Source organism: Eubalaena glacialis, chromosome 2, assembly GCF_028564815.1.
Source record: "Eubalaena glacialis isolate mEubGla1 chromosome 2, mEubGla1.1.hap2.+ XY, whole genome shotgun sequence".
NCBI classification, from domain to species: domain Eukaryota; kingdom Metazoa; phylum Chordata; class Mammalia; order Artiodactyla; family Balaenidae; genus Eubalaena; species Eubalaena glacialis.
Window position 1 is genome coordinate 149,164,831 of NC_083717.1, and position 70,475 is coordinate 149,235,305.

Genomic DNA, 70,475 nt, shown 5'->3' on the forward strand with positions numbered 1-70,475 from the left:
AATGGAGGAGGACATTGAGTGTGGACCACTGAGCATGGTACATAAACTGTCCCAGATTCGGCCTGGACGGCAGGGAAGGAAGACAGAGAGAGAGAGAGAGAAGGTTGACAAGTCGAAAGAGGCTATATCCTACAAGGCCTTGGTCAGCACAGTAAGAAGGGGGTCGGGGGGGTTCATTCCAAATGAGATCAAAAACCACTAAAGGTTTTTATGCAAAGAGTGTCCTGCTCCAGTTGCCATTTTTGTAAGATCACCTATAGCTCCCTGCACACACAGTATCAGTTATCCAGGGGCAGGACCAACACAAGGTATAATATATTAAAGAGGAGAATTCTCACTGGGCGGGGCTGGTACTCTTTTAACAAAACTGTAACCAAAGGATACAAATTAAATGAGTTTATTCGTAAGAAAAAAGAAGTTAGAGAGGCAATATGAAAATTAAATGCACCTTATGTCCTTTCCCATAAACTAATCTAGTAATAAAAGGTTACTCTCTTCCCACCACCTCACTGCTGCTTCTAGCAGCAATGGCAGTGCTATTATTAAGACATGAGCGCCCTCTACAGTTATGAGCCTAGATTGCTTTTTACTATTGAACGGACTAAGCTTGGAAAAATGTCTACTTTTATTAATAGTGTGACTGAAAGATTACCATCCCCAAAGCCCATACCACCCATGATAAGCTAGCTCCTCCAACACTTTCCCGAAAGTGAAAAATATAAAAAGGAAGTGAAATTGGCAGCTTTCTTGGACAGTCATAGTGTAAACAGAGATTCAACTCTCTGCCCTTTGGGGTAATAAGCTCCCTCCACAGACCAAAAGGAGGGTTTGTGTGTGTGTGTGTGTGTGTGTGTGTGTGTGTGTGTGTGTACACATATACACATATATTCTCACTGCCAACATTCCATCTCATTATGTAATTGCAAGGACAGAACATGTGTTTGAATGATCGTCTCGTGTTCATCAAAATACTTGGTAGCAAGTCAATGAAAAGTACTTGCCATAAAACAACAGATCAAGGAGGTAAGGGACTGACTTCCCCTGGCCAATGACAATGGCAGGAGGCCAAGGGGAGAGCTGGCCACCACCAGTTGAACATGGTATGGACATGTTTGAAAATGCAATGGAAGTCTGAGAGGGTGGCCTCGAGTGGGAAAGTGGAGAGATTAGTGGAGAACGAAGATCTGTGTAAGGTGGTAAAAAATAATACCCAGGGAATTCCCTGGTGGTCCAGTGGTTAGGACTAGGCGCTTTCACTGCCGGGTTCGATCCCTGGTCGGGGAACTAAGATCCCACAAGCCGTGCGGCCATAAAAAATACATATAAATTTTTTTTTGAATTTTTTAAAAATAAGAATATCCAAGGAAGGGTTTTTAAAAAAAAACAAAAAACAAAAACACCCAGAGAGAGGCACCATGCAACAGCTGGAGAGGGCGTGAGGAGAGGCTCTCTGTCCAGATTAACGCTGTTCAACTGGGGCTGAGCAACATGGAAAGTGGGAAATCAGAATTTGTGAAATGCTTTGATTGCTCCCTCCACGGTCTACGCCTCACCCCCAATATTCTTAGGCAAAGTTTATTCGGGAAGGAGAAAGAATGGGGAGATGTACTGGGCATCTAAACAGGGCATGCGAGTTCAGGACCCAACTCAGTTTATAAAGCTTCCAGGACACGGTAAGTACCAAGAAAGAAAGGGGGAGATGGCCCTAAGAGCCGGTAGAGATGTGGGCAAGGGGGCAGAAAAACAGACCCCTTCCCAGCGCTGCTTTCCGCTGACCAGCACGGCCTTTAAAAAATGAAATCTGTTCCCTAGACAAAATAGAGTCAAACATTCCTGCGCGCTCCATCCTTTAAGCAGATTTAAATATTGGCCTGTCTTCTCCGTGTTTGTTTTGGTTCCCTCAGCCCACACTGGAGTCCACGGGATCTTTCCCTCACTCATCATCCTGCCTCCCGCTGCTTTGGCGGAGAATGGAGTAATAATTCAGCAAGCTGTTCGGGGCTTCCCATCCCGGGTTTTCACAGCCCCACATTCCAGTGGCGCTCGGCTCCCCGGCCAGCAAGCCGCGGGAGGGACCTTGCTGCAGTGCGCTCTCCTGACGAAGTGAAAGCAATTTGGGAAACAGAGTGAGGAAAGCGCTTAAAAAGGACATCAATTTCTCCTTATCGGCTCTCACAATTTCTTAGGAAGCTGGACTGTCTATAGCTTACACTTCCATTGCCCCAGTGGTGAGGGGGTCAGAAGCAGCTTTTTTAAAAATGTACAATCATATCTCAATAAAGCTGGGGGAAGAAAGAAAAAGTGAAGATCATACAGAGGCTGGTTGATAAATGGCTTAAAAATAAATGACTGATTCTCTTTTCCTGAGAGCAACGTGCCATGGCCTTTGGAGTGCTTCTTTCCTGTCCTTGCGTTTGCTTCTGCTTGAGCTAAAAGAGCCTGCTGGAGTGCCACCTTTTGGTTTATCACCCAGCACATCCTTCTCCCATGGGGGACGCAGGAGCCTGATATTCATCACCATTGGAGGATGTGTTTGTACCCAGAACTCTCCAGAATAAAAAGGTTTCCAAGTGCTTCACTATAGTGATTTAGTCACAAATGAATTTTGACATGTGAGAAAAACATGAGTATTTTGGAAGAAAAGGCGATCCTCCCCGCACCCCCCATTAAAACAGAAAGCAGCAGCATCTGAGCTCTGTAGTACACGATCCAAAATCAACGTAATACCATTTTAACAAATAAGGGCCTAAATCAAGCTCGGCAGGGGCCTCAGGTCTGGTGATTTCCTGGAGAAGACTTAGTATCATAAAAAAAGCTTTTTCCCAATGTAATGTGGATTTTTAAAAAATGGACTTCTTGTTTATGGTTTATTTGGGTTTGGTGCCGGAAAACAGACCAGGGACTCAGCTCTTTTCACAGGGCTAAGCTTTGAACTTTTGCATAATGAATGCAATAAGAGAACCACGACTGCCTGAAAATCGTGAAGAACAGGAAAGTAGAATGATCAAGAGAAGGGCTGCACCAATGTTCACTGCAGCACTATTTACAATAGCCAGGTCATGGAAGCAACCTAAATGCCCATCGACAGACAAATCGATAAAGAAGTTGTGGTACATATATGCAATGGAATATTACTCAGCCATAAAAAGGAACGAAATTGAGTCATTTGTTGAGACGTGGATGGATCTAGAGACTGTCATACAGAGTGAAGTAAGTCAGAAAGAGAAAAACAAATATCGTATATTAACGCATGTATGTGGAACCTAGAAAAATGGTACAGATGAACCAGTTTGCAGGGCAGAAATTGAGACACAGATGTAGAGAACAAATGTATGGACACCAAGGGGGGAAAGCCGCGGTGGGGTGGGGATGGTGGTGTGATGAATTGTGCGATTGGGATTGACATGTGTATAAAATTGATGACTAAGAAGAACCTGCTGTATAAAAAAATAAATAAAATAAAATTTTAAAATTAAAAAAAAACACTAATACTAAACTTTCTTTGGGTTATTTGTATGGAAATATGTTAATATAAATGTTTCAGACATTACATGAAATTCCTAAAAATCTTATATGTTCTGGTATAATGTTATAAGTCATAATTCTTGTTATTACTTTAAAATGTATATCTCAGAAATAACTAAATTTCCTTGTCAATTGCATTATTATGAACTTTCATCAAATCTTTAACCGTGGTCATTTTCAAGTCTTTTGTCATTTACAGACAGTTCTGGGTGTACTCTGATGCTTTTGCAAAAATGTTCCTATAAAAGGGTTTCATCTTCAGGGAATTCATGGAAAAGACTCTGACAAGTACAGGTTTCTGGTAACTGACTATACTGCTGAACTGAATGAATAAGCATTTTCAGAACTCTAATGGAAAACTGATGAATTCATAAAGGTGCTAACAAAAGATCAAGATAAAAAAAATTAATTACATGGAACTGAGTGAACTGATGAGGATGATTATAATTTTTGTGACTTTCTGTTTGAATAAAAAAAAAAAGAGAAGGGCTGCAGCCAGTACTCAGGAAGGCGGCCAATTCTCTAAAAATCACTCTGAAAATAATTAACTGGCTGAAAGCCAATAGTACAGGATTATAGTAAACATTGATAGACACTAACCGTAACTACAGAATTGTGAAGGGTAAAAAAAATAATATGGTTAACAATCCTAAAAATGTTAGAATGGGCAAAATAAGAATGAACAAGGAAGCCACAAGGAAAACTGTATCACATATAATATTTTGGCTACTAATTCCTAGCAATAACACTTACAATGATACAGTATTATCAAATTGACCAATAAATCTTTGAAACTACTAAAAAGGTTTACTGAACAGGAAAGGTGACTGAATAGGAAATATTTTTATGTGTAATATATAGAGAGAGAGAAACAGAGAAAAAGTGAGAGAGGGGGTCACAGGAAGACTACCCACTGTGGGTAAGTTGATAAAGTTAAGCCCATAAAGGCACAAAGTTGAGGGGGAGATCCAAGCGACCCTCCACGTGCAAAGACCCATAAGCCACGCCTGAAATACCAGCCAGCCTTGTGGTTGCAGTTGTCTTAATTCACTTAGCAGGCAGTCAATATTTACTGATAATTCAGCTTTAGCAACAACAGTAGGAACTGTCAGAAGTTTCATTGTTTCTTAAATTGAAAGCTCCAAAGGACAGGAGCTCTGATTTCCTGGTTCACTTGTGTGGTAGCACAGAACTGCAACAGATGAGGTTTTCAAGCATTGTCTTTATTTTCCCATCACTTTCTGTTTTTCAGCTTGTTTGCTTGAGGTATGTATTGATATGTACATATGTATGCATTTTGCAGATAATGAGAGCTAACATTTATTGTTCGCTGTGTGCCAGGCACCCTCCTAAATGCTGTGCACACGTCAATTCATTTAACGCTCACAATGACCGTATAAAGGAGGGACTCTGAATGACCCCTCTCTTTGCCAGATGAGAAGACTGAGCTCCAGAGAGACTAATAAATCTACTCCTCATATTCTCTATCTCAAGTTCCAATTCCACCTGCTGGCAGAAATTACACTCCTGGCTCCCAAGGACATTTAGCTATTTCAAGTTTAAAATCAGTCTGGAGTTTCTCCTCCCCCTCCTTTTCCCTGGGTGGTTTTCAAACTCCTGGGGCTCGTGCAGCATCACGACACCTGGAGAAGGTATCCCATCCCTTGTTGCCATTATCTGCCGTACAACGGCTTCTGCTGAGATGTTCAGCCCCGTCTGGCCCTCGGCTCAGATGGATGACCCTGCAGGCCAGCGTTTGCTGAGGGGGCTGAAATCCGATCTGGTCCCCAGCCACACAGCACATACTCTCACCACGGCTGGTCTCCTGACCAAGAGACCCCTTCAGGCCCACCTGCTCTCGCTCTGCTTCTTGGCGAACTCCCAAGCCCTTCTAGAGAGATGTGAAACCATGTCTGCTCGGCCAGGAAGCCAGGCAGGCAGGCTGTGGAGGCCCTCTCTGTGTTGACACATTCTGTTGCCTTATCTACATATCCTCAGGGACATCTCACCAGTGCAGGAGGAAAGCCTTGCTTTCTCAGACCCAACCCTGTACATAGTCACAAGTTCCCTCCTTCCTCATACCCCCTTACACATCTGAATGTCCCAGTATTGCTGACCCTCCCCCAGCACATAAAGCGAGTGGGAGGCAGCCGCTGCTCCTTTCTCTGGGAACACAGTGGAATCTGATCCTCTCATTTCTGCCCCTATCAGCTCATAGGGGAAAAAACCTGACTCCTTATATATGCTTCGCAAATCTTACTTATACCCATAAAATGGCTTTTGAATATAAAGTGAAGGATCAGACACTTGTGTCCTCTGATTTCACACCAACAACCTTTCCCTAAATCGATAGCGACTAATTATGCTGTGTGCCCAGGCTCTGGGCAGGGCCTCAGTGTAAAACTGAGGAAGTTCAATGAAGCAGAGGGAGACGGGTACACACAAGTTAGGACCCCAAAATATCATACCCCCAAAGAACCATTAGGAAAACAGTTTCATAAGTGATAGGGACTATTGAAGGCACCCATACACTCTAAAAGCGAAGATCAAAACATCTCATTGAAATCAAAAGGCTACAGACTATATGATTTCATTTACATGACATTCTTGTAAAGGCAAAACTATAAGGACAAAGAAATGGATCATATCCATACAAAGGAACAGTATTCAGCCATAAAAAGGAATGGAGTGCTGGTACATGCTACAAAGGGCATCAACCTCCAAAACATTAGGTTAAGTGAAAGAAGCCAGACACAAAAGGTCACATACTGTATGATTCCATTTATATGAAATATCCAGAAGAGATAAATCCATAGAAAGAGAATGCAGACTGGTAGTTGCCAGGGGATGGGGGAAGGAGCGAATGGGAGAGAACACTGCAAAGAGTTTTGCTTTGGAATAATGGAAATATTTTTGGAACTAAACAGAGATGGTGGTTGTACAGTATTATGAATATACTAAATGTCACTACATGGTTCACTTTAAAATAGTTAACTTAATATTATATGTATATCACAATAAATTGTTTTAAAAAAAGATCAGTGGTGAAGGGGGAGGCTTGACTACCAAGGAGCCCAGGGAAATTTGGGGGGCAGGGGGGCTATGGAACTGTTCTGTATTGAGTGTTATGGTGGTTGCACAGCTGCCTACATTTGTCAAAACTTGCAGAACTGTATACTAAAAATGGTGCATTTTACTGTCTATAAATTATAGCTTAATTTTTTTAATGGGGCAAGAGAACTACTTAACATATAAAAGCTAAATAAATATTGTTTACTGAAATCTGCCATATATTATTTTGCTAAAGAATGACTCCTCTATAGAAAGGACCATAGAAAATCTTTTCTACAATTTCATTCTAATGAAATGAAAAATGCACTGGCTACTACAGGATGGAATTTATACTGGCAATTTTTCATCAGCATGTTATTCGCTGTGTAAGAATTTAATGTGTATGAGCCTGTCAGAAAACTTTACTAAGATTTTTTTATAAATATGTAAATGTATCAGGAGTATATAACTCTCCAAATGAAGGACACTGCACATTTAAAAACTCTCATTGAAGCATGAGGTCTAGTAGGTTCTCTGTGAAATAATGTAGCACAGAACTCCAAGGTCAGTTGTAGCAAGTTGGGTTAAACTATCCTTAACATAATTATTTCAAGCAGAAGATTTTATTCACTTCTAAGATGCTCTGGCTATTCATCGCTGTACAACCACGGCAAAACTTAATTGGCTTAAAACCTAATTGTATCTCACACAGATTGTGTGTTGAATGGGCTCAGCTGGGCAGTTCTCACTTGGGATGTCACCCAGTTGCACTGCAAAGTTGGCTATGGCTTCCACCTGCAGGCTCTATTGGGCTAGATGTCCAATATGCCCCACTCCTATGCTGGTGGTTGATGCTACCTGTTGTCTGGGAGCCCAGCAGGGGTCTGTACATGGCGTCCTCATGTGACTTGAGCTCCACACAGCACAGCAGCTGGGTTCCCAGAGAGAGTAAAAAAGAGCAAGAATTCCAAGAAACTCAGGCAGAAGCGGTAAGACCTCTTCTGGCCCAGGCTTGGAAGTCATACAGTGTCCTTTCCACCTCATTCTACTGATCAGAAAGCAAGTCAAAGGGCCAACCCAGGTTCAAGGGGAGGGGGAACCACACAACGGCATGAATACTGGGAGGCATGTTCATTGGTGGCCATCTTTGGAGACTGACTTGCAGAAGAGGCATCAATATTTATGAGGATTTTGGAATGATATTTTCAACTATAAAATAACTTTTTGGCACTTTCTGATAAAAATTAAAGTGAATGTCAATTTTAGAAAGTATACATCTTGGCAACTAACTACTGTCTAGTTTATTCACTCAACAAATTTTTATTAAGTGGCTACTCTGTGCCAATCACTGTGCAAGTCTTGAGGATGTATGGATAAATTAAATACGGAACCTATCCCTTTGGAGCTTAAAGTCTAGAGATTGTATCATGAAAACAAATAAAAAAACAAAAACAAAATTCCATAAAATCTATTGGAGTGCAAAAGAAAGAGAGTTGGTTCTCCCTAAAATGGGGTGAAGGAATGTCAGGAAATGCTTCAGAGAGAAAGGACCTATAGGGGAGTCTTGACAAATAAGGAAAAATCCCAAATTCCTTAGCATTTCTTTGGGAGAAGAGTGTGGGTGGGATGGGAGGAGTGTGGGGAAGAAAGAGGGCATTCCAAACGGAGCAAGCCAGCAGAAACAAAGGCGAGGAGGTATAAGACACTTTTAGGGCACGGGAAGCCGTTGCATGCAGCTGAGATACAGGATGCAGGGGGAGCTTACAGACAACAGGCATCAATCATGCACCATCTTATACAGGTGTGTTTACTTTGGTCCACAGATGGTTTGTTTTTCTTTTTCACTTTCATAGTGAACTACCACACGATGTTTTTTTAATTTTTAAAATTAGTTTCTAACATTTAATAAACAGAAAGCTGAACACACACACAAAAAAAGTTGATTTGATTTGGCTGTACTGTGTCCAAATTGCCACCTGGCAACAACTGGCTGGAGCCAAAGAGTGTCCCCTCAAAATGGGATTCGAACTCTCTAATTCACAGCACCCCCACCTGGTCCCCACTGTCCCCTCCACTGTAGGCCTCTGGGTCTGAGATTCCCCCAAGAAAGTTAAGATGCATAGTTTAGGCAAGGGAGCCAATTAACAATCTTTTATGCTGTGTTCAAGGGTAGAAAAACGCACAATGTAGGAGCTGTGAGTTCAGTTTTATTTGGGGCTCACTGAGGACTATAGCATGGGAGACAGCCTCTCAGATGGGTCTGAGGAACTGCTCTGAAAAGGTTTGGGGGAGGTCAGTATATATATGATTTTGGTGAAGGGGGGATACATGCAATCAAGCACACATTTCAGCAGAAGTGCTGCTAGTCATGAGGGAGCAGATGTCCCTGTTAATGATTTTAGTGCTTTTCTAGATATGAGAAGTTGCAAGAAGTTGGTTCATAAAATTTTCTCCTGAAAATATCTAACTATCTGAAGGCCTGTTCTGCCAGTTTCTCCCGAAGCACAGAGTGCCTCATTCCTGGTCTCCACCCTGAATTCCATTCAGGGTGTGTTGGAGGTCAGCAGCTGCGGTGGCTAATGACCTAATCTTTCTTGAGCTGGATGGCGAGTGACTTTCCTTAGTTGACACCCTCACGAGTGGGGAATAGTAAAGGGTATTCAGTAGGGAAGTGACATGATCAAATTTGCATCTTAAAATGATCCCTCTGGTATCATCAAAAGATCCAGGTGGAGAATGCACTGGTGAAGTGTATGAGCAAGAGGAGGAAGGCAGGTGGGAAACTGTCCATGTTACAGGTGAGAAGTGATAAGCTCGGATCCGGGGCAGTGGCAGTGGGGATGGAGAGAAGGGGGCCAAAACGAAAGGTAGTAAGGAGTTGAAAAGGCAACACTTGGCCACCAATTAAATATGGGGTGAGACGGGGAGAGCTAGAATGACCCTCAGGTGTGTGGCTACAGTGAGATGGAGGAAAAGCAAGTTTGAGGAAGAGATCATAATTCCAGCCCTGTACCTCTTCAGCTTTACTGCCTGAGGGCCATCAAGGTAGAAAGCAACTGTGCACATGAGTCTAACTCAGAAGAGGTAAGGGCCAGAGGTGGATATTAGGAATTCATGGGCTTATTGGCAGTGGAAGGACCACTAAGGCAGCCAACGGTGAGTATGGGAAGTTAGAAGAAAGCCAAGGAAAGGACCCTGAGGAAGGCCGAGTTTCCAGGACAGAGGAGGAGGAATTGGAAAAGAGGTGCTAGGAGAACTGACAGCTGCAGAACTGAGGGAAGAGGGACTTTCACAAAGGGATGGGTCATCATAATCAAAGACCACAGAGAAGTCACCGGCAGTGTCCACTGCATGGGACAGGAGGATGTCATCAGGAGGCAACCTGCGCAGAGCACATCAGAAGAACTCCAGAGGTACAGGCTGGCATTCTGAATGGGGCTGACTTGGAAGGTAATTCTCGAATGAGATACTGTGTTGTGTTTAGGATCCAGGGGAAAAAAACAGAAATTACTTTATAAGGACTCTGTCATGGGAGGAAGAGAGCATTTAGAATTGTTCCCTTTAACCAGGAGGAGTTTACATGGCCTTTCTATACCTTTTTCAATAATGCTCGTTAAGAAAGATTAGCAAACATCCTGCCGGTTCACTCTATTCTTCATCAACTGGTTCAACTGAAGAACCATCATTTCTTTTCACCTAGTCAGTCCCTCAACCTGAAAACAAACTCCAGTCCAAGGGCTCCAGATGTGTATTTCCCCTTGGGTTATAAACAAGTTTTACAATAAAAGATTGTTCTTGTATTTTTCTCTTTTGTTGTCAAGGGATTTTGCCAGTGGAAAGTTCTGTGATGACAAAATGCAAGGTGACTTGGGATTTATGCTCTTATCCTAAGAAATCTACCTAGCAAGGAAGAAAAATGTCTGGTTCCATTCTTAAAGGAGAGACATATTTTCTGATTTTGTATTTTCCTTCTGAAAGAACATTTTTTTCTTACTGAATTTTGCAAAGGATAATAGATTAAACAGAAGTGAGAAGGTAGAATCTCTGAATACGGACCTTTCTATTGAAAAACTAGGCTCTAAGGGTAAAAGTGATATGGAGCAAGTTTGGAGGGGTTGGGGAGGGGTATTTGTTTTGGGGTATGGGTGTGTGTGTGTGTGTGTTTGTGTGTCTGTGTTTGTGTGTGTGTGTGTTCGTGTGTGTGTGTGTTATGTGTGTTTTAACACTGGAAAGACTTGAGCTCTTCTATGGGCTCTGCGGAAGTCAATAGTGAGGAGCTGGCAGAAGAGAGGGAATAACTGGTGCTACAAGATTCCACAGAAGGGAAGGAGTCTGTCTTATATAGAAGGGATTCAAACTAGGGGAAAAGAGGTGAGCATTGCTGTGGCCACATAATGTTACAGGTGCAGACAAACGAAGGCCAGGCCACATGCTGAGCGGGGAAGCAGGGCTACTTCTAGAGGAGAGGGGTGAAGGCTGGGCAAGTAAGGGAGGCAGGAGGGATGAGTGAAAAGATTGACAAGTGCCTACAAGGCCCCCATCAAGGTGGCCATATTTGCTTTCAACTTGCCCCATTTGGTAGAGTAATGCTTTTAAATGCCTTCTGCGTAAACTGAATAAAAACAGAGTGAGAAAACAAAAGAGAGTAAGGAATGGAAAAGACGATATTTACTGTGCAATTAAGAAGAAGGTGGGTGGACTTCTCTGGTGGCACAGTGGTTAAGAATCCGCCTGCCAATGCAAGGGACACTGGTTCGAGCCCTGGGCCGGGAAGATCTCACATGCCGTGGAGGAGCTAAGCCCGTGAGCCACAACTACAGAGCCCATGCTCCGCAACAAGAGAAGCCACTGCAATGAGAAGCCCGCGTACCACAACGAAGACCCAACACAGCCAAAAATAAATAAATAAATTTTTTAAAAAAAGAAGAGGGTGGGCTTATAATTATTTATTCACTTATTTATTCATTCAACAAATATTTACTGGGTGGCTCTTTTGAGCCAGATGTTGGTCTAGATGCTGTTCACAGTCATTGAGAGACAAAAATTCCTGCCTCAGAGAGCACACATTCTCATCCTCTCCAGATATGCCAAGGTAGTCCTAGATCAAATTCCTAAAAAGTGTTAAGTTTTTGCACCAGCTTCCACTGCTTTACAGAACATGCCACGCGACAGCCTCTCTTCCGGATAAAGGGCCGCAGCACAAAGAACAAGTGTGAATCAGCTACGGTGGAGGGCAGGTTGGTTAATACTCATGCAAATTAAAGTGGAAGGACATTTCAGAAAAAGAACGCCATGACTCAGTTCAGGATTTGGCCAGGACTCCAGATTTAACAGTCTCTGAACAAATTAGCGTTTTCTCATAATCCATCTGACACGTTATGTTCAGAATGTGATTTTCCGATTAAGGCGCTAGGCACGAAACTACTTCTGGATAAATCTGCAGACAGACGCTGTAAAGCACATGCAAGGTCCCCCAGGTGTTTGCTGCAGAAGCTGAAAGGGGCAAGGGATGTGGCCATATCCTTTCCAGTCAGGTTTCAGGATAAATAGATTTAAAGGATAGAACTGTAACCAGGATTTGGCCGTCTTGGGAAGGAGCATGGTGTTTGAACAACATCCTTCCCAGACTGAAAGTTGTTCAGACATGGATCGTCATTCCAGGCGCTCGGCACACTGGTTTACACTAGCATCCAAGTGCATAATTGCCAGGAACTGGCCAAATCCACAGAGACACCAGTCACTTCTGAATGCTGAAAAATGTTTGTAATATACCGTAATGAATGTAAGCCTGACTCATTTAATCAGATCTGAGTCCCACACTGGGGATTTCTGCATGGGAGGAAGATGTTTTCTGAAATCTTACTTTTCTCGCCTGCTATCTCCCATTCCAGGAAGAACAGAACTATAATAGGGTTGGCCTTGCCAATTTCTGTTTTATATTTTAGATCATTAATATGGATGCTTATAACATACCTGTTTCCAACTCATTTTGAATTCACTTCGATGTGATGAAAATAATGCTCTTTCTCCTTATTTTAGATTCTATTTTTTTTTTGGACCCTTTTTTCTTTTTCTTTTTAAATTTATTTATTTTTGGCTGTGTTGGATCTTTGTTGCTGCACGCGGGCTTTCTCTAGTTGCGGCGAGCAGTGGTGCGTGGGCTTCTCTTTGCAGTGGCTTCTCTTGTTGCGGAGCACGGGCTCTAGGTGTGCAGGCTTCAGTAGTTGTAGCGCACGGGCTCAATAGTTGTGGCTCGCAGGCTCTAGAGTGCAGGCTCAGTAGTTGTGGCGCACGGACTTAGTAGCTCCGTGGCATGTGGGATCTTCCCAGACCAGGGATCGAACCCGTGTCCCCTGCATTGGCAGGCGGATTCCTAACCACTGGGCCACCAGGAAAGTCCCTATTTTAGATTCTGTTGAAAATGAACTAAGTATTACTGAAAGACAGAAATTTAAGACTCTTCTCCATTCCTGGCAAATTTCTCAAACTGGTTTCCCAGAGAAGATGGGGAAAAGGTGCTAGTGACATTCCCCTGTGAGAAGCTGTCTGATTCAAGGCCTCTCTGGGCTGAAAGCAATTGGGACAGGTGAATAGCCCAGCTTCAGAAGCTGGCCAAACTTTCTCCTAACATGACAATGGAAAATCCAGCCAACTGTTCCAGGCTCTCTTCCCCAGCTTCTTTTTTGTAGAGGCTTGATTCCTCAAGTTCAGAAATCTGACTTCCCAAGGAGTATTCCAGCCCCAGATAACTGATTCATAACCAAACAAACTCACTAGGAAACCCTCTGAGCTCAGAAGTCAATTCATTCATTTTCAAGTAGCGATTCCATTCCACATGCTACAGATGAGGAGATTGCAATTCAGGTCACCTGATTAGGTGATTTGTCCAAGGTCACACAGCTCACTGCAGAACTAGGACTCGAAGCCAGGTCTTTTGACTTCGAGGCCCTCTCCCTTCCTGCTAGAGCACCCCGCCTTCCTGGTGGGAACCCAGCATGCAAGGGCAACCAGAGGTTACAAAACGCCTTCCAAAGACCAGAGGGCACACTGATGGGGTGCAAGCAGGCAACAGGGTAGGACAGGCCGTGTTGAGAAAGCTGGCCGTGGACAGCAGAACCCATGTGACTGAGGGTCAGGAGCCAGAATTCAGGTCCAGGGACAGGGGAAATGGCAAGAGATCATCAGGGCTCCATTCAGAACTAAGATATGATCGAAATAGAAACTGTCTCAGGAAGACAGCAAAAGCCAGATTAGCAAAATTGGGCCCAGGCCACGCCAGGCAGGCCCCTCACCGCAAGTATTAACCTCCAACTGAGTTTCAGAGCCTTTTATTCCTCTCCTTCTATCTCCCTGTGAAAAGAAGAAACCATCTAAAACCAGAGCAGAAACCAGCCTGTAGGTGGAGCCAAGTGGCTGCCAGCCGTGGGGCTGAGAGGAAAAGCAGGGGCAGCAAACTAGGCCGTAGCTGCAACGCCACACTCAGCCTTCGGCGTTCAAAACCCTTTCCTATATATTCTATTTCTTGACTGTTTTAAAATGTGCTGTTGTTCTGTTTTACCTCTGGAAAACTTTCCTAAAGATGGCTGGAGAGAGAATGTCCATGTAACTTACTACCCCACCCTGGACACTTTTGAAAGTAAAAGAGCTGTTAATAATTACATCAGAGCAACCAGCAGTCATAAACCAGGACTAAGGTTTAAACCGGACATGAGGTCACCCCAGCTTGAGACTAAGCACTCGGGACTCAGACATACCTGAGCACAGCTGGCAGAGGGTGAGATAACCTTGTCAGGATTGCTTCCCGGAGAGGCCAGAGGACTCCTGGGAAGAAACTCACCCTAAAGGAAGAGAAAGTCAAAGTACACAAACTGGGTTCCATGACATCAAGACAGAGCCAGACGAGAGGGACAATTCTCAGTACTGCCCAGTGTTGGCCACCCCCAACACCCTGTGACCCAAGTTCCACGGCTGTAAACAGCCAGTGAAACTAAAAAGAGCTATTTCATTAAAATCTCCAGGGGACACTGAAGATGCAAGTGTTAGCAAAATCCTGTGCCAGCAATTTCAGCAGCGACAGAGAGGGTGCAGTTGGCACTGCAGATGGGTGGGACGCCAGTGGTCAGCGGTGGTCCCAGCACCTTCGGTGGGTGTCAGCATAGTTGCCGCTCCAGGTTTGGGCAGTGACCCGACAAGCAAGGGGCAGCAGGAGCGCCAAAGACAGCGGGTGCCTTGCTCTTGCCTTTCCGAGTATACGGGAGGTCATCCATGAGTACGCCCTGAACTAGCATGAGGAATAAAGAGGGGCTGCAATTTCATAGAGTAGAGAGACTAGGAACCAGAGAAATATTATTTCATGAAGGATGGTTATTGTGACTTTAATTTTAGCCCCAAGCTGGGGATGCCTGGGAAACTTAAATAATATTTCTCCCATCACAGTGCGAGGTGCTCACTGATGAGGCCTAAATTTGGGAAGCTTCCTAAATTGAGAGCCACTCTGTTCATATCAGTAGTTTTATGGTCTAAAGTAGGCATGTACCCTCAAAATATAGACACTGCAATGATATGGACATTTATAAAATAATGCATAAAATATTTACACACAATAACATAGTACAAAAACATTTTCCAAAAATTCCTAAAAATTATGGAACTTTTGCTACCTCTTAAAGAATGGCATCTACTGATTCTCTCTGATAGCCAACTGATTAGTGTTAGTCTCTTGACAATTTGAAATTAGCACCCACTGAATGGCTAAAATGAAAAAGACAGGCAATACTAAATGTTGGCCAAAATGTTGACTTAGAATTCTAACACAGCCCGTGGGAGTGTGAATTGGTACAACCTCTCTGGAAAACTGGCCGTACTGACGAAGGATGAACATATGCACTTCCACTCCTAGTATATACTCAACAGCATTATGTACATACGTTTACCAAAAGACGTGGACAAGGATAGTTTTAGCAGCACTATTCATAATAGCCCAGCCCTGGAAACTACCCAGTGCCTATCAACAGTAGATGAGATGAATAAATTATAGCACATTCATACAACAGAACACTGCCATGAGAATGAACAAGTACAACCCCACACAACAGCATGAATGAATCTCACAAACACAAAGTTGGGCAACAGAAGCCAGACACAAAAGATTCCATTTATAATCAACTTGTAAGCAAGCAAAATTAAGCAATGGTTTCAGGAATCAAACCAGAGCTAACCTTCGGGGTGGCTAGTGGACGAAGGAGACTTCTGGGGGCTGGTAATGTTCCATTACTTGATCTGGGTGCTGGATACACGAGGATGCAATTTTATCAAGCTTATCATTGATCACTTTGGTATATTCTACCAGTCAAACTAGTCACTAAGGCCAGCCCATATTTAAGAGGAGTATTATACTCCACCTCGTGACAGAGCATGGCAAAGTCACAGGACAGAAGAGTCTGTGGAATGAGCGAAGTTGTTACATCCATTCCCACTATAAAATACAATAGCATTTTAAAATTTAAATAATATTTTAAATATATTTTACAATCTACTCCAGTTATCCAGTGCAAATTAGAACTCATCATCATTCTGGGGTAAAACAGAGACCTTAGGACGGTAAAGAAGAAAATAAGAATACCAGCAACTAAAGCACACAAGACAAGGAAGGATGCCCCAGTTGGGGTCACATGCATTCCCTGGACCATTAACTGTGACCAGAGGAATAGGGTACATTTATGGATCAGTCCCAGTCACATGCCCCACAAGACTGCATGAAATGAGACAGGAGCAATTCACCAAAGGAAGAAGCAATTGGAAAACAACATATGCCTACTGCAGATGTTATATACTGTAACCGATGGTCAGCACAAGAGAAATTTTTAAACTTGGCATGTCAAGAATGGGGAGGTATGATCTCTCCAAGTTGCAGTCACCTCTAAGATTCCAGTGTTCTCTCCCTAACACACATGTCAAATCCATTAGCATTAATATTAAAATATTTTTAAAATATGGATCTATTTGTAAAACATACATCCAAGTACAACCTCTGATGGCAATGTTTCATTTCTCTTTGAGCACCTCTAAAGATACTCATCTGTCTATGAACATATGTTAACACTTTTCCCTCTGATGGTTTGGATATATCCTCCACATTGTTTTGACCACACACATTTCTGTTAACAGCCGTGAGTCACACACCAAAAAATTAACTGAAGACTACAGGTGTGGCAGGCTGAACTTCAGCCCCCACTCCTCCTCTCCAGGGAGAATCTTGGGGATTAGAGAGAAACTAGGTTACTATGATGCCATTTAACCAGATAGTTCAGCCATAGCCCTTGTCAGTTTATGTGGGACCCCCATAATGAAGGGACCAAGCAGAGCAGAGGAGAATGTTTTAGCATAATAAGGCCAGGATTCTTCCTTTGCAAGAAACAGAGTTAAAATCATGTTACTAGAAGAAATATACATTTCTCTCATAGACTATATCACAGGGGTGGGCGAACTTTTTCTGTAAAGGACCAGAGAGTAAATATTGTAGGTTTTGCAGTACATACAGTCCCTGCTGCAACTACTCAGCTCTACCACTGTAATGCAAAAGTAGCCACAGATAATACTTAAACAATCAGGGGGCTTCCCTGGTGGCACAGTGGTTAAGAATCCTCCTGCCAATGCAGGGGACACGGGTTCAAGCCCTGGTCTGGAAGATCCCACATGCCGCGGAGCAACTAAACCCCTGCACCCCAACTACCGAGCCTGTGCTCTAGAGCCCGCAAGCCACAACTACTGAGCCCTCGTGCCACAACTACCGAAGCCCACGCGCCTAGAGCCCGTGCTCCGCAACAAGAGAAGCCACCTCAATGAGAAGCCCGTGCACAGCAACGAAGACCCAATGTAGCCAAAAATTAATTAATTAATTAATTTTTAAAAAATACTTAAACAATGAGTGTGGCTGTCTTCTAATAAAACTTTATTTATAAAAACAGGCCTGTGAGATTTGGTCCATGAGCCATAGCTTGCCAAACCCTGGACTAGACAAAAAAGAAAAAAAAAGAAAACCCTATATCACAGAGGTGAGATGTATTTGTCTCTGGGTAGAGAGAAAGCCTAGACCGGCCCTGCTGGTGGAGAGAACAAACAGAAATTGTAATGCTCCCAGTTTACTCCAGCCCTCCACCTTCTACCCTCTTCCTACCATGGGACTGGAGCTCATCCTCCCCTCTCTGCAGAATCAGCAGGAGCTAGAACAGACTGAGACTATGTTCACATCCAGCTGAGGCCAGAGGTGGCAGAATTTGTACCATACTCGAAGGCGCTGGGATTTCATTAATTCCAAGGCGGGGAGGTATGTTCTGAGGAAATGGAAGGGACGTCTGATATTGAAGATTAAAGAAATTTGTGGAGACAACACTGGGAGAAGTGGAAAGAAGGAGAGAGTTAGGGAATGAGGGAGTATCAAACATCCTGAAGCCCACCCAGAGAGTACGTACCTGGAGCTCAGATCCCAGTCTTTCCTTGGACCCTCTCTCAGTGTTTCAGAAAAGAGGCTCTTAAGCCTCCCACAAGGCCCTGCTTCATTGCCTACCTCTCTCAGCCTCACTCAATCAGCTTCTCCCATACTGGCCTCCCTGCTGTTCCTTGAACACACCTAGAACGTTCCCACCCCAGGGGCTTTGCGTCTCCTTACTCTTCAGGCAGACTGAAAACTCTTCCTCTAAATATTCAGATGGTTCACTCTCTCTCTTCATTTGGGTGTTTCTCAAGTGACAGCTCAAAGATGCCTTCCCTGACTTTTCTATCTAGAATAGCATCCTCATCAGACTCCACTTGTTTTAATTTTTCTTCACAGCACATATCACTACCTGACAGTCTCCCCCAGCAGCATGTGAGCCCCATAAAGGCAGGGACTTTGTTTAGTTCACTCAGATATTCCTTGCACCTTGAATAGTACCTAGGACACAGATGATGCTCAATAAATATTTTCTGAATAAATTAATGAATCAAGTTCAATGATGATTGGACCTGTCTGATGGCTAATTTTATGTGCAAACTTAGCTGGGCTATGGTGCCCAGATAGTTGCTCAAAATGTATTCTAGATGTTTCTGTGAGGGTGTTTTTGGAAGAGATTAACATTCCAGTTGGTGGACTTTGAGGAAAGCAGACTCCCCTCTATAATGTGGGTGGTCCTGATTGAATCAATTGAAGGCCTGAACAAAAAGGCAAGCGGGCATTTTGGAGCAGATGGCCTTTGGACTTCACCCGCAATATCAGGTAGTCCTGGTTCTACAGGAGATTGCATTTGAACTCCAACTACAACTTTTTCCTGAGTCTCCAGCCCCCCCTGGTCTCCCCTATCAGCTTTTGACTTGCCAAGCTTAAACTAAATCTCTTCATGTACATATCCTATTGGTTCTTTTCTCTGGAGAACCCTGACTAATACAGTCTCTAAGTCAAACTGTGCTATCTTCTTTACTAAAGAATTCTTCCCATTAGCTCTCTACCCACTGGTTTCCACAACATGAGTCGGGGAGCTGAAAGCTCTGCATATTTTTGTCAGATCTGCAGGTAATATTGCTCCAGGTGACCTTCTTCCCCATGGCCAACTAAATGGGGACTGGAAAATGGGGGAGAAAATAATGAAACACATTTTCTAAAGATTATAGCCAATTACTTAGAAACTGGCACTTAAAACCATCTGGAGACTTTATCTCCTCTTCATAACATACTATTTCATTGATATTTCATTAACAGGAAGGCTGATCTACATCCTAACCTGTATATATCCTGGAATGGTAAGGAACATAAAATATCAGACATACTAGGTATGTTTATATTCTGGATTTTTGGCGGTTCCCATAGTATTTATATGACTAGATATGACCACAATTATAAAGTCTACAGCATGTGGTGTGTTTTCACAAGATGTTCCAGGTCAATGCTTCCCACCATGCCCTTAAAAAATAAAAAATAATTTTAAAAAACAAACAAAATTCCCTACCCTGGTACCACTTCGGATCCTGCCACGAGAAAGTACCGCTTTCCAACATCCCCACAGCGCTGGGGCGGCCTTTAGAAGATATCGTTCCACCCCTCTCCCCGCCCCACCCCAACCGGGGGGAGGAGGGCGCCCTCCCAGCCAATCAACACTCAGCAGGGCCCTCCTCCGGCGCGTGTTTCAAAGGCCCCCTAGGAACCAATGAGCAGTTAGAGGCCGAGCCAGGGCAACGGAGTAAGAAACAGGGAGAGTGTCCGATTGGTTCCAAGAAGAAGCCTCGCCCCACCTCACAGAAGGATGTACCAATGAGCTGAGCGGAGGGGCAGACGGCGCGGGGCGGAGGCTGAGACGCTGTTGCTGCCCGAGGGAGGAGGAGGCCGGTCTGGATGTTGGGCGGCCAGTTATGAAGCCGGTGAGTGGGGCCGGGGATTGGAGGAACCGAGCCGCAGGGATGGGAGCGGTCCCGAGGCCATTTATTGAGCCCGGGGACAGCCCCAGCCTGGTCGCGACACGACTCGCGCAGTAACCGTCCAGGGAAGGGGAGGTGGCGCTTCCCGGGACCTGCGAGAAGGATGGCAGCGAAGGAACAGGGTCGGAGGCGGGCGAGGGGAAGACGGACATTCGCTGTGCGCCTATTGTGGGCTGTGAGCTGTCGCATGCGGGGTCTCCTAAGCCTCACGACAGCCCTGCCAGAGACGGCTGAGCCCCGTTTTACGAAGGAACTGAGGCATAGAGAGCTTGAGTGTCTCCGTGCATCATTCAGCCTGATACCCCAGCCCCAAAGCATATCCTGGGATGCCCTGGGCCTCCTGGGGAGCAGTCCTCTCCGCGGACGGGGAAAACTTCCTGAAAGATGATTAACACCCCCCGCTTGTGGGTGTGTCACCACGGCCACCATCCCACGGGGCCACCTGGCACTGCGTCCCTTTCCCTGGAGTTAAGAATCTCTGGGCTTGGGGAAGCGGAAACATCCAACTCTGTTAGGATTTGTAAAGCTGGCTGGGAAAGCCTGAGTGAATGGGCCACACAAACTGAAACTCTTGAATCATCAAAACTGCCTTAAAGGAAAAGAAAGAAAAAACAGGCTTAAAGAGCTGAAGCCCCACCTGACTCACATCACCTACCACCAGAGCTGACAACCTGTTGAAGGGGCTCCATTTGAGTTGAGTTGATAATAACAATACGGATAGATCAAAGCAACTCAAATCCATGGCCTAAATTGGCTCTGTAAAGTGATCTGGTAGTTACAAACAAGACCATTATAGAATAGAATATAGCTTCAGAGCTAGAAAAGACATTAGGCGGTTACACTTGCTAATCCCCATATTTCCATGTGGAGGGACATCAGCTGTCCTTCACTCCTGGCCTCTTTCTACACTTGTCCCCAGAAGGGGAAGAGTGAGTGATCTGATCTCTGAGTTTGGGAGGAACTGAACACAAGTAGCTCAACCCTTCCTTCCCTTCTCTTTGCAGAGAGTACCACCTGGGGTGCTCTCTGCCACAGGGGAGCCGTGGGTTATCCATCACTGCCTGTGCCTGGGTGGATAAGTCCAATTCTGGAGTGAAGAATTGACAAGCCCACTTGACCTCAGCTTTAAAGCCACATCCTCCATCCTCCATCTGACACGCAGTAATAAAACTGATATATTGATCTCCATTTGCCTCTCCATTGTCTCATCCCTCAGTTGGTTCCAACTAGGAAGTAGAAGAAAGGTGTGTTTTTTATTGGTCCTATAACACATCTTCCATGTAGCAATGCTTCCCACGTGATTTTCAGGTTTAGATCAGCACACAAAGTTCATCTCAGTCTCTCTAGTCCAGTGATTCACAAAGTTAGGGACATGTTATTCTACCTATACTCCCCACTCACCCACCAACCAAATTGCTAGGCTGTGTGGGGGTTATTTATTGAGAAATGGGGTAGAGAAAACTACTTCTTTAGCTTCCTCTTTTCTGCTCTGATGTCACAGTTCCTGGATACAGTCAGCTCTCAGTGTCCGTGGATGCGGACGACCAACTGTCCCATGTTGGTCCGTTTTATGTAAGGGACTTGAGCATCTGGGGATTTTGGAACCCGCGGTGGGGGGAGAGGTCCTGGAACCAACCAATCCCCACCCCCCCACGGACACCAAGGGACTATACTGTACAAAGCCCTTTCTCTTTTTGCCTTAATTGCCTTAACTTCTCTATCTGCTTAAAAACCTCCTGCTCATCCGTCAAAACCCAACTAATGGGTCTGTCCTCTGTGAAGCTTTCTCCAGCTCCCTAAGCAGTCAGTCACTCCCTTGTCTGCTCTGAAGGGCATAGTGCCATTTTAGCACTTCTAACTTTTTTGAATCTATTTACACATTGTCTCTCCAATTATACTGAAGGCAGGCTATTTATTTTATGGATCTTTGCATCTCCAGAGCTTTGGCGAATGAAGGTGTCCAAGAAATGTTTGTGAATGAATGAATGAATAAATCTCCTCACTTTATAGTTTTGGAAAACTGAGATCCAGTAGAAACTGACATCGCTTGTCCAAGTTTATACAGTAAGTGACAGAGGCAAGACCAGAAGACAGGTTTCTTGGTTCCCAATCCAACACTCTTTTCCACTACATCGGGCTGTAATTATTAATAGGACAGTAAACAGCAATAGCTTATTATTGATATCGCTGATCTCTCTGATATTCCAGGTTGAGTAAATTGCAAATATGCATCAGTTTGTCTTTAAGCAAGGATCAGCTATACTAAAACTATATGTAAATATTCTTTACAGTTATTTAACATAACTGATTTCTTTTGAAGCCTAGTTCAGTGCAAACAAGTGAGTTTGACTCATCAGACGAAGAGCCTATTGAAGATGAACAGACTCCAATTCAGATATCATGGTATGTTAACCTTTCTGATCAATGATGAGCAAAAATATTTGATGGGTACATAATAATCTTTGTAGAATTTAGTCTACATATTGAAAATGATTCTCTTCTGCTGATTATATAATTCTTATCTTTCTTATCTATGGTAGAATAAAGCTTTTTTGGGGGGGTAGGGGGAGTGGTGGGAGTTCCTTCCTTATACATTGAGAAAACCATAGTAGAAACAAGGAGTTAAGATTGCAATGATCTCCCATTTAGTACCAAAACCTTCTTATTCTTTTACGACAAAAGAATAGCGTACCAAACGTAGGATGAGATATCCTATGTTATCATTTATTCCAGTCCTAGAACTACTTGCCACAATAATGCATCTATCAGCAGCCCCTGTTTAAGATAAAAGCCACATCACCATAGATACAATAACAAAAACAAATGTTTTTATATAAAATCAACTTCTGAATTTTGGCAGTGACTTACGGTTACAGCAGGTTCTCTACAATCCCTGTAAGTGTAATAATCTCTCTCTTTAAGCACTGACCCTGCTGTAGGAAGAGAAAAAAAGTGTTGTCCCTGTAGTTCTTCTGTTCTGCCATCAAATAGCAATTAACTTTCATTTCCCCTTCTAAGCCCCCTTCGAACTCAAAAACTCATCTAATTTTCAAAGTCAGGTGGTATTTATACAATGCCCCATATTTTCCTCTAAATTCATCTTCTGTTTTGCAGACAAGGTGAACCTCTGCCCGCTTTGTCCCCAAGTACTGCAAATTGGGAATAGGATTTCTTGAAATTATTTCATTTTAACCAAAATCCATTACAACAAAGAATAGGTAGCCTGTGGGTTTTATTCTATGAAATTGTGTCTGTTTAAGGAAGTCCTATAAAGAAATCTTAAAATAGTAATTTTGAATGAATGCTGGAGATGAAATTGTCAGATGGTCATTTTCCAGCTTATTTCCTAAGGTTACTAACACAAAATATCTCAGGTAACAAACCACAGGGTAACTTAAGTACACTTTATACTAGCTGTAAGCAACCTAGGCATTACTATCTTTAAGTTAGTTTAAGTTAGCTTGCCACTTTTAAGACTTAAATTGCAACAAAGCAAATGATAAGTTCCTATTTTAAAACTCCTAGTCTTTCTAAGCCTTTTTGTGACCAATACATTGATATTTAACTATGAATTTTTGTTTTGTGACTGCTGTAAAACTTTAAAACACCTTCATTTAGTGGCAGGCACACACGTTTGTATAAATGTCCATCTATAACTTTAAATTGAACTAAACTTGATAACGTTTTATTCCTTTCAGGCTACCCCTGTCACAAGTGAATTGTTCTCAATTTCTTGGTTTATGTGCTCTTCCAGGTAGGTGACACTATTGATATATTAGAAATTATTTTTTATATAATTCTCTGTACTGAGCAGTAAGAGAATTTCACAGACTATCAGCATTAGAACTCAGTTCTGGAAACCCTCTTGGTGGGCTGTAGATAAAGGCACATAGACCCACTCTTCAACCCTTCCACATCCACATTCACAGTTCTGCATTTCTGATTTACCTATCTTAATAAAATGTAACACAAGGGTACAATGTGAGGCTAAGGACTACAGCCAGGTACTTGTTACAGAAAGGACACAGAATAAAGAATCCTTGGATTAAGAGTTCCTTCAGCTGGGATCTATGAATCCCTGGAATTATATTCCTAAGAATATAAGAAATTTAAATTCCCATTCAGAATGGAATTGAAGCATATAAATGATCACGTGTAATGACTTTCTACAGTAGCTATATATGTGTTTAATATACTTGTTATTTATGACCAGAAACTGACTCTTTCACTTGCCTTGTTACTACTTACAGGTTGTAAATTTAAAGATGTTAGAAGAAATATCCAAAAAGATACAGGTAGGTATAATATGACAGAACCATCTTAATAGGTTCTTAAAAAATAATACTAAAAATCTCTTTGTCAAAAAGAACAAACGGTAGTCTCTTCTGAAATTTCCAAAAAAATTTGGTATTTCATAAAGTTTCAAGCTATAGACTTATTCTAATATGTGAAGAGGTATTTGTGAAGGGCAAAGAAGACTCATCATTTACTAAACATAGTGTTGCTTTTCACTGATTGTTGTAGTTCTATACATAAAAACTGCATTTGTGTTATAATGTATAAGTTGGAGGGGGAAAAGTATGTAAATAGAAAGCTGACATTGCACTGCCCAGATCTTTGAACATACTGTTCTTTGCAGACTTGACTGTGATACTGGAAATTAAGCCTGAGCTGGGAACCCAGAGGTAGTATTGAAATTGTCCATCCCACATAGAAAATTTACAGAACCAGTGTCTAGGTGGAAAAGATGGAATAGGGTCTGATCTCTACATGCCCAAGGGTGTTCTTAGCCTCAAGTCTAATAATCCTACAAATATCCTGATAATCTGTCCCAATTTGGAATTTATATATTGTATGATACTAACAAATTTAGACTTTCAAAATATTTTATTCTGGTTGGCCTGGAATATCTCAAGCCTAATAGTCCTACCAATGTCCTTATGATAAACCAATACACAAATGTATATATTGTTTGATTCTGACCACTATAGATTTTATAAATCTTAAAATTCTGTCCTAGTTATCCTAGAATATCAATTTGCTAATATACTTTCTTTAATTTACCTACCAGAAAAGACTTAAAAGACTAATAGATTAGTTGACCCTTGCAGTATTTGTAAAGATTTTCTGCTCTAGAGATACCCACCATGGTAGGAATTTCCATTTGGAGAACATTCAGTTATGAGCAAAATATCATTTAAATCATTGGTTCAAGAACCAATCTTGCACATTTTGGAAAGCCCTATTCAGTCTCTTCTGTAAAAGGAGTTTCCAATTTTTTACCAAACCTCTTTTTTCTTCCAATGAAATCTTAAATGGAATCCAATATACAAAATAGATGACAGTGTCTGAAGGGGGAGACCTAGACTCTCCCGGCAGCACTTCCTGTGTCCGTCCTCAGAGTCCTTTCTGGGAAAGTTGAAATCTACTATATAATAGAAATTATTCAATGCGTGCAAGAGGCAAATAGGAAATTACCTACTCTCTTAAAAATGGTTACGGATGTCAACTGCAAGTTAAACCCTTTTACAAGTACAAAAACATAATAGTATTATCTAGAGCAGCACTGTCCAACAGAAACATATTGGGAGCCACAAATAGAAGCCATATATATACTTCTGACATTTTCTAGGGGCCACATTAAAAAAGTAAAAACAGGTAAAATTAACTTTAGTAACATACTTGATTTAACCTCATATAGGCTAAATAGTATCGTTTCAATGGGTTTTAAGTATAAAACAAATTATTGAGATAGGAGTTTTTTGGTACTTGGTCTTTGAAATCAGATACGTATTTTACATTTACAATACATCTCAGTTTGGACTAGCCATATTTCAAGTACAGGTTTAGAGTTTCATGATAAAAAGTACTTTGTACTTAAATAGCTAAATGTCCTAGGATTTAGTGGGTGGGGAGAGAAAAAGGGGAATCAGATGAGTCAGAATTATTCATTATGAACCAAATGCTCTGTAGTGAATATTGCCCTAAGGAAGCTCCAGTGAACAGAATGGCCTGCAGTACTCTCGCTTGGTTCATATCATTATACTGAAATTCGCTAAGTCACATAATTTTCATACAGCTAATGCTTTATTTCCTAGAAACCTAGTCCATAAAATTAAATACATAATGGTGTGGTACAGTGCAAATATAGGTGACAATACAAGAGCTCTGGCACCATGGCTATGCTGGAGATTTTATATACAGTGCTTAGGGTAAAACAAAATAACAGAGACTTGTACACAGCAAACACCATTGATTTGGTGAGAAGAAAATGGGAAAAAATGTGCTATCATTCCTTCTTATTTTGAAATATTAGGTGTTTTACAGTTTATTTTAAAGCAGTATTTATTGTAAAAAACAATATTTTTTTCAAAACAGCAATATAATGGATGTCTTAAAATCCAGTAAAAAACATTTTGACTTATAAAGTCAGGTTTCATTTTAATAACCTTTTGGTTCAGATGTTTCTAATTACTATTTTGTGCTTAGTGACTTGGTTTTTACCCTAGTTTGAAGACAGATCAGTATTGTTTTAGATTATCAATGAGCACTTCAAAGGTTATCGTTTGTTTGGCTTAAGGAACTTAACTCCATATTTTCCCTCCTGACTGTATTTAAATTTGTAATGTTTTGTCCATGTGTGTCCTTGTGTATCTTGGTCTATTGGCAGAAGAACTAAAGAGCTATGGCATACAAGACATATTTGTTTTCTGCACCAGAGGGGAACTGTCAAAATATAGAGTTCCAAACCTTGTGGACCTCTACCATCAGTGTGGAATTATCACTCATCATCATCCGATTCCATTTGGAGGGACTCCTGACATAGCCAGCTGCTGTGACATAATGGAGGAGCTTGAAATCTGCCTTAAAAATAACCGAAAAACCTTAATACAGTATGTTTTCCTTTTCTCCATATATTACATGAAAAATGTCCCAAAATGATTTCTCAAATTATTGCATCCTTATGCAGTTATTACCTACCTTATAGTTTGTTGCAAGGATCAAAAGGAGATAGTACATGAAAAGTACTAGCACCATGCCTGACACAGAGCAAGCACTCAGATATTTGCCATTATTACTTTTGAAGAGTAAGGACAATAAATGAGTAGATTAGGAAATTTTTAGGATAGGGTAACAGGCTTTTTTTTTTTTCTTTCTTTCCTTTTGTCTTAGACCTTTACTCATAATTTTGGGACCTTCTCCTTCCCAAAAAGGTGAGGGCATCATTCTTGTTTTGTAACACCATACCTACTGGTCGGCCTTTCGGTTGTTTAGTTTCTTCCAACAGCAAGAAAGTCCATTTTTTAAAAATTAGCAGCAAAGGAATTATCCCTAAGCAATGAGCAATCCTAAAAACAGGACTTGAAAATTATATTTGATGATATGAATTTGCTACCTGAAGGAGGGACTCTCATCGTTTGTCAGTGGCTGTAAATAAGCTGCTGGTATGAAAGTTTAAAACAAAAGAAAATGGATTAAGGGGAAAAAATGAGGAGAAAAGAAAAAAGTAGCTTGGAGAAAGGAAGAAGAAAGTGACAATCAGCAGTAGACAGTAGCATTGGAAAGACTCTAAGTGGTGCCATGGAAAGGAACATTAGTTACACCAGAAGTGAGACCCACAGAGCAGAGGGGAGCCGGCCACAAGGAGAAAACTATAGACTTATTCTAATATGTGAGGAGGTATTTGTGAAGAGCAAAGAGAACTCATCATTTACTAAACATAGGTCTTTGTGCTTATTGGGTTCTTTTTGTTTTTTTGGTTTTTGGGGTGTTTTTTTGTTTGTTTGTTTTTTGCATCCTAATCTTCTTAATCCTTTCTGGAGCAAGATGGAGCATTAAGTAGTGTAATACCTCAAAAGCTCTAAGGTCATTGCTTTGAGCTAGAAAGTATACAGACTATACCAAATAACTGAGTAGTCTCAGGCACCTAAGAAAAGGGAAAGCCCAGCCAGCTTCTCTCTCCTTAGACCAAGAGCCCCAGGGCTTCATGCCAGTAGCTCATGTTCTGAAAGCAAACCAACCAGTACAAGGGTCTTTGGGGACACGTATCTGTTTGTGACCAAACTAAACTCTGATATAGAGAACTATCACCTGCAAAGTAGGGGAAAAAGAACTAGAAGCCATCTTACATCCTACAGTTTACAAATTTTATACAAACACATCATCTCTCATCTAGTACTAACTGTAGAAGCAAAATTTTAGAATAAATACAGTTGCCTGTGCTAAATTTTCTGATAAATCTAAGTAAAATAGCATTAGGTGGTTAGATGGAGCTAGTGAAAAATATTTTACAATTTTTGAACCCATTTTCAAACCAATTCTGAGATTTTTTTTTTTTTCAAACGAATCTTTGAAAGCAGGCTCTACTGAAAGATTACTAGAGATCAAACTAGCTCAGTTTAGAAAAGCTGAACAAAATCTACTGTAGCAAGTTCTAGCAAACCAAATGCTCTGGTGTTTGAATACAAACAGAATGGAAAGGTGGATGGGCAATCTTGCATATGTCAAATGCTTCAGGCTCCCATAAAATAAAGCATCTGATGACTGGAAATTTTCATCGTCCTAGAGCTTTCAAAGGTGTTCCTACAGTGACTAATGTTTGTTTGGACAAAGACGATTTTCTATCCTTTCTACTATCTTTGGGTGCCCACACTGCTAGACAGCTCTAGAGTTTATCCCTCAGAAACAGGGTCTGGTACTTTTTTTTCCCTGTTCTGTTGTGTGTCCTCCCTGGACATTTTTGTTCCTTTATAAAGTCAGTGAACATTGCTCGCCTATTTTGTTACATCATTTCCTGCGGCTGTTGTAACAAAGGACCACAAACTGGGTCGCTTAAAAAACAGAAGTTTATTCCCACCCAGTTCTAGTGGCTAGAAGTCCAAAATCAAGGTGTCAGCAGGGCTATCTTCAGTCAGAAACCCTGGATAGAGTCCTTCCTCACTTCTTCCTAGCTTCTGGTGGTGGCCGGCAATCCTTGGCATTCTTTGGCTTATGGCTGCATCACTCCCCTCTGCCTCTGTCATCACATGATTCTCCCTGTGTGTCTGTGTTTTCATATGGTGTTTCCTATTATAAGGACACCAGTCATATTGGATTAGGACCCACCCTAATGACCTCATCTTAACTTGATTATATCTGCAAAGACCCTATTTTCAAATAAGGTCACATGCACAGTACCAGCGATTAGGTACATATCTTTTGGGGGGGGGCACAGTTCAACCCATAACACCTACTGTGTATGAAACATTGTGAATATAAAATACACACTCTAGACACAGTCCCCACCCTCAAGGAACCCACAGCCAACGACACTATCATGTAAGTGTAATAATACTCAAAACAGGTGTATACGAGGCAGGATGGCAGTGGTTTCTATGGGGGCACAGAGGCATTTCAGAAGTTGAAATTTGAGCTAGGTTTTGAAGGATGAGTAGGAATCAAACAGGGGAGGAAAGATAAAGCTAGCAAGATATAAAGTGGTAATCTTTTTTTTTTTTTTTTTTTTTGGCTGCGTTGGGTCTTCGTTGCTGCGCGCGGGCTTTCTGTAGTTGTGGTGAGCGGGGGCTACTCTTCGTTGTGGTGCGCGGGCTTCTCATTGCAGTGGCTTCTCTTGTTGCGGAGCACGGGCTCTAGAGCACAGGCTCAGTAGTTGTGGCGCACGGGCTTAGTTGCTCCGCGCCACGTGGGATCTTCCCAGACCAGGGATCGAACCTACGTCCCCTGCATTGGCAGGCGGATTCTCAACCACTGCACCACCAGGGAAGTCCCAAATGTGGTACATCTTAATCTTGAAGAAAGCCACTAAAATGTTCTACGTCTCTCTACCTTTATACAGTAGAGCCTCATCTCTGAAACAGGCCTACAGCTGGGACACTTTGTAGAAAGCAAGTTCATCAGTTATCCAGGGGTCAGTACCTGTTTGGTCCTCTGTTTCACATCCTATCACAAGACATGTATCTACAGCTCCATCTACAAATACACCACAGTAACTGATGCTGATAATGAGTTGTCAGCACTGAATTAGGATCAGTACACCCTATGAGAAAGGAAGTATGGAATACACTTTTTTAGGATCTTTGAAACTGATTAAAGTGAATGGTTTTATTGCTTAAGAATCAGTCCTTGTTTTTCTAGAAAATCCAGTTATACGGAACTGCTCATTTCTTCACAATGCTACATAATAGCAGCTAACATTCATTTACTTCTTACTCTGTGCCAAGCTCTGTTGTGAGATTTACAAATGTTATCTCATTCAGTCCTCACTGTGACATAGGTACTGTTGCTGGCCCCATCTTACAGGTGAAAAGGCTGAGGCCCAGAGAGGTTAAATAACTTAGGTTCACACATCTAATAAGTGACAGATTCAGGATTCAACCCCAGGTGGTGCAGCTCCAGAGCCCAGGCTTTAAACCTCTAGGATACACTGCCTCTTTACTCTTTCTAGATGAATGAAGAATTATCATACGGACCTGTCCCATAACCACTAAGGTTTTGTTTAGAGAAAAATTAAGTGGCAGTTGGTAAAAGTAGTATGATTTCTATCAATTTAGTAACATGTTCCACTCCTCAGATGTTTAAAGAGGTCAATAAAAAGGCCCTGCCTTCTTTGTCCCTTATAGGTGTACGGAATACCTCCCAACAAACAAATAAGCACACTTTGCTCTTGATTGATTTATTCGAAAATATTTATTAATCTCTGGGTACAAGGCACTGTGCTGGCATTAGAGTAGAAATAGAAGGCAGAAAGAGCAAGTCTCTGGTTGTAATTGTTGGGATGGAATGAAAATGTACAAACTTCAACACTGTACTTCCCTTTCAGCTGTTATGGAGGACTTGGGAGATCTTGTCTTGGTAAGAAATATATTTCTATTATTCAGTTTGTTTTTTTTTACCTCGAAGTACGAAAACTCGTGTTTCTGGGCCATATGCTCACTTTGTATGAAAATGAGACGAAACACAATATATGTCTGCTAAGACCCAAAGGATTATTTAAGGACCTAAATTTGGTGTTCCCTAGAAAGCCTGGGTGGGAGTCAGAGGTATTTTCAGCATTGTTTTGGAGGATTCTACAAAACATAATTTACAGGTCTTAGCACCTGCATTCTTGTGTTTTGTTTTGTTTTCTAATGTTCTCCCTTTGCAGGTGTTAAGATATTGACAGTAACTTCTAAATAATATCCATGGGTAACATAAGCATAAAAACAAAGTTATATATGTTAACTTTAAACTTTTAAAAAATATATTGGGGGGGAAAAAAACAGCTAATGAAATACCACAGTGGGAGTAAGAGTTATTCCTTTTACTGTTGGACAATATCAAAATTACAAAGTTTTGTGTTTTAAAGACATTATCAAAATGAAAAGACAACCCACAGAATGGGAAAAAAAATACTTGCAAAACCATACATCTGAAAAAGGACTTACCCAGACTATATAAAGAACTCTTACAACTCAATAGTAAAAAGACAATTAAAAAATTTTAAAATGGGCAAAGGATATGAATAGACATTTCTCCAAACAAAATATACAAATGACCAATAAGCGCATGGAAGAATGCTCAACATCTTAGTCCTCAGAGAAATGCAAATCAAAACCACAGTGAGATACCACCTAACACCCATTAGGATGGCTGTTACCCAAAACATGGAGAACAAGCTTTGGAGAGGATGTAGAGAAACTGGGACCTAAATACACCGCTGGTGGGAGTGAAAAAGGTGCAGCTGCTTCGGAAAACAGCCAGGCAGTACTTCCTCAAACAGTTACACACAGAGTGACCATACGACCCAGCCATTTCACTCCTAGCCATACACCCCAAAGAAATGAAAACAGGTCCAGACAAAACCTGTGCACTAACACTTAGAGCCACATTATTCATAATAGCCAAAAAATGGAAACAACCTAAATGTCCATCAGCTGACAAATGGATAAACAAAATGTGTAGCCATACAATGGAATATTATTCACCCATAAAAAGGAATGAGGTACTGATACGTGCCACAATGTGTACGAACCTTAAACACATTATGCTAAGTGAAAGAAGCTAGTCGCAAAAGACCACGTATGATTCCATATATATGAAATGTCTAGAACAGGCAAATCCATAAGGACAGAAAGTAAATTAGTGGTTGCTTAGGGGAGGGGTGATGGGTGATAGAGGGATGATAACAAAAGTATACAGGGTTTCTTTCTGAGGTGATGAAAATGTTCTAAAACTGACTGTGGTGATGGCTGCATTTAACTGTGAATACACTAAAATCCACTAAATTGTGCACTTTAAACGAATGAATTGTATGTGAATTATAATAACTCAATAAAGCTGTTTAAAAAAAAATGAAGCCAGCATTAAATTTTAATTCAACCACAGTCATTTAAAATCATAATTTGTCAAAAACATATACTAAAAGGCCTCAGTCTTTTAATTCATTTCCCAAACTCAGTCTTCTCTACCAACAGAAGTCTGAATTAAGTATAAGCATATCATTAATTTATAATATACTATAAGAATATATATTACACGTAGTATACAATTTTTGTCTCATGTTCTATTTAGTAGCCGCTTGTCTCCTCCTATACCTGTCTGACACAGTGTCACCGCAGCAAGCCATCGACAGCCTGAGGGAGCTGAGAGGGTCTGGAGCAATACAGACCATAAAGGTAAGGCGGGTGACCGTTCTTGTGAGGCTGTGGTCGGGGGCAGACCGTCACAGTGTTACACCTCATCCAAAGGGTAATGAAAATCCAAAGCATTCTATTTTTCATGTATCACCTGTTTATATTTTGATTTTTTTTTAATTTACATTTAAATATAACCTGGACGTCTGAAAAAGTTCAGTTTTTCAAACAAAATAATGAAAAATTTGAACTTTCCAGTTTACTCTTCCAAGATCCACTACTGTTCAGTGTTTGCCCATTCTGTTTTGGGAATGGATCCTCTCACCTGGAAAAGTGAGGCAGTTACTATAACCTTGGTAGTTTCCTGGGTATATTTTTGACCAAAAAGATCTCATGAAGATCCTATTACTGTATCACCAAAACATTTAACAAAGATAGATGAATGACTATAATGGAAAAAAATGTAAAACCATGCTAATTACCCTTTGCTGTGGATAACCTAAGTGACATCATTCACATTTACTTTCTCTTTAACAGCAAAACACTGCAGTAGCAAAGCCCCAAGGATATTATTGATTTGTAGATCTGTAAAGCTAACTTGCCTTCCTTTCCCAATTACCCAGTCTCAACTTTAGGACTAAGTCTGAGGAGCGGGTTCTGAAAACAGAGAAGAAGCTCCTTTATTATCTGTTTTTAACAAATGATGCTTCAAATTCAACATGTTCCCAAGTGTCTCTTTGACACAAAACAAAATACATGGTCAGACATATGTATATGCATGTTTTACATCTTTAATCATAGAGAGAATTAAGCCCACATTAATATGGGCTGTCAATTTATCACCTCGGCATTCTGGGGCAAACGTGCTTTTTCCATCTCTGTGCTGATGTAAGTTAGCAGTATGCAATTTCAATTTCTGAACAGTAATACAAAATGAGATTATTGGCAGAGTGAGAATATCCTCTGGGCAGCTATTAAAACTCCAAATGAATTATTTATTTAAAGATTTTATTTTGCTTATCTGTTAAGATTAGTGATTTTATTTTAATATTATCTACTATGAAAATTGTTCCAAATGGATTTTATCATCACAAAAAGCAGAAAACTAAGGCTTCTGTAAATTAAGAAATAGATTTTCTTGAATACGCTGCTGTTAATTGCTGCAGAAAGTGCCCTCTCCCCTGTACTTACTCCCCAGGGGAAAATGCATTAGCAAAAAGAGTATCTTCGTATGTTTTTAATCTTATTATGCATTAGCAAAAAGAGTATCTTCGTGTGTTTTTAATCTTATTTCCTCCTGCCAGTAAAGGGAGAAAGGATTTTAAAGATTTATAAAACGTTGTTATTTCATGCTACCTCGTAATTTTTAGAGATTTTTAAAACAAGCTTTTCACACTATATGTAGCTTTATTGAAAGATAAAACTTCCTCAAGATATAAATACCTCCTTACGCAAAAGGATGTAGAACTGTTATCAAGTATTTTTTTGATTTTTGATTCCCGATTCTGACTAGTGTGACTACTCTGGTAATTAGCTTTCTACAATGTATTTCAATGTATCTTTACTTTTTTCAGCAATATAATTATCTTCATGAGTTCCGGGACAAACTAGCTGCACACCTATTATCAAGAGATTCACTATCAAGATCTGTATCTAGATAAAAGAATTTCAAATAGCATATATATATGACGATGGCAGAAATTTGAGTTCTCTAACATTTGTAATGAAATGAAACTACTATTGTTATCAAATTGAATGTAATGAACGTAGATGTATATGTGCAGATATTCTTAAAGCTTTTATTGACAAATTTCATTGTGTCTCTTTCATCTCTTATAGGAGATAGAAAAACTGCTATACAATTTTCCTTTTAAAAATGCACTAGCTGCTCTGATGTATTTTACCTGGAGGCAATGCTGAAAAAAGCATATGGAAAAATATATATATATTTTTTTACCACACTCTTACCTCATATTATCGGTAACTACTGGGTAGCATATGACATAGTAATACATATGAAAATTGGTATGAGTAGCCATGCTAAAATTATTTAAATAACTCTTACTTCTCTATTCCTTTGAAAATTTCTCCCACTGTTTTCTCTACTTCATAGACATACAGAATTGTGAGGGATCCTATGAATCATCTCGTCACCTCCCTCCCAATACCAGATCATCCCAGCAGGTGTTTATCCAGCATTTGCTGGAATTTTCCAAGATGAGGAATTCATTGGTTCAGACAGCTGCTCTGTTTTTACAGCATTCATTTTTTCACCCTAGGAACTACACAGAATGAATTTAATCCCTCCTCCAAATTTATTTTATAAAAGCACTTATCTACAGATTAAGTCTCCAGTTCTCACACTCCTTCACTTCACTCTATGCTACTGAACATGTCTTTTTGTCTTTAAATTCCATGTTGAGCTACCGAAAGTAGTCATTTGTAGACAAGGATCATACAGTGACTCAAAGTTAAGAGACCTCAGTGGTTTCACTGCTGCAGAGTGCCATGGCTCTCTTGGCTACTGGAAGTCACAAAGGTGACCAACAGTCAGAGGCACTTCCACACGAGACAAAGCAAATTTCACTACATCAACCCTTAATTTTAAATAATCATATAATTACCAAAAGTCTTACTCTCTCACTCTTCTTGCTCTGATGGACTACTTTAATTTCATTAGAGGATAAAACAATTACTAGTGCTGTTTGGGAACTTCAGACCAGAGAGCCAGCATGTACCATAATATAAAATCAATGTTTTAATACTTTTATATACACAGTGCTTCTAGAACTTAAGGTTTTATAAGACTATTAAGGAAGGTGGGAGAATCGTATATCCCTAGGGATTTCTTACCCAAGGTAGTAAATGCCAAAAGTTATAGCTAGAAAGTTATTTATTTTTTTTTAAAGTACAGGCTGCAATAATAGACTGACCTTCCTCATGATTTTGGTATTATAACCAAATAACAGTTTAAAAATCACAATATTCCATTAAACTTTAAACAGTCATTGAAATTGACATTACCAAATCTTATATTAGCTTTCTCCCAATATAAACATATAGCTTACTCATGAATACTTAAGAAAATGGAAGACAAATATTGGCATGGAAGAATCAAATCCTTTAATAATCAACTGAATTTTCAAAGTGCATGCATCTCTTAATTTCCACTGCAAGTGCTTGTTAAGCGTTCCACATTTAAATGCTTGACTAAACTATTTTAATACTAGGTATAAGGAAAAACATCAATTATTCCATAACAAAGAAACATGGGATGTCACTACTCAAATATAATTATCCAATTAAGTTTAATAACATGTAATTCCAACATTCTTGGAAAAGCATTTTCTCTGGTTAATCTGCAGGACAGCCCTCAAAACAATTGGGGAAGGGAGGCAGAGAGACCAGCTAGAATCCTGGTCATACACAAGCCAGTTAGTTGCTGAAATAGAATCAACACACAAACTCAACTGTTATCCACAAACTACACAAGGAAACGTTTGAGACAGTTTTTATTAAATATACAAAAGCAAAATCAAGCAAGCAAGCTCTAAGAAGGCAGGACAACATAAGGGCACTGTCTTTGGATGGTGTACAGCACCATTAAGGTTAACTTAGATTTTAAATCTAACAAACCATGAGCACAGATGGCTAACTACATTCTGTGTTTCCCTTAGTAGTTTTAAGATCTACCTAGTCATCAATTTATTATTTAAGAAATTTTTCTTCTCCAGAATATAAGAACATGATAACCAAAGAAATTTAGGAAAGCACTGTACAATGAACGTTAACTTATTCATTCTTTTCCATGTCAAGATGTTCTCTACATCTTCCACAATGTGCATTAATGAAACTAAAGTAGGGTAAAACCTTCACTCCAATCCCACAGATCACCTTAGGTGGTTAATACTATTTTCCAAGAACAAGCAGAACAAGCTACAGAGTTGTTTACTCCTTTTAGACATTTAGCTTTAAAACCATTAATTTTAATCAAAGTAAAATTGTTCTAAGAAAGCTATTCAACATATCCAGAAACAGAACCCCATTTTCTCTCTTAGCATCGCCCCAGAGTATTAGTTCAGAACCATCTGCTAAGCTATAATACTAGTGCCAGAGACTCATTAGCTGCTGGTCTGACCGCAGATCAATGACTGGTTTGAGCAAAAGAGCTTAAATTATTCGACATTACTATCTTTCCCCTTTGAAAAGAGTGTTGTTTTAAAATATTTCGGCTGTCAAAACTTCTGATTTACAATTATACTGTACAACTGATTATTGAGAGATGCACATTTTAAATAAGTAACTTAGATGAAAACTTTTAAATACATTATTTTAATGGGCTTGATGCTGCTATGCTATTTCATACCTGAAATGAAAGCCCACCCTCCTCCAGCGTGTAAGAAGAAATCCACAGAAGTCATTCTTTGTACTATGGCAATAATATTCCATGAACACTGTTCATAAATATATATAATTGGAGGAAAAGAGAAGTGTTGTATCAAGGAAAATAATTTGCTAGTTTCAAAGTGTATCTGTATCTCTTATTTCCTTTCTATGCAATTATCTGAAATATTTTCAAAATATGTTGTTGATCTGCAGAGAAGATGAGAGCTATTAACATTAAGTGGTCCTCAAGCTGGAAAATAACTGAACAGGCTTTAAAAGACACATACTACAAACTGCCATGCACTCTGCTGCTTTGTGTAAGACCATTACCTGGGTATCTAAATTTGACTGGTAGGTCTGGCAATTCATGGTGTAATCCATGAGGCTTCTCAGATGCTTCAGTAATACCTGGTATTTGTCAAAAGTGGATCATCTGGTCATTTCCTATCACTACCCCCTTCCCATGAAAAGTAATTCAAACTTCAAACAAATTAGCAGTTTATGTACAGCCTGTGACCCAACTCTCCTCTATCCTGGGATAGGGAGTGGGTACTATCAGTTAAATATTGTGAAAATCATCAAACATTATTAATAAAATTCAGATTCAGGCATTCAAGTTAAGTTTCTACCCCTATACCTCCTTAACACTAATAGGACATGATGGCATGATATAGTATTGTTACTAAGTAGAATAACTGCTAAATAGACTACATTTGTTATATAAGATTTTTAATGCAGGAGAATCTGTACCAACAGCAAGGAGTTGCTGATACAGATAAAAACCACAGTGTGTCACACTAATGGTTTCAAGAGTTGGAATGCTCTTAAAGATAAATCAAAACACACAATAGCAAAAGTAATTGTAACAAGGGAAAAAAGAATTCCTAAATAAACAGCTGTGGCTACACAGGGTGCAGTCTGACTAAAGCTGGAAAGGATTACAAACCCAGGCTAACTACGTTTCAGCTGGGCATGCAGGAAAAGTAGAAATATGGCTAGGGCCACCCAAACCAGATTAATGGGGGGAACAAAGCAAACTCAGAGCAAGGGAAAGAACAAGTGGGATACTGTCAAATGCAAATATTATGTTTCTGCTTTCTCTTGGTAAGTGACTTAATTTCATAAAACACTGGAAAAGGTAAAGATGAGTAGATATTATGAGAGCATCCAGGTACCCAATCACATGCCTAGGAACTAACAATCTACCACTGAGATGGGTGAACCTCAATTGTCAGTCATCTTTGAGGAATCAGCTAAGGACTACATATCTAATTTTTGAAGCATGAGAAGGTGGCTTCCACAAATTACAAGCAGTAAACCTTGCATTAATCCTGGAGAGTACTGTGGAATACATTATTAAAAGTATGTTAACTTATAAAGGAAAGTGGTGTTTGCTAAGAGACAGCAAGGGCTCATGAAAATCCTTTGACAGGAATACAAAAGTAACTGCCCCAGGAAACCTATGTGAAGTACAGAAGACTTGGCCAAGTCTCTCATGATCAAAAGTTCTTGTGAACAAGAAAGAAAAATGAGTGCAAGCTGGTACAGTTGGGTGGATTAGAAACTGAATTACTGCTTATACTCAGATCATGAGTCTTCAGTGCCTAGCAAGGGCTCAGTAAACAATTTACTGCATGAACTGATGATCCCTCGAAGCGTGCTCCAGACTACAAAAGACAAGGTCTTTAAAGCGTCTCTCATTATGAAATGGTTGGACTCTCCTCACTCTTCTGGTTCTACATCCTCTTCTTCAACATATTCACCCCCATTACCCAATCTCAAAACAGTAACAGCCATTCTCCCAAAGGTGGAGAGGCAGTTTTTCACTAGTAGAGAATAAAACAGTGCAGCGTCTAATTCAAGGGGTACTTAGAGTAAGACTTCCACAAACACATCCATAAACTCCCTTGATCATTATGTGGAATTTCTGCCTATGGTTTTCTTTCTTTGATCCTTGAAGAAACTTTGAACCACTTAAACTATTTTCAATTGCCTTAACTTCCTCATCCCAAATAAAGGACAAGAATGCTTACGGAAACATGCAAGCCATAATTATAATTTACCTGCCTTACAAGCAGCAGCAAAAAAACCAAACTTATAAGTCATTTTACCTTAAAACATGCTGTTTCAAAAAGGAAAAAAATATTTTAAACATTTTAAGTTTCACAATAATTTTTAACTGGTAAGAAAAATGATGATGCTGTGCCATCAGTGTTTACGAATCTTGTCAAGTGACAAAAGAAGGTAATGTGCTTAACCATTTAAAAATCTTCCTTTTTAGATCCAAGCATGGTATTAAAAAAAAAATGTAATACTCTACTATCTTTTTAAAAAATTGACAGTGATGTCTTTATTTGGAATAAGCAAGTTTAAGAATAGCTATTTGTAATCTTTAAAACAATGCACTGAAAATAAGTCTTAATTTCAGAGTTTTATTGTATTGCACTAAAGGAACAGCAGGACGGTTATACAATGTTCTCTCTCATTCAGTTTTGAAAATCTAAAGTACTTGCAAACTCTTAAGAATATCTTTACCACCAGATTAGAACACTAAGTATAATAACCAATTTCTTAATAAGTAATGTCTCACAAATTAAAACACATTTAAAATAGCTTTAAATGCATTCTTCACAAGTAAGTCAGCATATATTTTTGTATCATGTTCACTTATGCTTAAGAATTAAAGCAAGTATATTACTCTGGTGGAAATATGGGAAATCTCTCATTCATGCAATATACAGGGATAGTATTTCAAGTCAAAGGGAAAAAAAATCCCACTCATTTTTTTAATGCATCCATATATAATCACCTACATGATAGATGAGGAAACCCATGAAGTTTCCACAGGTCAGATATATATTTTCAATTTATCAGAAGCACCTGATATCTACAGCTAATTTATAATTAAATGGCATTTCAATAAAACCAAAATGAGCCCTACAACTTCTATAAACAAAAGCTTCCAATGGACTAAGGACAGTCAATAATTAATGAAGTCATTCAAGGGATTATGGCTGTTCCTTAAGGAGTGCAAGTTCAAACCTGTCAACACCAGAGGTATCATTTTATATTAATTTATACGTAATTCCATTTAAATTCTTTATCCGAGTATAACATATGAAAACAGTCTTTCCACAAGCAAAAAATGTGGAAACATTTAAAAAATAAGGAGTCATTTTTTAAAGTAACTGATCAGATTCCATAGGCTACTCTTGGAAACAGGATCTTGCTGGATAGAATCCCTTCATTTGGTGGCTTTTTGCATGCACTTAACTGGACCAGTTCTTCTGAGTGTTGTTCTAAGAGCTCACCAAAACATAGATCATGCTGAAAAGAAGAAAAAGGCTATTATTAACTCAAACATTCCTAATTATAAAAACTAAGAGCACCAAAAAGTTGAGTCTGCTTTATATAGCAAACTAGTTTGTGATATCACACCATCACAGAAAATGGAAAGACCAATGAATGACAAGTTCACAGTATGATTTTAATCTGCATTTATGGACTTTTGCCTAAGGTAGGATTGGCTCAGTGCATGTGCTGTAGTTGTCCCCTATTTCCTTTCCAATTTTAGCAAGTAGAACAGCACAGCTGAAAGCTTAATGGGGATCAGAGCTTAGAGAAGCAATCCAACAGCACACTGCTCCAGAGCTATGTCTAAGAATAGGAGTGAGCATCTCCAAGGGCTCACTTCATGCCAGGCCTTCTGTTAGGTCCTAGGAAGTAGGGTAGGTACGATTATCCCCATTTTACAGAAAGGAATGATCAATCAAGGAACTTTCCCATTAGAGAAAGGCTCTAGGCAATAGCAGCAAGGTTAAAAAAGAAAAGGGGACCAACAAGCAAAATAAAAAGCAATAACCATTTGATCCTACATGAAGGGCAAGGTGGGAGAGGCATGGTTCAAAAGCATGTGTGTCTAAACGGAAATACAAAGCAAGGAGGTGTGCAAACTTGATAGACTATTTTTTGTTATCATTATTTAATTAATAGACTTTTTAAAAGAGCAGTTTTAGGTTTACAGAAAAATTGAGCTGCAAGTAAAGAGACCTCTCATAGACCTCCCGCTCCCAGCACACAGACAGACATACAGACAGACACACACACACAGTTTCCCTTATTATTGGCATCTTACATTAGTGTGGTATGCTTGTTACAACTGAACCAATATTGATACATCATTATTAACTAGAGTCCAGTGTTTACATTAAGGTTCACTGGCTGTTGTACATTCTACAGGTTTTGACAAACGTATATTTGCTTGACAAACGTACCCACCCTTAGAGTATCATACAGAATAGTTTCACTGCCCTAAAAATTATCTGTGCTCTGTCTATTCATCCCTCCCTCCCTGCTAATCCCTGGTCACCACTGATATTTTTACTGTCTCCATAGTGTTGCCTTTTCCAGAATATCATATATTTGGAATCAGACAGTCTGTAGCCTTTTCAGACTGGCTTCTTTCACTTAGCAACATGCATTTAAGTTTCTTCCATGTATTTTCATGACTTGATAGATTTCTTTTAATCTCTGAATAATATTCCATTGTCTGGATGGACCACAGATTAAATATGATGTTTATCCATTACTATTGCTTTCTTTTTTTTTTTTTTGGCCCCGTTGCCTGGCATGCGGGATCTTAGTTCCCCGACCAGGGATCAACCTGTGCTCCCTGCAGTGGAAGTGCAGGCTTAACCACTGGACTGCCAGGGAAGTCTCTACTATTGCTTTTTAAAGACAGACAATGGGCTTCATTGTAAGGGGTGGGCTCACAGAGGTTCACAGACAGCCTGGGAGGGGGCCCAATGGGTCAGTGGTCTTGGTGCTCGGCCTGAGGACAGATGATGGAGACAGAGTGGACTTGTGGGCTCTCGCGATCTGGGCGACTGTTTCCATTCTCCTCGTGCAGACAGCTGGCTGTCCCTGGCTCTTCTCAGAAAGGCCTTTCAGGTGGGGGTGATACCCTCCTCCATCAATAGGCCTGGGACTTAGTTTGCTGCTCTTATGGGGGCTCCTGGCTGATATGACCCCCAGACTGGGTGTCTGCCCTTCTCTTTCTCCTCAGCCAAGGCACTGTGTTGGCTGGGCCTCCCTCCTGGACTCGTGTGTGTGTGCATGTGTGTTGATAGACAATTTAAAACAAATGAATGATGTAGTGCCACCATCTCCTGGTGAACATTTTCCCACAACTCTACATCTCCAATTTTATCATTTATTCAAGCATTCATTTTCCTTCTTTCAACAAATATGTTTTAAGTGCCTACTATATGCCAGCACTGTTCCAGATACTTATTATAGAAACTAAAAACTGAAAATTAACAGAAATTAAAAGGACGCATGGAATTTCACTTTTCAGAACTTTTTCACTATCTTTGTTTCATGTATGAACGTCTCTAGGTGTACTACCGGACACTCATTTTTCACAAATATAACGTCTAAAAGCATAAAAATACATTTTCCATAAATTTAAGTCTAGCACTTCACCCTTTTCCATAATGGAAACTAGTATGATGTAAACAAGAAATAAGCAAGTTTTCAAGTAACAGAAAGGAGAGGGAAGAGAAACTTAATTACTGCCAAAATTTCATCTAATACAACTAATTTTCTTCATATTTTGACAATCAGGTGGAAATTCCTCTCCAGTTGAATATTTATCAATAAAAAATGGGAAAAGTGTATTTATAAAGCTTAAAGAAAAATAACTCCACACTCGCCCGCGTCCATTTCTAGTTTTAATAAGCAGCTGTTTTCCCCCACCTACAGTACACCTAGAACAGTGCCTCCCAACCAGGGCTGATGCTGCCCCACAGAGGGCATGTGGCAAATGTCTAGAGACATTTCTGGTTATTATGACTGGGGCAGGGGGAAGCTACGGCATCCAGTGGGCAGAGGCCGGGGATGCTGCCAAACATCCTACAGTGCACAGGACAGCTCCTCACAGCAAAGATTCATCCTGCCCAAAATACCAACAGTGCCAAGGTCAAGAAACCCTGACCTAGAGGAATGATGATATGAGTCCATCACAGTACAAAGGGAGGAAAATCAATAACTGCAGCATCGGGACTTCCCTGGTGGTCCAGTGGTTAAGAATCTGCCTTCCAATACAGGGGGTGCGGGTTCAATCCCTGGTCGGGGAACTAAGATCCCACATGCCTTGGGGCAACTAAGCCCGTGCGCCGCAACTACTAAGCCTGCGCGCCTCAAATAGAGAGCCCGCTTGCCACAAACTACAGAGCCCTTGCGCTTTGGAGCCCGCGCGCCACAGCTAGAGAGAAGCCCACGTGCCATAACGAAGATCCTGTGTGCCACAACTAAGACCCGATGCAGCCAAAAAAATAAATAAAAAATAAAAAAAATAAATAACTGCAGCATCCTATATGATAGAACTTTTCTTTCCTTCATCCCATTCGGATCATGCAAACCAGAAAATAAAGGGTAGAGCATACAGTTTATGAAGAATGATAACGAAAAAATTAAATATAATCTTGAGACAGACACTGAAGCCAAGCAGAAACTTTTTTGCAAACGCACACAGCCATATCCTCTTGCTCTGCCATGGAGAATGAGGACTGTCCTTCACTGACTGTCTGAGACTTTGGAAGCAGCATCCCTGACCCAACTTTCTGCCTCTGACTGCACATCAGTTGGCTGCCTTGACAAGTACCAGCTTATTCAATGTGTGTGAATTTGCTGGCATGCACTGTGCCGTTACCAGTACCACCGTTCAAGACACGAGTTATTCTTCAAGTGGATTTTAAGGTATTCAGACCATAACGCCTGCAAATGTTTCCGGCAGCAAAGTGAAATCATACTCTCATTTTGTTTTTTAAACTTACCCATATAGGTAGTAAAAAAATGCTAGAAGATAAAAAGCTAATTTGCACCATCCTTCTTTCTGACAATATGCTAGAATATCTGCATTCATGATGGTTGTAGGGTCATAGAGTCCTGGTCCACTCATCACTGGTCTACTCATATACCTGTAATAAACACAGTTGATTAGCCACTCAGAATGGAAGCTAACCTTCAGGATGGAAAGGAGCATTCTTCTTCTCAAATAATATTTGTTACAATGAGAGGTGGTCCACATTGGGAAGCATACTTTTAGTTCTAGGTGGAGTTCTTTCCTTTTATCACCTTAATTTTAAAACTGGAGCCCCTACAGAGAACACGGTGGTTAAACAAGTCATATCTGGTCTTCTCTACACTTTCAGAAATCCAAGAAAATTAAGAATAACTGTAAAAAGGAAATACAATTTTTTCTTTCAACTTTTTATTTTAACATAAAGAACACGTCACCAAGATATTCCAAATGTTCACATTTACCACACAGCTTTGTCCTTCTCTTTTCTGTTCTCTCTCTAAATACACGTACATTTTTTTCTGAGCCATTTCAGAGCCAGTTACAGATGTGAAACCACTTTACTCCTAAATACTTCTTCCGTATGTATGTCCTAAAATTAAGGGCAATGAGATTTTGACATGCTTATCTAAAACAAAACACTCTAATGCTATATAGATCAGATATAACATTTAGAAGTTATGAAATATGAATCTTTTATAAATAACCAAATTTAAATTCACAAAGTAAACATGGAGGAAGACGTTAGACACACACTGTACAATTTGATTTATATGAAGTTCAAAGATGGACAAAACTAATCTAAGCTGCAAGAGATCACTGGTTCTCCTGTGAAAGTACAGGGCTAACTGATTGGAATGGGACACAAGGGACTCTTCTGGGGGCTAGAAGTGCTGTATATCTTGATCTGGGCGGTAGTTTCACAAGTGTATACATATGTAAAAATCCATTGAGCTGTACACTTTAGACGTGAACACATTATCGTATGTAAGTTATACCTCACTTTTAAAAAAACCCTTTAAAGAATAATAACATAAGCTCCATAAAAGGTATTAAAACAGTTATTTGTGCATCCATGTGGTTTTAAAAATAAATGCCAACTACTTTTGTTTAGGTGACTAGCATGTAAGATAACCATATCAACCATAGTATAATTAAAATTTAATTAGGAAAAGTATTAGAAGTATATCTAAATATTACCTCCAAATATGATATGCCAAGAGGGGCATATTGAGACCCAGTGTAAGCCACTCTGCTGCACAAAGAAACATGACACAGAAGAAAGCATGGATGAGGTACTCTGGAAGGACAAGCTGGAAGAAAAACACAAGCCAGTTATCAAAATGCCTTGGCATTAAATCAACTGCTAATTTGGAAAGCAGGTGGCAACTAAGTTTCAATAATGAAAAATCACTGTTTTCCTAGAATCAGAAATGAAAGATGCTACTGAGCTTTATTTCCATATTAAGCTTTTGAACAAAAGCAAGATTATATGCCAACTGACCAGAGGATGTAGCTTGCACTAAAAGAATAAGATATAACTTAAAATTTAAAACCCAAACTCTTAGAGCAACAGGTTAAATTATACAAAGTTACCACCCAGATTGTTCACAGTTATTTGCTAATCACTCAGAATATTTTTTCTTTCCACCATTCAAGAATGATGAAAATACAAAAATGAAATATCTGATCACATGCAACATGATATAAAAAAATCCACAAAAACAAAACTCCCCTTTAGAAGTTTACACATTAATGTTTTTAAGCCTTTAAACAGAAACCAGGGATGTTACATATACAATATTTAGCAAACCACATCACATTACCACAAAAGTAATTTTTCAATGGAAAGCCAACAGCCAATAATCTCAGCACAGTCGGGGGGAAAGAACATTAATATGCACAGATGCAAACGATGTGCTTTCTGCAATGTAGGAGGGAAAAGACTAAGATCTGAACCATGAAATTGGAATTCTCCCGGTTCCTGAGCTCCCATTCCTACAAGGCCTTCCTATTTCTTTCAGCCTGCTTTCTCCAATGAAGGACTACAAACACAGCAGACCAGTAGAAGCTCAGAACTCAAAAACAAAATACATCTTTTGATAGCAGGTAGTATTAAGTGAGGAAAAATGAGTTCAAGCAAAATGCTTTTTATAAAATGACCAAGAGTTCATGCTTTACTTTAAATTATCCTTCTCATCCTACAGATTTCAGCCTAATGACTCTGTTAAATATAAATACCAAAACCTTTCATTTCAAGTTTCAGCCAAAGAGTTTCCTACAAGTCACAGCTGCAAAGCCAGTTTCTCAAATGTGCTGCACTGTCCCATCAGATCTTTCCTGAGGGGAAACTATAGCTGTAGAAATAATATATTACTTATTCAAGTCGACTTTCTAGTACTCCCAAATTACTTTTCCCATTCAAAGCTGTAAAGCAAAGTTTTTAATTAATACTATTTTAAATAAAATTCCAGTAAAACCAATTAACCTATACCACTAACCAGATATTTTCTACAAATTTAAGTAATATAATAACAAGATAAACTCTGCACATATATATAAACATGTAAATAACATGGACCGTTAAGCCAGCATTTAATTAAGATCAAAGTTAAACATCTGCAAGAAAACAAGAAAATATCCATAGGAAAATCTTTGGAACACAAAGACTACAACCAGGACAAACCAAGAAAAATATATAATACATTTTATTAGGAGTTCCACTAAAGCTGCTGTTTATAATACTAGTTTAAATTACAAGATTTTTCTTTAAACTATAATGAGCCTATTTCGGCCCTCTAAAACCAAGTGATCTAACAATACAAATCATCATCCAAGTTTTCCAGACTAGGGTACGGGGAGAAAATGATTTTGAAAGCATGATCCCTACTGCTCTTAAACAATATTCTTTAATAAGAGTGATAATAAAGATAATCTGCAACTCTACCAGTTTTAATATGAAACAAATGCCACTCCCTCCCTTCTCCTCAAAACAGTCCAGATACTTTTACTATGCATATCTCATAAAGACCAGTCCTCTTCAATCATTCTTTAATGATGAAATTTCCCCATTAGTGGCACAAAATGATTCCATTTAGGAACCCAGATTTACACAAAAACTAGTATCCATAAACACCTCATGCAAATATGGCTGAAATGATAGTACTTAAACATGCAAATCATAATATTCTGTAGTTAAGGTTCACATTTTTAAATATAATGGTATTTGTCTTCCCCCATACTTTGGCAGAATTGTCAAAACAAATTTTCAATAGGGAAAACTGTCAGATGCACTGCTATTAAGCCAATTATCGGCACCCTATCCAAAACACAACTTGTGCTGGTGTAGAAACTTCCTTCCAATCCACTGCAGCATTAGGATGTCCCAAGCACAAAGTAAGAATTTCTTTCCATTAAAAAAAAGCCAAAAATCACACTCTATATTTTAAAATGAAATTAGTCCCTCTTAAGTTTATAGTAAATTAGGAAAATACAAGAATCTGAACCTAAAAAAATCAGGCTGTCTGGGTTTGAATTCTGACTCTATGTTAGCTGTGTGACCCTGGGCAAAGTGCCTGAACCTCACTAAGCCTCAGTTTACTCTCCTATTCATGAGTATAATATACTCACCTCTTAGGATTGTCATGAAAACTGAATGAAAAAACCCAGGTAAAGATGCTTAGCACAGAGCCTGGCACCCAGGAAAGCCCTCATCTGATTTCAGCTATTATCATCTTCATCATCATTTGGTTATTTGAAGTAATGAAAAGCCAAAGAAGATAGAATACTATTAATAAACAGCCATCAAAAGGAGAAATTTCAGTTTCTTAATTTCTTGGTAACAATTAGTTTAAACAGTAAGTTAAGATGTTTTACAATGAACATTATTACTTTCCAGTGAGAAAGCAGATTCATCTCATATTTTGCTTCATAAGAGTAGAGAAACAGTAAGTTAATACTTTTAATTGTACCTACATCAAGTCTTACTGTAGCAGTTCTTTAAAGACAAACCAGGAATCTATTCCATCATGGCTATTTATCTAGGAAACAATGATAAAAGTAGCAAACCAACTTTATAGACCCTTTCCAAATAAAATCCCTCTAGCATGCTAGTGCTTTACAGTTTTACACAACTAAAGTCTATACATGTTTTCATCTTCGTTAAGTAATTTTTAAAGATGAATTATTACATTCTATTTCTTGAAGACATACTCACTGTTTTCCTACAAAAAACCTTTCAGTTTCTGACCAGTTAGGCAAAAATCAAATCTACAGGCTAAAGGAGAATCTTCCTGTAAACTAAATGAAGTCAAATATATATATAAAACCCCTAAGCACAAAGGGGCCACATTATAACTAAATCCAGAAGAGCTCAGAACTTAGTGTAAGACAGGTCTGTTTTAGAAACTTAGAGTGGATATATACTAGAAATAACTATGTAGACATTTGTATACAAATTGTTATCCACAAAATTCTGACAGCATGAATCCAAAGGTAAGCCTTACTGCAAGATTCCAGAGCCTAAGAACAGAGCTATCCACCTAAAAGGCTCTGAATAAACAGCTGCTGAAAGAATAAATAAATTCCAGAATAGACAAAACCAAAGATAAAAATAGATATGGTACTAAAGACTCCACCTACAGACTACCTCAGAGTAAGTTACAACAAAAGAATAATCTCACCTATTAAAGTCATTTCATGTTAACCAACTTTCAAACACTGCACCTAATAATTTAATATCGAAGTGCCTATGGCTATAACATTTTTTTAAATGCATAAGCATTTAACAGCTTTCCCTACTTGACTGGGCCAGCAAGCAAACATTTGCATAAAATATGAAATTTCATGAAATCATAAACCTCAACAGGCATATGAACAAGCACACTGAACAGAACAGTTTACAAATACAAATGCCCTAACCCTCCCCATGAAATGAATGTAGCATTAAAACATTAAACTAAAAAGCAGTACACACCTTTAATGCAATTTTGACTCTTTTAATCTTTTTGACCTTTTCAACTGTCTTTGGCCGACAATGTAAAAAGCAGATTGGAAGAATGTTAGTATGACAGCTGACAAGATCACCAGCAGATTAATAATAGAATAGTCAAGCAGGACAGGAAAAAGAATATTTTTAAAAATTCTGCCTACTTCAAAAAGTACAAATTTATCATGCTACTGAGAATATTGGCCATTTTCAAATTATATCAAGTTAAAAGCAAAAACAGTTTAAAAATCTAGAGAAATAGCCTATATTATAACTTACAGGATTCAGGGTATTACACTGGTCTATAGGATTCTTGTAATCCGTCTTCAGCTCATCAAATGCTATAATCTAAAATAAAAATAAAATAGTTAGGATCGCTCACTTTAATAAAAAGCAGCAATAAACCTACCCCATCAAACAATAACTGAATAAAGTAAATAGGACAAAAGCAGAAGTGTAGCAACTTTATATGTACCAGTTTACAGTAAACTCAATATATGGTAATTAATAAATAACTAGAATCACATTCAAAGAACTGAAAACACTTGTATATTGTTATCATAAAAATGATCTGATATCACTGTGATAAATATCTTCAATTTTCAATTTTTTCAATGCCTCCACTAAAGTTATTTTCTCTGCTTGAAATAGTCTTTCCCCCAGCCATAACTATTTACGGAAGCTCCTCTTTATCCTAAGAAAAACACTCTTCCTATGTCAACTCCTCCATGTAGGTCTCCCTAACTCCCTTGGGCAGAAATAATTGCACGCCTGTCTAATCTCCACATAGCACAAGGCTTTATAACGCTATCAGGCTGGCATTTCTCATACTGGAGGAGAGGATTTAAGTTCAGGTTTCTGTCCCCCCACTAGACTGTGTGCCCCTCAGGGTGAAGTGTTTTTAATCATCTGTGCATGTCCCTCCCTTGTCACAGCGTTCAGCGGGACACTAGAAATGGACTTGTATGCTTTAATTTGTTCCCATTTGTACCTAAACACATACATTGCATGGTCCTGCTTCGATTTGGAAATTCAAGAAATAGCCTCAGAGTAAAGGAACACTAAGAGATTATTAAACTTCACAGCCAGGATCACCACATACAGTACTGCAGTTTCTGCACAGAGCAAAAGGCCAGGTGGGGGCACAATGCCACGCACGCTTCTGCTGCCAAGCACCCTGGCATGGGCTCTGCACCAGGGGCTATTCAGGAGGGAGGACTTTTCTAATCCTCTACCCCAAGAGGCATCTTATTCTAATTCGCCTTAAGGCACCACATAGGCAAGAGCAGGCCTGTTTAAGGGCACTGCAAAAATGATCAATCTGACCTCCTTTCATGTCCTCTGTATATTCCTACCACATGCAGGTCCTTTCATTTGGTCACCAAACTAAAGACTGAAGAAGGGTAAAGCCCAGGTAAGGCCAGCTTCTCATGGTGTGATGAGTGAAACAGTTATAAATATGATAAGGGGAGAAAGATCTCATCCACTTAAAATGCATTGCAAGGACTTCCCTGGCGGTCCAGGGGTTAAGACTCCGTGCTTCCACTGCAGGGGACACAGGTTCCATCCCTGGTCAGGGAACTAAGATCCCACATGCCGTGTGGCATGGCCAATAAATAATAAATAAATAAAATGCATGGCAAGAGTAAATCAACTATACTTTAATATAAGTAAATAAATAAAAATTTTATATACCATTAAAAAAAAAAAAAACAAGAAGAATCAAGAATGTTTCTGTCCACACTGAGAAGAAATGTGGCTTTAACATTTAAGGTCACTGAACACAGAACTTCAAAGCCAAAATGCACTAAAAATCAAATAGGGGTGACACACCACTTTGTGTCAAAATAAGAAGCCAAAGGCCCCAAGTTTATGGGAGAGCTATTTTAGTTGCTGCCACCAGTCACCCAGGGGACAAAGAACTTAATCTGCCCTTCCTCTGGTGGGTTAGGACTAGTATTTTTATATGTGAGACAGTGCTACTCAATATTACCAGTAACCACTGAAGTCATATATTTCTAGCTTTTAATATACTGGCTTACCTGTTAAAATTCTTAGCTTCATAAAAAGATGAGTTTTTTTAATTTCTAGAATTTTATAAAATTACCAACCTGGTCTAATAAAAATTGTAATGAAAGTAGAAATAGAAGGAAAATAATTAAACATTAAAATGTAAGTTCCATGAGAGCAAAGATTTTTGCTGTGTTCACTGCTATGTCCCAGGGCTTAAAATAGTGTCTGGCACCTATATAAGTGTTCAATCAATATTTACTGAATGGGACTTCCCCGGTGGTCCAGTGGTTAAGAATCCGCCTTCCAATGCAGGGGATGCGGGCTCGATCCCTCGTCAGGGAACTAAGATCCCACGTGCCCCGGGCTTCAACTACTGAGCCTGCATGCTCTAGAGCCCATGTGCCACAACTACTGACCCCGCATGCCGAAATGAAGATCCCGCCTGCTGCAACTAAGACCTGACGCAGCCAAATAAATTTAAAAAATATATATTTACTGAATGAAAGGGGGGAAAAAGGAAAAAATAGTCTTATGCTTAAAAAAAAAGTACAGAACTCACCAAAAGGCATTTTCCTTTGCTAATGACCCCTAACACATATAAATGTTAAAAATATAAATGTACAATTAGAAGATGCTAATTTCTGATTATTTATGGATATAATTAGTCAATCACCTGACATTAGCTGTGATATATTCCCAATGCATTTTAGTAATAATGTTTAAGACAAGGACTGTGATTGCAAATACAATTACTTCCCTATAACAAGATCCAATTTACTAGCAGAGTATGAAACTTGTGCTTTAACTTTTTTCCCACTGGACGGTTTCTTCAGGTGATTTCAAAGGATCTTTTAATGAGTATGTTGCTGAATGGGTTTCTGTTTGAGTGCTATAAGCTAGAGTTGTCAAAACTCTTCTGAAAAGATTCTTAAACTAGTGGTTTTCAAATCTTCTGTGACTGTGGGTCTGGACAAGGACGTTCACAAAGTTTTCCACAAAAGTGCAAAAACAAAACAAACAAACAAACAAAAATCCCTAAAGATAGCAAACTACACAATTCAGGATACCTTCAAATTCGATGCACATCTTTGGGGAACGACTTCTGCATTTTTAGCTTTCAAACAAATCTATGCTCCCAACTCTATTCTCCAAAAAGCATCAATCACATGAATTAGGACTAAACTGACAGACGTAACCATCAGCATAAAAAAATTCTCCATACAACAATTAACAAAAACTGGATTTTCTGAATTTACACTTGAAATTTCCAGATGAGTCTTCTGACAGATACTTATAACGACCTAAGAAAATAAACTGGGGACTTCCCTGGTGGCGCAGTGGTTAAGAATCCACCTGCCTAATGCAGGGGACACAGGTTCAAGCCCTGGTCTGGGAAGATCCCACATACTACGGAGCAACTAAGCCTGTGTTCCACGACTACTGAGCCCGCGTGCCTAGAACCCATGCTCTGCAACAAGAGAAGCCACCTCAATGAGAAGCCCGCGCACCGCAACGGAGAGTAGCCCCCGCTCGCTGCAACTAGAGAAAGCCCGTGCGCAGCAACGAAGACCCAATGCAGCCAAAAATAAATTATTTTTAAAAAATTAAAAATTAAAAAAATAAAAGTTTAAAAAAAAGAAAAGAAACTGAAGGTTACATAGTTAACAGAAAAATTAAAACTATATCTTTATTTAGAATTTTCTATTTTATCCCAAAGGATGCACAGTCCTCTGAAATACTAGAAATCCCTAAGGATATAAGCTCTCCACTAATCTGTGGAGTACAAACAAATTTTTAATTCTGTAACAGGACTTAAAATCATCTACTTCACCCAAACACATATTCATTTAAATTACCCATTTTTTTCTTTAAAGTGCAGTTCAGGTTTTCTTAGCAAAACACAATCTAGTTCAAAATGTAAGCCATCCACAGCTCTCTTCTAAGAATCCTCATCAGCTCAGAAAACAGAGTGCCCATCAAGCAGGAAGTGATTAAGTCCTCGTCTACAAATGGCAGGGAACCACACATTTCAGTTTCATCAGAGGCTTACTAAGGCACAGCTAGTTTGCATCCCCAATTATCTTTACTTATTGTCTTTATTCCACCAAAGAAGAGCCCAAAATGCTCTTCAAGTTATGGGTTCCTACTGACAAAGCATTTTGAGGGAGCAGCCTACATAAGCATTCCCCCACTACACAAGCAGTTGGGTTTCAAATAATTATAAATGTAATTACACTCCTTAGCAAAAGGGAATGGATTTGAAAACTTTTTTTTTTTTTTTTTTTTTTTTTTTTTTTTTTTTGCACAAGACACTGCTGCCACGTAAATCACTCTGCCCCTGTATGCCCATAACAAATCTCTGCTATGGGCATGATGAAACCTGAGTGAAAATTTACATGAGCGCGAACATGCCCAATCATTCAAACTAAGACCAATATTCCAGAAGGTACTAGAATATGGAGGGCAGAGCAAAAATAAGATAAATTTTAAATGAATGCTGATGTCCAAAAGGCTGCTTCTAATTTTGTGTTACAGAAACAGGAATCCTTAAAAATCTCTTGTATCTCACAGGGAACTTAACTTGTTCCTTACAGGGACCAGTAAGGATGTGCTTCTGTCCTGTAACATGATGTGAGTAAAAGAGAAAAAAAAAAAAATTATCCTAGAGAAGCGTAAGGTTTCTGAGCATTTTCAAAATCAAATTAAAACTACCTCTACTAAATCAAGCTACTCCGAACACAGAGGTGGCTAGGAAGTCTCTCGAGAAACTCTTGTCGGTCAAAGTATGATTTAGGGGGAAAGTTCGGAGATAACGGTCAACAAAGTAATCAATTCAACCGGCATCAAAGTTCACCAGGAGACAATGCCGGGGGCGGTGGGGGGGGTGGTGATTCTACTTGAAGAGCACCCAACAAGTGCCTGAAAAGTAGAGCTGGAAATTTATCTAAAGTAGGTTATAACTACCTCATTTGGGCTACACTCCTGTGGACACCAGAAAACAAAGGCAATCTGCATTAAATAATAATATTTCGGCAAACTTCATTCCGGCTCAGCACGTAGCACGCCCCTCTGCGCCCTCGACATCTCCCGAGGGACGCGGGAACGCGGGGATGCGGCGCCGGCCAGCGAAGCGCTGTCCCGCAGGGCCCGCTAGAACCGCGGCCGCCCCACCCGGCGAGGGAGGAGTAGCGGCGCGCGCGGCCTGCGCCGGGACACAGCGGGCGCAGCCAGCCAGCCGCCGGACGCCTCGGCTCCTCCGGGACCTGCAGCCCCCGGTTCGCGGACCGAGGGCGCGCAGGGCCCTGGCCGCGCGGCCGGCACCGCCCCGGCCTGGCCCCATTCCCGGGCGTGCGGACCTCCGAGGGCCGTGGCCGCCCCGACCACGGGCCCGGGGCGAAAAGAGGCTGCGCCGCCACCTCGCCCTTCTTTCCCCGGCCCCGGCTACTCACATGCCAAATGGCGAAGAAGATGAGTGCGGCGGTGAGCAGCAGCGCCAGCATGTAGCAGAAGGCCGCGAACGTGAACGCCATGGCCGGGGAGGAGGAGCAGGGAGCAGCTCCGGTGCCAGCGGAGAAAGGCGGCGCAGGGCCCTCTGGGTAAAACCATTCACTTCCCGCGACCACAGCCCACACCGCCGCCGCTGCCGCCGCCGGGGCGCCAGCCCTCCCAGCGCGCCTGCGCACCAGCCCCGGTGCAAGGCGCCCTCCGGTGGCCGGAGTCCGCCATGCACTTGTATTGTCTGTATAGAGGATTAATTTATTTTGCCTACTTCGCTCCTTTATTCTTTGAACAATTATTCATTGACTGAGTGCCAGTATGTTCCAGGTACTGTGCTTCTCCTTTGAGATACAAAGGTGAGTAAAATAGTACTAGCACGAAAAGAAGTTAGTATAGTGCCGGAAATGAATACGTAAATAAATCATTACAGCATTATTACCCTGTTAACGGAAGTCTGCAGAATGTTATGAAAGGCCAGAGCAGGGCGCCGAGCCCACCCTGGAGCGTTCAGGGAAGGATTCCTGGAATAGATGTTTCTTAAACTGAGGCTTACATGATGAGTAGAAGTTGTCCAGGCAAAGAGACGGTAGGATCAGCCGTCCAAGCAGAGGGTTCAACGTGAGCAAAGGCACAGAGATGAAAGAAAGAAAAAAATTTCGGTGTCTTAGGTGAAACCACCTGAGCAGTTCTAAATTAGTGGACAAGACAGTGCTGAGAGTTAGGGGTCATCAAGGGTTTAGATCATAGAGGGCCTTATATGCCTGGTTAAGGAGCTCAGACTTCATATCCCATAAGCCCATGTTTTTCAATCCCTTTTGCTCTCCACACACAATTAGACTTTTTCATTACAACACAGCAGAACATCATACACACGTGGAATTATAGAGACATGGACATCTGGATACAGAGACAAAGAAATACAGATATAACAAACAAAAATTTCACAAAACTAAATATCCACGAGTACTTGCCCTTCTTTTCTGCTGTCTTGTTTTTGGAGGGCTTTTTGTTTTGTTTAGTTTTTTTGTTTGTTTCTTTTTAAATTATTCTTAGGTGGTTTTTATTTGTTTTTTTAACATCTTTATTGGAGTATAATTGCTTTACAATGGGGTGTTAGTTTCTGCTGTACAACAAAGTGAATCAGCTATACATATACATATATCCCCATATCTCCTCCCTCTTGCGCCTGCCTCCCACCCTCCCTATCCCACCCCTCTAGGTGGACACAAAGCACCAAGCTGATCTCCCTGTGCTATGCTGCTGCTTCCCACTAGCTATCTGTTTTACATTTCGTAGTGTATATATGTGCATGCCACTCTCTCACTTCATCCCAGTTTACCCTTCCCCCTCCGGGTGTCCTCAGATCCATTCTCTATGTCAGCATCGTTATTCTTGTCCTGCCCCTAGGTTCTTAAGAAACTTTTTTTTTTTTTAGATTCATATATATGTGTTAGCATACGGTATTTGTTTTTCTCCTTCTGACTTACTTCACTCTGTATTACAGACTCTAGGTCCATCCACCTCACTACAAATAACTCAATTTCATTTCTTTTTATGGCTGAGTAATAGTCCATTGTATATATGTGCCACATCTTATTGATCCATTCATCTGTAGATGGACACTTAGGTTGCTTCCATGTCCTGGCTATTGTAAACAGAGCTGCAATGAATATTGTGGTACATGACTCTTTTTGAATTATGGGTTTCTCAGGGTATATGCCCAGTAGTGGGATTGCTGGGTCGTATGGTAGGTCTATTTTTAGTTTCTTAAGGAACCTCCATACTGTTCTCCATAGTGGCTGTATCAATTTACATTCCCACCAACAGTGCAAGCGGGTTCCCTTTTCTCCATACCCTCTCCAGCATTTATTGTTTGTAGATTTTTTGATGATGGCCATTCTGACTGGTCTGAGGTGATACCTCATTGCAGTTTTGATTTGCATTTCTCTAATGATTAGTGATGTTCAGCATCCTTTCATGTGTTTGTTGGCAATCTGTATATCTTCTTTGGAGAAATGTCTATTTAGGTCTTCTGCCCATTTTTGGACTGGGTTGTTTGGTTTTTTGATATTGAGCTGCATGAGCTGCTTGTATATTTTGGAGATTAATCCTTTGTCAGTTGCTTCATTTGCAAATATTTTTTCCCATTCTGAGGGTTGTCTTTTCATCTTGTTTATGGTTTCCTTTGCTGTGCAAAAGCTTTTAAGTTTCATTAGGTCCCATTTGTTTATTTTTGTTTTCATTTCCATTTCTCTAGGAGGTGGGTCAAAAAGGATCTTGCTGTGATTTATGTCATAGAATGTTCTGCCTATGTTTTCCTCTAAGAGTTTTATAGTGTCTGGCCTTACATTTAGTCTTTAATCCATTTTAAGTTTATTTTTGTGTATGGCGTTCGGGAGTGTTCTAACTTCATTCTTTTACATGTAGCTGTCCAGTTTTCCCAGCACCACTTATTGAAGAGGCTGTCTTTTCTCCATTGTATATTTGCCTCCTTTATCAAAGATAAAGTGACCATATGTGCATGGGTTTATCTCTGGGCTTTCTATCCTGTTCCATTGATCTATATTTCTGTTTTTGTGCTAGTATCATACTGTCTTGATTACTGTAGCTTTGCAATATTGTCTGAAGTCAGGGAGCCTGATTCCTCCGGCTCCGTTTTTCTTTCTCAAGATTGCTTTGGCTATTTGGGGTCTTTTGTGTTTGCATACAAATTGTGAAATATTTTGTTCTAGTTCTGTGAAAAATGCCATTGGTAGTTTGATAGGGATTGCATTGAATCTGTAGATTGCTTTGGGTAGTATAGTCATTTTCACAATACTGATTCTTCCAATCCAGGAACATGATATATCTCTCCATCTGTTTGTATCATCTTTAATTTCTTTCATCAGTGTCTTGAAGTTCTCTGCATACAGGTCTTTTGTCTCCTTAGGTAGGCTTATTCCTAGGTACTTTATTCTTTTTGCTGCAGTGGTAAATGGGAGTGTTTCCTTAATTTCTCTTTCAGATTTTTCATCATTAGTGTATAGGAATGCAAGAGATTTCTGTGCATTAATTTTGTATCCTGCTACTTTACAAAATTCATTGATTAGCTCTAATAGTTTTCTGGTAGCATCTTTAGTCTTCTCTATGTATAGTATCATGTCATCTGCAAACAGTGACAGTTCTACTTCTTCTTTTCTGATTTGAATTCCTTTTATTTCTTTTTCTTCTCTGATTGCTGTGTCTAAAACTTCCAAAACTATGTTGAATAATAGTGGTGAGAGTGGACAACCTTGTCTTGTTCCTGATCTTAGTGGAAATGGTTTCCATTTTCACCATTGAGAATGATGTTGGCTGTGGGTTTGTCATATATGGCCTTTATTATGTTGAGGTAAGTTTCCTCTATGCCTACTTTCTGCAGGGTTTTTATCATAAATGGGTGTTGAATTTTGTCGAAAGCTTTTTCTGCATCTACTGAGATAATCCTATGGTTTTTCTCCTTCAATTTGTTAATGTGGTGTATCACATTGATTGATTTGCGTATATTGAAGAATCCTTGCATTCCTGGGATAAACCCCACTTGATCATGGTGTTTGATCCTTTTAATGTGCTGTTGGATTCTGTTTGCTACTATTTTGTTGAGGATTTTTACATCTATGTTCATCAGTGATATTGGCCTGTAGTTTTCTTTCTTTGTGACATCTTTGTCTGGTTTTGGTATCAGGGTGATTGTGGCCTCGTAGAATGAGTTTGGGAGTGTTCCTCCCTCTGCTATATTTTGGAAGAGTTTGAGAAAGATAGGTGTTAGCTCTTCTCTAAATGTTTGATAGAATTTGCCTGTGAAGCCATATGGTCCTGGGCTTTTGTTTGTTGGAAGACTTTTAATCACAGTTTCAATTTCAGTGCTTGTGATCGGTCTCTTTATATTTTCTATTTCTTCCTGGTTCAGCTTCGGAAAGTTGTGCTTTTCTAAGAATTTGTCCATTTCTTCCAGGTTATCCATTTTATTGGCATATAGTTGCTTGTAGTAATCTCTCATAATCCTTCGTATTTCTGCAATGTCCATTGTTACTTCTCCTTTTTCATTTCTAATTCTATTGATTTGAGTCTTCTCCCTTGTTTTCCTGATGAGTCTGGCTAATGGTTTATCAATTTTGTTTATCTTCTCAAAGAACCAGCTTTTAGTTTTATTGATCTTTGCTATTGTTTCCTTCATTTCTTCTTCATTTATTTCTGATGTGATCTTTATGATTTCTTTCCTTCTGCTAACTTTGGGGATTTTTGTTCTTCTTTCTCTAGTTGCTTTAGGTGTAAGGTTCAGTTGTTTATTTGAGATGTTTCTTGTTTCTTGAGGTAGGCTTGTATTGCTATAAACTTCCCTCTTAGAACTGCTTTTGCTGCATCCCATAGGTTTTGGGTCATCGTGTTTTCATTGTCTTTTGTTCCTAGGTATTTTTTATTTCCTCTTTGATTTCTTCAGTGATCTCTTGGTTATTTAGTAGTGTATTGTTTAGCCTCCATGTGTTTGTATTTTTTACAGATTTTTTCCTGTAATTGATACCTAGTCTCATAGCATTGTGGTCGGAAAAGATACCTGATACGATTTCAGTTTTCTTAAATTTATCAAGGCTTGATTTGTGACCCAAGATATGATCTATCCTGGAGAATGTTCCATGAGCACTTGAGAAGAAAGTGTATTCTGTTGTTTTTGGATGGAATGTGCTATAAATATCAATTAAGTCCATCTTGTTGAATGTATCATTTAAAGCGTTTGTCCTTATTTATATTCATTTTGGATGATCTGTCCATTGGTGAAAGTGGCATGTTAAAGTCCCCTACTATGATTGTGTTACTGTCGATTTCCCCTTTTATGGCTGTTAGCATTTGCCTTATGTATTGAGGTTCTCCTATGTTGGGTGCATAAATATTTACAATTGTTATATCTTCTTCTTGGATTGATCCCTTGATCATTATGTAGTGTCCTTCTTTGTCTCTTGTAATAGTCTTTATTTTAAAGTCTATTTTGTCTGATATGAGAATTGTTACTCCAGCTTTCTTTTGATTTCCATTTGCAAGGAATCTCTTTTTCCATCCCCTCACTTTCAGTTTGTATGTGTCCCTAGGTCTGAAGTGGTCTCTTGTAGACAGCATATATATAGGTCTTGTTTTTGTATCCATTCAGCCAGTTTATGTCTTTTGGTTGGAGCATTTAATCCATTTACATTTAAGGTAGTTATCGACATGTATGTTCCTATTACCATTTTCTTAATTGTTTTGAGTTTGTTATTGTAGGTCTTTTCCTTCTCTTGTGTTTCCTGCATAAAGAAGTTCCTTTAGCATTTGTTGTAAAGCTGGTTTGGTGGTGCTGAATTGTCTTAGCTTTTGCTTGTCTGTAAAGGTTTTAATTCCTCCATCAAATCTGAATGAGATCCTTGCTGGGTAGAGTAATCTTGGTTGTAGTTTTTTCCCTTTCATCACTTTAAATGTGTCCTGCCACTCCCTTCTGGCTTGCAGAGTTTCTGCTGAAAGATCAGCTGTTAACCTTATGGTGATTCCCTTGTATGTTATTTGTTGCTTTTCCCTGCTGTCTTGTTTTTAATGTTGGTTGTCACCCACAAAATTGGCTCACCACCTGCTAAATGATCACTGCTGATGGAAATGGATATCACTGAAGGCTTTTAAGCAAGAGAGGGACATGTTTAGCTTTGTGCTAAAGATCGCTCACACCAGCAAACTGTATAGAGAATGGTTTAGAAGCAGTCTATCCAGTGCTGTCTGACAGAACTTTCTGCAATGGTGGAAATTTTCTTTATCAGCACTGTTCAATATAGTAGCCAATAGCCACTTGTGGCTATTGAGCACTTGCAATGTGGCTAGTATGACTGAGAAATTGACCTTTAAATTCTACTTATTTTAATTAATTAAAATTTAAAGAGCCAGGGCTTCCCTGGTGGCGCTGTGATTAAGAATCTGCCTGCTAACGCAGGGAACACGGGTTTGAGCCCTGGCCCAGGAAGATCCCACATGCCGCAGAGCAACTAAGCCCGTGCGCCACAACTACTGAGCCTGTGCTCTAAAGCCCGCATGCCACAACTACTGAGCCCACTTGCCACAACTACTGAAGTCCGCATGCCTAGAGCCCGTGCTCCGCAACAAGAGAAGCCACCGCAATGAGAAACCCGCACACTGCAACAAAGAGTAGACCCGCTCGCCGCAACCAGAGAAAGCCCACACACAGCACGAAGACCCAATGCAGCCAAAAATTAAAATAAATAAATTTATTAAAAAAAAAATTTAAAGAGCCACATGTGGCTAGTGGCTACCGTGTTGGATAGCCGTGAGGATTATGTGGCACCTTCATGCAAATTACAAAGGTACTCTCTCCAGATAAACAGAGCTCCTGTACCAGTGCACAAGAATGCAGGCGATACTTCAGCCCCACTAACCTCCTTGGCCAGCCACCTTTTGCAGTATACAAACTGCTCAACTGGACGCGACGACGCCCATTAGAGAAGCATGAGACTGGAAGCAAGGAGCCCATAGCAATGATCCAGGCAAAAGTTGCTGTGGCTCTGACTAAAGCTGTGGAAGCTGGGAGAGAAAGGAGTGAATATATTTGATAATATTTAGGAGATAAGCTCAGTAGGACTTGATTGACTGTATGCAGCGGTGAGAGGAAGGAAGGCATCAAAGAAGACATATACAGTGCTACTGGCCACAGAAGCATGGCAAAATACAGCATTGGGCAATATTGTCCAGGGGAACTCATGATCTAATGAGGGCAGAGGCAGTTTCCTGATGTCGGGGGAAACAAGAGTTTACGTGGAATTGTCCAAGCCAAATCATGAGCTCCAGCCACCTTCTTATAAATGAATCCCATCTACACTTTGGAAAATAATGTTTCATCACCATATACCTCGAGGTCCTACCTTTTGGCAAAAAGCTCCTCTCCAGCTTCACTTGTGTAAAAAATTAATAAACAGAAACCTGAATTAAATAGGGTTGGGAGACCAGCAAGGGAGCTCTCACGCCCTGTGATAACAGCAGAGCCCAAAAGGAAGATGAAAGACTCCTCCTCTTTCCTGGCAAGGACTCAGCCAATTAAAAGCCGTGGGCTCTTTGTTTGCTATAGTCCTCCCAACTTCCTTTTCCCCTCTATAGAAGTGTTCTTCTTCCCTTGCCATTTGGGGGACTTGCATGTGGATGCAGATCCCAAATCGCAATTCTCTACTGATCTGGAATAAACCCATCTTTGCTGGAGAAACATCTGGCAATCTATTTCAGGTCAATACTTGAAATGTATCTTTCCCTTGCCTGGTAACTATGTCCAGCACCTTATCACACAAAGGGGAACTGTCTCCCGAGGACCCACCCTCAGTTCTAGAAGGGAAGACTTACCTGAGAAAGTAGAAAAAATGGGTGAGAGAAATTTTAAACTTCATTCAAGGGCAGCATTTTAGGTGTCTCGACAAAGGTTTATTCTACGTCAGATAGAATGCTGACTGATTCGCTCAGAAACTGGGGCAGTGTGAAGCCCCCTTTACATTTTACCAGAGCACACAGGTAAATTTTAGACCTGTGTAGTCTAATACAGGAGCCGTTAGTCACGCGTGGCTGTTTAAATTGATTAAAATTAAATAAAATTAAAAATTTGGTTCCTCAGCTACACTAGCCATATTTCAAGTGCTCAATAGCCTCATGTGGCTTCTGGCTACCCTATTGGACAACGTAGATAAAGACTATTTCCATCATCGCAGAAAGTTCTGTTGGACAGCACTGCTTCAGACAATATTACCCAACTGTAATCAGTTAGAAAATACACCGATTTTAATGAGGGCAAATGGCTAATTAGATGAACCAACCATAGACAAGGCAGTCGTCGAGGAAAAGAATGGGTTTACTTGACATTTTGGAGGACCATTATGAGCAGAAAGTGCAAACAATTCTCAGTACTTTTAAGAAGTTGCATTAACCGTTTTTAGCCCATGGGAGTAATCTTGTAGTAGATGGTGAATTAAGTTCCTGCTTCTAGTTACATATATGGATGGGGCTGGATGATATTGCAAAGAAAGATTAATCCTATGCTCACTCCCTCCCTCCCTCTCCCCCCCTTCTCTTCTTCCCCCACTCAAATTTCCTTTGTTCAAGTTGTCTTTCCATCAGTTTGCCTCTACTCCCATGCCCTCAGCCCAGACAGCTAGGCGGAGGTCAGCCACCAGAGAGCTGGAAAACAAAGCCCGCAAATACAAAGCATGTAGTCTAAGAATTGGATCCAAAAAGTTCAGATACACACCTGAGAGAACTTTCCAGCCCCTTAGACTAGATGAAGAAAGCCAGTGCTGAGGAAGAGGTAAGAGGAGGCGCTGAGCAGTCAGGAGAACGTGAGCTCAAGCAAGCTGCAAGCTTCCCTGGGAACCAGCACCGCCTTGCCAAGCTCCAGCGAGCGCCTGGCAGCTGAGCTCAATTTGCCTTTCTGTTAGTGTCTGTTGAGAACTGCCATTCGACAGCAGGTCATCTTCACACATCCATCTTCCAAGTGGGAGTGACGCTCACCACTCCGCTCAGCACCACATTCGGTCCCTGCCGAGGAGACGTTCCTCTTTCTTTGGCCCAGGAGGCTCGTAAACCACGCACCCTCTCCGTGGAGAGGGAATGAATAGGCTCCTCAAAGACATGGTGGTAACATAAAGGGAGAGTCCCAACACTACTGTGAATTTGTCCTCAACCAACTCAAGGTCTACCACAAGAGGGGAACATGTCATCCAGATGACATACACCATAAGGAACCTATGATGTTTTGGGAGGACCTGGGCCCTTACGTTGAGTAACGAGCACAGAAAATGGTAGGCCGGAGGTTCCCAATGTTCCAGAAGAGGTTTGCATATTTGGGGGAAAATCAATTTCACCCAGTGATTGTGGGTGGCACCTGGATCTGGACATGTGTCTGAGATGTAAGCCTTGGAAAGAATAGCCGTGGAGCTGAGAAGAATGGGAGGTATAGCAGAAAGTATTGGTTGGCCCTCAAGCCACTCCCGCTTCTTTCTTGTTGGCAGAGTTCAGAGTTTGTTCAAGGGTTCATGACCCTCATCCCATGTGCTTCAAGGAGGAGCCCTTCCCCAGCCCAGGGTTTTAGGGAAAGGCAGCTCCTGCCCTCCAGAGTGATGTCTGACTCCCAGCTGCTCTGTATGGGGCAGAGCTGATGGCTGTTCGTATTATTTTCTGTTTACCACATACATTTCTAAATCATTGGGTTAAGGCTGCATACAATTTTTTTTTTTTTTTTGACTGCTCCACATCTTAGTTCCCCAACCAGGGATCGAACCCACACCCCCTGCAGTGGAAGTCCGGAGTCTTAACCACTGGACCGCCAGGGAAGTCCCTATATACAAATAGCATCAGGCTGTCCAGAAGGATGTGGTTTCTCACATCAGGTGGCTGTGTTATCCACCTTGCCCTTTGCCCTAGGAGTGCCTGTTATACAACCATTATGAGAGGAATCAGTGTACAAAAATGACTCAACAATCTCATGTGTGCAAAATATCTCTTTACTGGTATTCTTTTTTTAATGTGTGCCTTTTTTTTATAAAGCCACATGAAGGTAAAATTTTTAAATGGTGAAAAACACAGATCTTAAGTGTATAAGGAGTTTCAGTACATGCACGCACGCATGTAACGACGACCCGCAAACAAGATAGAGAACTTGGCCATCACCCCACAAAGTTCCCTCATGGCCCACCCCCATAGGCAACAACCGTCCTGCTTCCTAGTAACATAGATTAGTTTCATCTGTTCTTGAACTTCATTCAGTGGAATCCTATGATATGTATTCTTTGTGTCTGGCTGTTTGGGCTCAGCATAATGTTTGGGGGTTTTCTTTGAGACTCTTCTGCAGGAGTTCTTTTTTTTTTTTTGGCTGCATTGGGTCTTCATTGCTATGCACGGGCTTTCTCTAGCTGTGGCGAGCGGGGGCTACTCTTTGTTGCGGTGCACAGGCTTCTCATTGCGGTGCCTTCTCTTGTTGCAGAGCACGTGCTCTAGGCACGCGGGCTTCAGTAGTTGTGGCACGTGGGCTCAGTAGTTGTGGTGTGCAGGCTCTAGAGCACAGGCTCAGTAGTTGTGGCACATGGGCTTCGTTGCTCCGCGGCATGTGGGATCTTACCGGACCAGGGATCAAACCCGTGTCCCCTGATTGGCAGGCAGATTCTTAACAACTGCACCACCAGGGAAGTCCCTCATTCATTTTTAAAATCAACTTTATTAAAGTATGATTTACATAAAATAAAATATCCCCATTTTAAGTGCACAGTCAATGAATTTAGACAAAATTATACACTCAGGTAACCACCCATAATCAGTGCGTTCCACATTTACAACACCCCAAAAAAGTTCCACTGTGCCCCTTCCCAATGCCTAGCCCAAGGCCACCACTGATCTGTTTTCTGTCTACAGATTAGATTTGTCTTACCTAGAGCACCTTATCATTAAAATTATACAGTATGTATTCTTATGTCTGGATTCTTTCAGCATGTTTCTGAGATTCATCCATGTTGTTGCTGTATTAGTAGTTCATTCCTTTTTATTGCTCTGTAATATTCCATCATATGAATACATCACAATTTGTTTATCCATCCTCTTATTGAAGGACATCTGGGTTATTTCCATTCTGGAGCTATTACAGATAAATATGCTATATACATTCTTGTACAAGTCTTTTTTTGTGGCCATATATTTTCATTTCTCTTAGGTAAATATTAGTGAAATTGCTGGGTCATAGAGAAGGTGCTATGTTCTTTATTGTTTTTAAAACACTAATTCTAACTCCAGTTCTGCTCCCACTGAATTCGTGAAAGATTGTGTACCAGGTATTATTGGGGATCCCCCTTCCCAGTGTCACACTAGAGTCTTGGAAATGTATGTGGTCACAGAGGCAGAACTGGCAGGTATTAGAATCATTGCCAAGTTTGGAAACTCTGGTCCCCCCACGGGCACCCTGGGGTCACCCTTTCTATTATGTCAGCATCTCCCCAGGGCCCACGGAGCAGGGCACAGATCTCCACTCCTACGTTCTGTTGACTACTTTCTCCCTAGTGTCTCTCCATTTGTGGCCTTGCCATCTGTTGCCAAGTGTCCTTGTATATCTCACATTCAAACTCCCTGAGAGATAGGGTCCATGTGGTCCACTTGGGGATGTTGTCCTGGTTGAGCAGAGCAGGGCCTAGATGCTAGCTACCCACAGCTGTGCAAGATCTGCAGACTTCTCATCCCTTTCCGCTTTAGGAGACTGATTAGCTATCCTCTCTTCTTTCTCTCCTGGACCCCCAAAACCTTCACACATCACCCTCCCCATCTGGGACACCTGGCAGAGTCTCTTCAGTGCAATTAGGGCTCTCATAAAGGGCAAGGAGAGTGGTTGGCTTCAAATGGCTTTCTTCTTTCTGTCCTGTCTGCAAACATCCCCGAGGCGTGGAAGCCTAAACCGCCTAGCCACCTTCACAGTGTAGGGGGAGAAGGAAATACGAGAGAAAAACACCATAATTATTTGAAGAAATTATTTAGCCACCTTTTAGTACCGGGGAGCGCTTGATCTTCTTTAGGTGTGACTTCCCGAGGTTGTAACTGGAACACCCCCTGTGTTTCAGTCTCCTTACAGGACATACTGCTCTCAAATTTCCTTCACTGGATGTTCTGCCAGTTGGATCTGTGAGTGGTTATTCAGGCCCATTGGGGTTGCAAAGAACAGAGTCATGCCCAGGTGGCATGGGTTTAGGGAAGTTTATCCTAAGGATAGACTGAGAAGTAGAGGGGCCAGGTACTGCTGCCTGGGAGCTGCTCCACCCACCCAGAACCACATCCCCAGGGGTATCACACAGGCCCTGTGTCTCTGGGAGTCTGAATATGAGATATACAAGGACACTCAGCAACCGAGGACAAGGCCACAAGTGGAGAGACACTAAAGAGAAAGCAGTCAACAGAACCCAGGAGTAAGCGGAATCCCAGGGTAAGCTGGAACCATAAACAACACAAGAATGAGTTGATCAAAACCATGTCTAAGCAGAAGTAAAGACGCTGGTTTCCCCACAGGAGCCTGCTTCTCTTCCTAAACAAGAACGGGAAGTTATTCAAACTCAATAACAGTCAAAAGTTCAATATGTTCACTGCTTGGCTGCTATTGTATTGCTATTGTATTGTTCATGTCATCCTAAGCCAACCTGATTAGACCCTGAAACATCACAGAACCTGATGTTGGGAGTCTAGTAACTCCACTTGCTCAGAAAACAGGAAAAAAAAAAAGCAAACTCGCAGATGTAACACAGCAAGTTGTGGTGCACGCGAGTGCTTTTTAGCTAGCGCGGAGCACCATTCTCAGGGCTTCTACACGTGGTGATTAGGCTGGATAATGAGTGCATGTGTATCTGCTTTATCATTTGTTAATCTTTGAATTTTACGCTCTTTTGTGGTTAATCTTTAAACTGTACCCTGTTAAGATCTTTATATACTTTTGTCATTAGAAACATTTTTAATTTTTTTTTTTGGCTTTTTTTTTTCTTTTTGGCTGCATCGGGTCTTAGTTGCAGCACCTGGGATCTTCATTGATGCATGCGGGATCATTCGTTGTGGCGCATGGGCTTCTCTCTAGTTGTGGTGTGCAGGTTTTCTCTCTCTTGTTGAGGCCTGGGAGCTCAGTAGTTGTGGCACGCAGGCTTAGTTGCCCCGCGGCATGTGGGATCTTAGTTCCCTGACCAGGGATCGACCCTGCATCCCCTGCACCGGTGGGAAGAATCTTTACCACTGGACCACCAGGGAAGTCCCTTTAATTATTTTAAAGTATACTTTATTAGGGTGCTTTATTACCCTAATGGAAGAGGATCAACAAACTTCTGCATTTGACGTGAAAACCAGAAAATTCAGTCTTGCAAGTTGAGCTAGGTGCTTCCAGTTCCTGGGCCATATTCCAGTCTCAATGACACTCACCTCTTCAACCATCCCTGGGTCAGGTACTTCTGACTGGGAGCAGTTGGGAGGAAGCTCACGATTAATCCCATGACTAGAGATGGATTAAAATGAACACCCAGCAGCTTCAACAAGGAATGTGTGCCACCAATATGGAAAAAAAAAAATTTGATACCACTTCACTGAGAAAAATAAAAGAACTAACTGAAAGAGTTTCCTTGATTGAAGTTTAAAACGATGTCATTTTCTCCCAAATTAATTTATGTTACCATGATTGTAATCAAAATGAGATTTTGAACATTATTTTAAAATTCACCTTAAAGAATACTTGAAAATACCAAATAAATATTTGAAAACAAAGGAAGATGAAAAGAAATTAGCTTTATGAGATTTGAAAACATTTTACAAAGCAGTAATAATTATAAGTATGATTGAGGCACAAAAATCAACAAACATATCAATATCTTAGAATAATTATTCCAGAAAAAGACCCAATTCCACATAATAATTGAATGCTTTTTAAAGAAGGCATCCCAAATTATTGGAAACAATATTTTTCATGATGTTAAAACCTTTGTCGAGGTATATTAATAATTTAAATTCTCTCTTGATACCATATAATTAGGTAAATTCAAGGTTAGCCATTTAAAATAAAGGAACGCATAGCGCTGTCAGATCTCCGGGCGTGGGTGTACTTTTTAAGCTAAAACCAGTCTGTTACATCTTACACGCACACACACAAAAACCCACCCAATCAACAGAGTCAACTACAAAATAAATAAAAATTTCAATATATAGAAAAACACCAAAATAAAGAAGAAAACTGAAATACTCTCAGTTTAAAAAAAAGACAAAGGATGAATAAGTACACTGAAAACTCTCTAAAAGTGAACTCTAAACCCCCAGTTGATAAATGGACAAAGGGTAGGATCACACAGTTTACAGTTGTAGTTGATTAACAAACATATGAGAAAATAAACTCTAGTATCAAAGAAAAAGCCAATTTAAAAATAAAGATTACCATTTTGGTAAATCAAATTAGGTAGTACTTTAAATAAATGAAAGTATTTGGTATCGGCAAGGCTCCCTGGTCCATAGCTTCTCAGTGTAATAACCCTCTTGAAAATAATCCAAAACATGGAAAAACCTTTTGCACAAAAATATCTCTAGCAACAGTATTGGAAACCACCAAAATACCCAACAATGAAAGAATTGTTATGTAAACCGTGACATATGCACTCAGAAAAATATTATAAAATTATCTAATTATGTTTATAAATAGTTCCTTTTTAAATGGAGAATGTATAATTACATTACTCATGAAATTGGATACAGACCATATACAATTATCTTTTTAAAATACATGGGAAATGATTGAAAGGAAACTAATATATATTAAAATGCTTTTTCCAGCTTTATTGAGATATTATTGACTTATATGTAAGTTTAAGGTGTACAACATGATGATTTGATACACATATATTGCAAAGTGATTATCACAGTAAGGTTAGTTAACACCTTTATCACCTCACATAATTACCATTTTTTTGGTGTGGTGATAACATTTAAGATTTACTCTCTTAACAGTACAACAGTATATCAAAACATTCAAGTACATAATACAGTACTGTTAATTACAGTCACCGTGCTGTACATTAGATCCCCAGAACTTAGTCATCTTAAAGCTGGTAGCTGGTATCCTTTGATCAGCATCTCCCCGTTCCCCCCACCACCACCCAACCCCCAGCCCTTGGCAACTAACTTTCTACTCTCTATTTCTATGAATTCAGCTGTTTTAGATTCCACACATAAGTGAGATCATACAGTATTTGTCTTTCTCTGTCTGACTTGCTTCACTTAGCATAATGCCCTCAAGGTCCATTCATATTGTTGCAAAAGATAGAATTTCCTTCTTTTTTATGGCTGAATAATATTACTCTGTGTGTGTGTTTGTGTGTGTGTGACATTTTCTTTATCCATTCATCCATCAGTGGACACTTAGGTGGTTTCCATGTCTTGGCTATTATAAATAATGCTGCAATGAACATGGGGATGTAGATATCTCTTTAGGAAAGTAATTTCATTCCCTTTGGATAAATACACAGAAGTAGGATTGCTGAATCTTACAGTAGTTCTACTTTTAATTTTTTGAGGAACCTCCATACTGTTTTCCATAGTAGCTATACCCATTTACATTTCCACCACCACTACACAAGGGTTCCCTTTTTTCCACTTCCTTGACAATGCTTGTTATCTCTGTCTTTTTGATGATAGCCATTCTAACAGGTACAAGGTCATATCTCATTGCGGTTTTGATCTACATTTACCAGATGATTAGTAATGTTGAGCATCTTTTCTTGTACCTATTGGCCATTTGTGTGTCTTCTTCGGAGAAATGTCTTTCAAGTCCTTTGCCCAATTTTTAATAGAATTGTTTGAGGTTTTTTGCTACTGAGTTGTATGAGTTCCTTATATTGGTTATTAATATATATATTGGTTATTAATCCCTTCTCAGATAGATGGTTTGCAAATATTTTCTCCCATTCTGTAGGTTGCCATTTCATTTTGCTGATTGTTTCTTTTGCTGTGCAGAAGCTTTTCGCTTGATGTAGTTCCTCTTGTTTATTTTTGCTTTTGTTGCTTGCACTTTTGGTGCCATATCCAAAAAATTGTTGCCAAGAGCCAATGTCAAGGAGCTTTTTCTCTATGTTTTCTTCTAGGAGTTTTATAGTTTCAGGTCTTACATTTAAGTCTTTAATCCATTTTGAGTTAATTTTGTGAGTGGTGTAAGATAGGGGTCCAATTTCATTCTTCTGCATGTGAATATCCAGTTTTCCCAACACCATTTATTGAAGAAACTATCCTGTCCTCACTGAGTATTTTTGGCTCTCTTGTCAAATATTAGTTGACTGTATATGCATGGGTTTATTTCTGGGCTCTTGATTCTGTTCCATTGGTCTATGTGTCTGTTTTTATGCTGGTACTATACTATTTTGAATACTATGGCTTAGTGATAAAGTTTGAAATAAGGAATGTGATGCCACCAACTTTGTTCTTCTTTCTCAGGATTGCTTTGGCTATTTGGAGTCTTCTGTAGTTCTATATGAGTTTCAGGATTGTTTTTATTTCTATTTCTATGAAAAATACTGTTGGAATTTTGATAGAG

The 70,475-nt window shown here is 40.1% G+C and overlaps 2 protein-coding genes across 2 annotated transcripts; one reads left to right on the plus strand and one right to left on the minus strand.

The window, feature by feature from the left end:
- Nucleotides 1-19,893: 19,893 nt before the first annotated feature.
- On the plus strand, nt 19,894-34,341 carry CDKN3 (cyclin dependent kinase inhibitor 3). Its single transcript, XM_061182579.1, has 8 exons — nt 19,894-19,965; nt 22,343-22,425; nt 23,721-23,776; nt 24,273-24,317; nt 26,693-26,915; nt 30,842-30,873; nt 32,572-32,675; nt 34,208-34,341. Exons 1-8 carry the CDS (start codon nt 19,957-19,959, stop codon nt 34,292-34,294), a joined length of 639 nt encoding a protein of 212 aa, XP_061038562.1. The 5' UTR covers nt 19,894-19,956; the 3' UTR covers nt 34,295-34,341.
- Nucleotides 34,342-35,733: 1,392 nt separating this feature from the next.
- On the minus strand, nt 35,734-54,526 carry CNIH1 (cornichon family AMPA receptor auxiliary protein 1). The gene is made up of 5 exons (XM_061180848.1): nt 54,331-54,526; nt 49,148-49,216; nt 45,082-45,194; nt 43,856-43,999; nt 35,734-40,346 (listed from the first exon to the last, which is right to left on the minus strand). The coding sequence occupies exons 1-5, from the start codon at nt 54,409-54,411 to the stop codon at nt 40,319-40,321; spliced, it is 435 nt and encodes a 144-aa protein (XP_061036831.1). The 5' UTR covers nt 54,412-54,526; the 3' UTR covers nt 35,734-40,318.
- Between the last annotated feature and the right edge of the window lie 15,949 nt (nt 54,527-70,475).

Coding starts and splice junctions, on each gene's coding strand:
- CDKN3 (XM_061182579.1), top strand. Junction 30,874..32,571: donor ACTTGGGAGATCTTGTCTTG/GTAAGAAATATA, acceptor TGTTCTATTTAG/TAGCCGCTTGTCTCCTCCTA. Junction 32,676..34,207: donor GAGCAATACAGACCATAAAG/GTAAGGCGGGTG, acceptor TACTTTTTTCAG/CAATATAATTATCTTCATGA.
- CNIH1 (XM_061180848.1), bottom strand. CDS start 54,411: ATGGCGTTCACGTTCGCGGCCTTCTGCTACATGCTGGCGCTGCTGCTC. Junction 44,000..45,081: donor TTGGCATATCATATTTGGAG/GTAATATTTAGA, acceptor TGTTTATTACAG/GTATATGAGTAGACCAGTGA. Junction 40,347..43,855: donor TTTTTTTACTACCTATATGG/GTAAGTTTAAAA, acceptor TCTTCTTTTCAG/CATGATCTATGTTTTGGTGA.